This window comes from Mus caroli, unplaced genomic scaffold (assembly GCF_978045245.1).
Source record: "Mus caroli unplaced genomic scaffold, Mus_caroli_1 scaffold_18, whole genome shotgun sequence".
NCBI classification, from domain to species: Eukaryota; Metazoa; Chordata; class Mammalia; order Rodentia; family Muridae; genus Mus; species Mus caroli.
Genome location: NW_028227273.1, coordinates 54193548 through 54265636, shown reverse-complemented (window position 1 = coordinate 54265636; position 72089 = coordinate 54193548). Strand labels below are relative to the sequence as shown.

At 37.3% G+C, this 72089-nt stretch overlaps 1 protein-coding gene and 3 pseudogenes across 1 annotated transcript; 3 read left to right on the top strand and 1 right to left on the bottom strand.

Annotated features, from left to right (window-relative positions):
* Positions 1 to 36281: 36281 nt before the first annotated feature.
* On the bottom strand, positions 36282 to 37227 carry LOC110312251 (developmental pluripotency-associated protein 2 pseudogene; annotated as a pseudogene).
* Positions 37228 to 51606: 14379 nt separating this feature from the next.
* On the top strand, positions 51607 to 51864 carry LOC110284335 (anaphase-promoting complex subunit CDC26 pseudogene; annotated as a pseudogene).
* Positions 51865 to 53702: 1838 nt separating this feature from the next.
* LOC110312252 (exocrine gland-secreted peptide 1-like) lies at positions 53703 to 58724 on the top strand (annotated as a pseudogene).
* Positions 58725 to 61803: 3079 nt separating this feature from the next.
* LOC110312164 (exocrine gland-secreted peptide 1-like) lies at positions 61804 to 64267 on the top strand. Its single transcript, XM_021185723.2, has 2 exons — positions 61804 to 61872; positions 63926 to 64267. Exons 1-2 carry the CDS (start codon positions 61804 to 61806, stop codon positions 64265 to 64267), a joined length of 411 nt encoding a protein of 136 aa, XP_021041382.2.
* The last annotated feature ends 7822 nt before the right edge of the window (positions 64268 to 72089 follow it).

Sequence of the window (72089 nt, the reverse complement as noted above, 5' to 3'; positions counted from 1 at the left end):
TGCCCCTACAACTTCACTAGACATGTCTTTTAGAGCCCTTGAATGTCAGCTTTGTAAGTGTAGGGTTCTCCTCAAAGACAAACTCTCCTTGATATTTTTATCCTGGAGAGTCCTCAAACACGATGTAGCATTCATAGTATAGTACTTCTTCTCTTAAAGCTTTTGATGGTGGACTTGTTATTTAAATTTGTTATTCTCTGTATCCTGTGACCCATTTGTAGACAAAAATTGACCATGATGTTTTGACTTTTTAAGTGTATTGAGATTTTGTACTTGGCCGAGCTGAGTATTATCTACTATATTATCTACCAAGCTTCAATACACAGGAGAACTATGAACTCTGATTTAATGTCCACTTTAAACTGTAACTTCATGTGCATTTTAAAATTTTGGACATGGATATTCACATGTTGTGTTGTGTTATGAAAGGAAACAAAATGTGGAAGTAAAAATTAAAGATTTTTAATCTGCTAACAGCAGTTTTCTTTAAAATAAATATGAAGCAATGTGTTTTTATCAGTAAGACTATATTACATAGATGATACTTCTCATTCTAAAACATAGCTCATATAATGTTCAGAATGGAAAAATCTTTTGCCTTTTATATAAATACAACTCCACCTTGTTACCTTCTAGCTAAATAACAGCAGGCCTAAAATGTATAGAAAATATAGAACCACATAGAAATACAGCTGTCTTTTAAAATATTACATAGATCACTGAAGTTATCAAAAAGATCTTTAGGTATGGTATGTCCATACAATGGAATTTTATTTGGCTGTAAGGCAATTGAAATCATGAATTTTGAAGATAGTGGATGAAACTGTAAAATATATGATGAATGAGATAAATTATGACCCAGAAAGACAAATACCAACATATTTTCTCATCTATAGTTAGTAATTCCAAATCTTTAGATTTCAGTATATAACTTGAAATAACAAGAGAAGCTAGGAAAGTAGAAGGGAACCATGAAGACAAGGAACAAGGAGCTCTGTAGTGGGGCATAGGATGATGCAGGTACTAAGAAAATGTTAGTAGGAATCTTTGGGTACTTGAACAGGATGGGTAGAGAAAAGTAATGCCAGAGGAAAGGCAGTGGGGACAGACTAATTCATCAATAATATATATGGTTTTAATTTACTCCTGAATCATATAGTAAATTGTGACAGCAGTACAGACTAGGTAAGGTAATCCAGTAGGAGAAAATGGTCCCAAGATCAGGCACAAGAGTTAGAGACACTCCCATTTCCACTGTTAGGAGATCTATAAGAACACCAATCTACCCAACCAAGATGCAGAGGACTTATTTCAGAATCATAATGCTCTATGATTCGTGCTTTGCTTTCAATTTGCATGTTAATTTTCAATTTTGCATGTCAATTAATAAAAGGATAATTCCAAGTAAATGAATAAAGAGCGAACAGAATATGAAAATGGAAAAAGGCAGATTTAGTGTCAGCATTTTGAGTTAGTCATTTTGTGACTGGAACAATTTATCTGACATAAACAAAGAAGCAAAATCATGCCCGGAGGCTCCCAAGGTTCCAGTTTACCGCTTACTGGCCCCATTGTTCTTAGGATGCTGGCAAGGAAGAAGGTCAGAGTGGTCAGGCACAGTAGAGGATGCTATCCTCACAATAACTAGGAAGAAGATACTGAGAAGAGATCAGAGACAAGGTATATCCTTTAAAGACAGATCCCCACTGACCATTTCCTCCAGGTAGGCTTCGCTTTCTATGAGTCCCTGTGAGTGCTATTCAGTTGATTCTGTGTGCAGTGTTCTTGTGTCCTTGGTACCTCTGGATCCTAAAGTCCATTTTCTTCCTCTTTTGCTGTGTTCCCCCAGTTCTACCTCTGCCTAATATCTGTCTGTGTGCCCCAGCATCTGCGCCCATCAACTGCTGAATGTAATTATTCTTATTATGATTGAACAAGTCTCCTGTTTGGGAGTACAGCCAAATATAATTAGGACATTTGCTTGACTTTTCTGTTCTGTTCTACTCTGTTCTCTTCTTGCTATGCTTTACTATGCTGTTGAGTTGTTTGTTTTGCCAACTTTTGGTTTTATATAAGGTTTCTCAGATACCCAGACTCTGGTTACTGGCCCTTCCAGCAGTACCAGGCATGGTATTACCCTTATGATAGCCCGGCATGGTGGCACACACCTTTAATCCCAGCACTTGGGAGGGAGAAGCAGGCAGATTTCTGAGTTCGAAGCCAGCCTGTTCAACAACAACAACAACAAAAAAAACAAATCCTCATGATATAAACCTCAAACTGGATTAGTAATTTGTTTCCCACTCCCACAACATCTTCACCACCATTACCCCAGTGTATCTTGCAGGCACAACAAGTTGTAGGTTAAAGGTTTTGTGACTGGGTTGTGTCCCAGTTCCACAATTAGAAGCCTTGCATGGTTGCAAATAGGCAACTTTCATAAATTCCAGTAAGTCTCCACTGCACTGTTTTTATACCACACCCTTCCAAAGGCTTCTCAGCTCCATTAGTCTCTTCCAGTACTGTCTCCCTCCACACTTCCATCCTGATATTGTTACTATTACAACCTGTCCCCAGACCACCCACAAAATCAATTCTATTTCTGCTTCCCAGGTAGATTCATACATCATCCCAATAGCACTCTTTGTTATTTGCCTCTCTGGATTGCTCTATCCTACCACAATCAAGCATTTTCATAGCAGTTTTATTCATTATTTTTGGAAACAGAATACAGTCTATATGTCCCTTAATCAAAGAATGGATAAAGAAAATGTGGTCCATTTACACATTGGAGTACTACTCAATCATTTTTTAAATGACATTATGAAATGCATAGTCAAATGGATGGAACTAGAAAAAAAAAACTCATCCTCAATTGAGGTATCCTTGGAAATAAAAAACAAAATGTTATGTATTCACTTAAAAATAAACACAAGTGGTTTATTAGAATACATATTCATTACTTTCTATCTTAGTGGTAAAATGCCACCATCAAGGCAACTTACACAAAAGCAGTTTATTAGGATTTGGAATTAAAAAGACACAAGAGTCCATGATGGCAAAGCAGAGGCAACAGGCATTGAGGATGAAGTCAAGCAAGAGTCAAGTAAAGATCACTGCAATGATGCCACTCATGGCTACTTCGAATCCTGGTCTTAGTGGCTACTTTCTTCTCCATAAATAGCATACTTTAAAGACCTCCCCAGTCAGCACCACCAACTGGGAACCAAGAGTTCATAATTTAGAGCCTGTGTAGGAAATTGATATTCAAACCACCACACAGTGTGGACAAATCATACATACAACATACACATAGGTATATATGTACAAATATATTTAATAGAGTTCCATTTAAATGAGGTTTTGATGCTTGTAACAATGGCCATGAACTACTTAAGGAAAATGCCACTTTCGGTCATAGAAAACCTTCTCTCAGGTACTTGGAGGAATACAGTTGACTCTCTAAACAATATAGGCTCTTGTCACTGCATGGGTGACTTTCAGATAGTAAAAAGGATTTATATTTCCGCAGACATCATGTTCTTTGTACACGGAACTTGAAGGAATTGATCTGTAACTAAACTTGGCAGTGTTCTCTCTGAGTACTTTTTTTCATGGCATAGGGAAGTGTTATGTAAGCCACAAATTGTTGAAAAAAAAATGATTGTCCTATCTAGCTACATAGCTGTTAAATCACAATAATGACTGGTTAAGCAAGGTATGCCCAGCAATCCAATACTGACACTTTTATATTGGTATTAATCAATAGCTGTCTAAAGGGTCATAAGGTAGAGTTGGTGGGGGTAATTCATATCTTGCAATATACCTTAGCCAACTCCTCATGGTTCTAGAGATCATAGATAGACATGAGAAGGGAACATAGAATTAGCATTTGCCTAACATATATAGTTACATGCTAAATAATTATTTTTATACTCACTAATGAATATAATATCATCCCTGATTAAAGTTGAATGTTGCTGCAACAGATGGTGAGACTATAAAAGAGATCCAAAACTTGTCAGAATGCAGAGAACTATCCATCAGGTGCCTAACCTTAATTGATACATTTTTAATATAACCACTACATAATTTTAAGACTCAGACAAAATTAAGGAAAGAATGATTTTCAGAGCCAGAGGACCAAAACATCTCTTCCCTCTCTATGTGACAGAAATACTCCAGACACACACACACACACACACACACACACACACACACACACACAAAACTCTCAAAAATATGAATACTTGAATCTCCACAGTCAAACCACAAGTTGACATGCTCACGTGAATTTGTGACATGGGGTCTGATCTCTCTTTGAAAATCTACAGGGAGTGAGTGGATCTTGAGGGAGAATCAATGTACTCCAAAGAAGAACTCCAGCAGAAGTCATTCACTTTCAAATGGATAGTGCTTGACACATGTTCATAGCATCATTGCTAAATGGCCTCAGTAAGTAATATATTCATTAAAAAGAGGAAAGTTTATGAATTTTGGATGGGGAGTAAAATACAAGGAATGTTGAAAGGACAGGAATGACATAGATGGAAGTACTCATGTGTGAAATTCTCAAAAAAAATAGTTTAAAGCAACACCAAGAGAAATAGATCCAATGCATTTGACAAACTCAGCAAGATTTTCTGGTATAGAATGTTTGCAAACTAAATTCAGCAACAACAGATCAAAAAAAAAAAAAGTATAGTATAATTCAGTTGGTTTCATTCCAAAGAAGCAAGAATGTTTCAACATGTCAGAATTAATGGATGTAATAAGCCATGATAGTCAGTGTTAATGATCAATGTGACAGAATCCAGAGTTATGCAGATTACAAGCCTTTGGCATGCATGTGTAGGATTATTTTAGCTACATTAGTTGATGTGGGAAAACTCATATTGATTGTTGGCAGGACTGTTCCATGGGCATGGGATCACAAACTATATAAGGTGGAGAAAGCAAACTGATCACAAGCTTGCATGTTTGCCTTTGTACACCCCCTGTTTCCACTTAGTGGATGTTTTACATCCATTATTTTGAAGGGTTTTTTTTTCTCCTTAAGAAGGTCTGTTTTAAACTATTTTTTAAAAAATATAATCAGGAAACCATGTATATTTCTTTGAACCATGTTGCTGCAGGCTCTTATGGACAAGGAAGCTTTGCAGCCTTGGTATTGATGAGTCCAGACTCATAATTGAGAAAGAGAAATATTGAAGGCTTCTCCAACAACCTCTTCCTATCACACCCAGAAAAGAAACAGTCTTAACAGGAAGCCGTTGAAAACATCAATTGTATGACAGTAGGAATGAATTCAAATAACATAAAATCTTTAGATGACAGTAAGTAAGTTTAGTCTCATTGACTACACCAACTTAGAGTTAGTAAAGCATAATGATCATGAAATGGGCATAAGTTTCAGTGTGCAGGAGCATATGGAAATGATTATATCATGAATTTTCATATGCACATACAATATTCTAATAATATATTAAAACAGTATTATGAAAGAACACAGGTGGAAATTCTGGGATAAACACTCAAAGGTTGTCCTCTGATTTCTATACATGTGCTATGGGACATAGGCTTTGTACCCAAATATAGGAACATGAAGAGAGAGAGAGAGAGAGAGAGAGAGAGAGAGAGAGAGAGAGAGAGAGAGAGAGAGAGAGAGAGAGAGAGAGAAGAGAAAGACAATGTAAAATTTATAGCTCTGTACAAATATTTGAAACTATGAAAAATTAAAAGCCAAATGAAAATGTTTATCAGTTAAATGTGTCAAAAAGGAATATTAATGTCAACAATCTAAAAGTCCTTTCATTTTTACTCAAATTTAATAGGATTTACAGGGACTAGATACCATCTTACCTAAAAACTACAGAAAAGATGTCTTAAACTTTTAAATTATTATCAGACAAAGAAGAAATAAACATGAGACTACACTTGCCCTTTTGGCTTCCCAGAGACAAATTTCTAGGTCATGAAGGAGAAAGGGCCAATTCAATGGACTTCCTGGGCTCCTAGGAGAGGACATGCCAATCCAAATATTTTCTACTAATATCAAAGTAACAAGGGCTTCCAATTTGTCATCTAAGCACCTTCTTCTCAGCACCTCATGATACCTTCTACTATACTGACCATGCTAATCAGTCACAAGACAGGCCTCAACAGGTTCAAGAAGATTGAAATAATTCCATGTTCCTATCAGGTCACCATGGACTAAGGCTGGTCTTCAATAGCAACAAAAACAACAGAAAGCCCAAATATACATGGAAGCTGAACAATGCCCTACTCAATGATAACTTGGTCAAGGAAGAAATAAAGAAATTAAAGACTTTTTAGAATTTAAAGAAAATGAAGGCACAAGATACCAAATTTATGGGACACAATGAAAGCTGTGCTAAGAGGAAAACTCAGCTTTAAGTGCCTCCAAAAAGAAACTCAACACAGCTTACACTACTAGCTTAACAGCACACCTAGAAGCTCTAAAACAAAAGGAAGAAATTATAACCAAGAGGAGTAGACAGCAGGAAATAATCAAACTTGGGGCTGAAATCAACCAAGTAGAAACAAAAAGAACTGTACAAGAATCAACAAAACCAGGAGCTGGTTCTCTGAGAAAATCAACAAGATAGATCAGCCCTTAATCAGACTAACCAGAGGGCACAGATAGAGTATCCAAATTAACAAAATCAAAAACAAAAAGGGTAGAAAAAACAAAACAAAAAAAACAGAAAATGGTAAATTCAAAAAGAAATCATCAAATCTTACTACAAAAGCCTATATTCAAAAGACCCCTGAAAATCTGGATGAAATGGACACTTTTCTAGAAAGATACCAGGTAACAAAGTAAAATCAGCATCAGACCAGATAAACCATCTAAACAGTCCCATAGCCCCTAAAGAAATAGAAGCAGTCATTAAAAGTCTCCCAACAACAACAACAAATACAAAAACAAAAACAAACAAGCAAACAAAAAAGCCCAGGACCAAATGGGTTTAGTGCAGAGTTCTTTCAGAAATTTAAAGAAGACCTAATACCAATACTCTTAAAACTAATCCACAAAATAGAAACAGAAGGAACACTACCCAATTTTTCTATGAAGCCACCTTGGAGATGGAATGATTTGTGTCTAATGATGACTTTAAAAATGTCATTACTGAGTTGTATATTTTAAAATAAATTTTACTAGTTTAATACAAAGTTAAAAATGGTCTATTTTTTGAGAAATCAAATATTAGCCATATTTATTACTATAGTTGAGTCAAGATCAATCTTCTATCAATTTATTAATTCTAAAAAGTTATTTTCTAAATTTATTCATTTAGAATTCATTTAATTCTATCAATTAAATTATATCGATTTAAATTAAAAATAAATTTAATTATTTATTCCTAGAGGCTGTATTGTGTTATAGGGTTCTGATTACCACCCTTACATACTGATGCTGCATGTCTGTACCAAAACCCTCACTTGGATAAATAAAGTCTTGCTGAACACTCATGAGAGAGGGGTTAATTTATCCCTGCTTGAGAACCACTAGTTCATGTAATAGTGTTGTGGTTCATCCTACACAGTTTGTAATCCTTAATAATACACTTACAATACATATTACAACCTTATTCTAAGTATCAAGTGGAGATAATAACAATAAGGGGTTCAAAAGTGGATACCCCTCATATTCTTGCTGTGGACTTACTAAAGCCTGTGATTCTGTAATTACCAAAACCTGTCACTAAATGAGCTAAAGCAGTAAGGCAAGTGCTTAAAATAAAAACAGAATTTCAAGCCGGGCATGGTGGTGCATGCCTTTGATCCCAGTACTCAGGAGGCAGAGGCAGGTGGATTTCTGAGTTCGAGGCCAGCCTGGTCTACAAAATGACCAGGACAGCCAGGGATACACAGAGAAACCCTGTCTCAAACAAACAAACAAAAAAACAGAATTTCAACACCACTTAATACTGAAAAATAATTTTCAGAAACTAAGAAGAGAACAGATAGGAAACTCTAAATGACTGGGCTGGTATACATATTACACCGGAAGGTTTTATTTTCATTATTTATGTATCTATTGGGCAATCATCCTAATATTGGTGATAGCCTATAATGTATTCTCAGAGTTGTAAAAACAACTATGGTAAAACATAGAGTGCACACAGACACACACACACACCTTGAGAAAGAGGTTCTTCATTTTTCTAAAAGATCTCCATAAAACCCCCTCCATATGGTTTTACAACTTGCCAAGACTAAGGTTTGTTATGAAGGCTCAAAGTTTAATTTTCTGCTCTGCATTATATAGGCAAAACCCACAGATCCATCCTTTTGTTTCAGCTGGATTAAGTTGCAAACCAAACTCAGCAGGCTGTCAACCTCTCAAGTCTCCATAGGAAATTGGAAATGCAGTGAGTCCAGGAGTCTACTCAAGGCAAGTATTAAGTGGTGTTGAAATTCTGTTTTTTTGTTTGTTCTATCAATTAGAGGCAAAGTGGGCACAACGATATTACAACGACCTCACATGGCAACTCTTTCATTATTTTGTAAATGAATGTGTCATCCAGAGTTGGTTTGGCATATATTCTATCAATGTGTTGGTTACCTCTTAGTCCTGTACATGGCTTAATTTAATCAGGACTTTTTCTTTGCTAAATGTCAGCCATGGATCCTTTATAGTGATATTATTTCTCATAACTCTGCTTCTACCATCAGTGCACACTGATATAAGGGTGAGAGTTACATAAATATTTATCTCAAATCTACCTGATAATTTTAAACAGTGGTACATTACATAAGAATATGGAAATCCTGATAGTATAGTGGGTTACAGTAGTCTCATTTAGACCTTGGAGCATATGACAGGGATACAGAGATAGAGGTTTCACTCTCTAGCATTGGCAGCAATAATATCCATTAATGTCACATGGGAACTCGACCCTTGAAGAGGCAGATGTGTTACAAATATATAACACTTACTAGGCATCAAAGTTGCACATTATGCATTAAGAGGTGAATTCATCATTTGAGCTCATCTTTAGTGGCAATTATACCACTGTGAAATGTGAGTCAGGGGCAGAAGAATTCAGCATCAAATGAAGGACCCTTTCTAAAATAAAGTTGGATATAAGGACAATAGCCAAAATTATCTGCTAATCACTATAGCATGTGAAATTTGCTAAATCTCAAGAACTAAATAACCCCTTCTTCCTCTGTAGCATTCACCTGGTTCCTAATAAAATGTGGTGACATGTTGTTCACTCATATTGAACACTTTTTTCTTGATCCTTTTAGCTTCCCTTTATTTATTTGTTTATTACTTATTTTTGATTTTTCATTGATAGTTTGAGAATCTCATATCATGCCCACCATCATGCTCACCTCCCAGTCTTCCTGTGTTTGCCCACTTTTCCCATGACATCACCCTGCCCCCAGAAAGGAAAAAAGTCCATTTTATATGGTCCATATTTTCACTGGAGCATTGTCCAATTCTCCAGTGAAAAATCTCACCCTGCTCCCAGAAAGGAAAAAAGTTCATTTTATATGGTCCATATTTTCACTGGAGCATTGTCAAATTCTAAGTGGTAAACCTCCAAAGAAAGGATGACTCTTTCTCTGCCTCCATCCAAGTCAGAAGCTATTAGCTGAGAAAAGCTGTGAGCCGGCCTGGGGGAGTGGACCCAGTTCTCCCTTGCTTATACCTTACCCTATACCTCAGTGCTGTGGGCTTCTGATTGGTGGTCTAGCTCTCCCATACACATTAACATAGCTTCAAACAACAGTCCTGATCATAGGCATCCACACGGGCTTTAGTGGTAACACAGGCTGAAGACACCAACAGCAGCTGCTCAGACCCACAGGACTAGTTGATTCAGCTGATCTTCTGTATAAGCTGGAATCCTTGAAGAAGTAGGTTCCAACAAATGTGCAAGCAGGAAACCTATAGTGAGTCTTCCTTCTTCCAATGTCCTTTTGTAGTCCTGGAGCAGAAAGTATGGACTAGATTAAAGGTGTGTACTACCACATTTGGGTTTGGAACTTACTTTGTTCCAGGCTGACCTTGAACTTAAAGATCTTCTTGCTTCAATCTTCTGTGATTAAAGGCATGTACAACCTTACCAGAGCCTAAGATTTTCATGGGCATTATGTCTCAAGATCTTCATGTGAAGATCCAGGTCAGAAGCCTGTGTCTTCCATTCTGAAGATCTGGATCACACCTGTGCCCTCCACTTCTGGCTTGTAGTTCATTTCAGATGTAGTCATGTTGACAACTAGGAAAAGCCATCACAAGTAGCATCATGGCCTACAGTGGTTCTTCGAGGTTGTCCAATCCAGACAGTGAACCTTGCCTCATTTCCCAACTCCAGCAGTAATCCTGCAGCTGGGCAGCAGGTTCTGGAGCTGAGTCTGTGTCTGTATGAGCTCCAGACTGCTTTACATCACTCTGCAAATCCTACTGGGCAATGTCAGCATGTACATTGCAGTCTTTTCTCTCTCTCCTCTTAACGCCATCATGTCTCTAGTTGCACCTGTCTCCATAGCTCACACACTGCTGTTTTTCTATCTTTCCTATATATCCAGCACAGGTTTGTTTTGTTTTGTTTTGTTTTGTTTTATAGTGGATCTAGGCTGACTCCCAGCCCACTCTCAAAAGGAGCTCTTAAGATGCTATCATTTATACATTATTATCAAAATTTTTAAATGTCTGCCCTCTTAATAAAAGCTCTACTAATTTCCCTTAAAGACAATATCTCTTCAGAAGATTTTTTTATACAAAACAAAATAGCATATGAGTAGAAAATTACTATTACTATTTCTCTCAGAAACATACATTTGGAGCCAGGATAGCTAAAACAATCATGAATAATAAAATAACTTCTGGAGGCATCAGCATCCCTGACTTCAAAGTCTACTACAGAGCAATAATAACTAAAACTGCATGGAATTGGTATAGGAACAGAAAGTTTGATCACATTAAAAAAAAAAAAGCCACACACCTATGGACACTTGATGTTTGACAAACAGGCCAAAATTATACAATGGAAAAAAAGAAATCATCTTCAAGAAATGGGGCTGGTCTAATTGGATGTCTTCAAGTAGAAGAATGCAAATGGATCCATATTTATCACCCTGCACAAAATCCAAGTCCAAATAAATCAAAGACTACAATGTAAAACCAATAGAACAGAATGTTGGGGAATAAACTTGAACTCTTTGGTACAGGAGACAACTTTGTGAACAGAATATCAATGGCTCAGGTCCTGAAATCAACAATTTGCAAACAAGAACTCATGAAAATGAAAGGCTTCTGTAAAGCAAATACTAAGTCAATAGTACAAAATGTTAACACAAGTTAAACCTGTCCAAAAACATGATGTCCCAGAGAAACTGCTATACTGAGAATCATCAAGTATACCCAGTAAACTACAATCTCATGGCCAGTAGACTTCAAGGGACCAGAGGTAGGCACCAAAGAGACAATTTTAATCACAAAGTCATCTATTGTATGGATGAATTCTTGGATTTAGTGAAAGATGCCTTGGTTTCCCATTAAATATAACTACAAGTCTCATGGTGTCCTACTTGCTGTGGCTCTTAGTACTCTCTTTTTAAGTCCTATTACCTCTTTTGTTAACCCTACAAACAAAGGAGATTTGAGGCTGTAAATAAACACAATAAACTCTCATGTATCTCCTGTTAAATACTAAAAATGGCGAGAGGCAGCAAAGGGTTCTGTACTAGCTGTGGAAGGATCAGGCAGATAGTGGAAGGATCAGGCAGATAGGAATTAGCATCACTTTAGAACTAAGAGCCTAACCGCCCTTTCTTTAAATCCACATTATTTCCTGGCAAGATTCCCAGTAAAGTCAAGATGGATCCCTCACTCTTCCTCACTGTTGTCTGATTGTATGGGAATAAAAATATCATATGCCTTGAACTATGAAGCTTTGAAGTTACAAAGTATTCAGTATATTGATTTTCCCATTGTTCACAGTAACATTTCACTCTCTCTTCAATACGTCTGTCTCCCATTAACTATAAGTTATCTTCCCAATAAGTCTCTCCCCTGCTTTCTTTGTTTTGTTTCTTTATTTGTTGGTTGACTGGTTTGATTGTTTCTTTGTTTTGTTTTGTTGTTGGTAAGCTAACTGGGTAGAACACATTGTCATATGTATGAAGTGATCCCAAGGCAAACCCATAAAATGAATCCCTCTGCTCCAGCAGCTATACAATGGCAATGCCTCCCTACAGATATGCTTTGTCCTATAAAACCCTCTCTCATCTATGACAGAATAGAGAAAAGCTCAGTTTTGTGTAGGCTGTGTTCATGTAAACCTATGTCCATTTCTTCACATGGAAATGAAGAGTTAGACAGAGACAGGTGATCACACTCATTCAAGTCAATTAAATTCTCAAAGATCTCAGATAAGGGACTCCTAAAGCACTTTTTCTTAGAGACAGGCCTTTGTTAAATAAAACAGCCTTCATATTTAGATTTCAAATCACAGCTCCTTTATCAACAACAACCACTTCTGGAGTCCTCGTAAACTAATATCTCCCCTAAAACTTCACTAGCCATATCTTTTAGAGCAGTTGAACTTCAGCTTTGAAGATACGATGGTATCCTTAAAGACTAACTTTCTGTGATATTTTTATCCTGGAATGTCCTCAAACCAGATGTAGGATTCATAGTCCAGTAATTCTTATCTGAGAGCTTTTGATGGTTAAGTCTTATTATTTGAGTTTCTTATTTGTTGTATTGTGTGCCTCATTTGTAAACAAAAATTGGCCATGATGCTTTGACTTGTTAAGTTGATTGAGATTTTTGTACTTGGCCGAATTGAGTATTATCTACCAAGCTTCATTATACAGGAGAAGATTCTGAACTCTGATTTAACTAATTTAAATTGCAACTTCATATGAATTTTTAAATTCTTAACATAGATATTCATATGTTATGTTATGACAGGAAATCAGTTGAGAAAATAAAAAATCACAGATTTTAAATATGCCAATGTTATCTTTCTTCAAATAAATAAATATATTATCAGTAGGATATTACATAGAAGATATTTCTCATTCTAAAACACTCTGTTCAAAATACAAAAATCTTTTGCCTCTTTTATAAATACAACTCAGCCTCACTACCATCTAGAGAAATAACAGTAGGCTAATCTGTAACACTACTCTTATTAAAACTCTGTATGAAAACATGCTTCCTGATACTTTACCAGTAGATACAATTAACAACCATATCAAAAATCATATACTATATGACACTGGAAGTGAGTATCTATTACAAAAGTAAGGGCTTTAGGTGTCAGCAGGTGAATACAATCTCATAGATAGTCTCACATCAACTTTAGAATTTGGTGAAAAATTCTGATGATGAAATGGGGCCAATTATTGGTGTGAAGAAGCAAATAGGAATGATTATATTATGAAATTTTATATGCACCTAAAATACTCATAATCAAAGCTATTAAATCCCAATTTTTAAAACAGTAAACAGGTGGAAATTCTAGGACAGACATCTAAATATTGTCTTATTTCCATACTTGTGCTATTTAACATGGGCATTGCAACCAGATACAAAAACATGTACACACATACCCACATACACACAAACACATACACACAGAGACACATACATACATGTCCCACATATATACATATATACACATACAAACACTCTCACACCATACCAATACAACATCCTACAAACATACCAGAAACACACACACACTCCAAAAAGTGCTAATTATTTATATACAAACATACATACACGTATACGTACATATATACATACAGTCAGACAGACAGACAGACAGACTCATTAAATATGGTTCTCATGAACATTTGAAATAATGACAAATTAAAAACCAAATAAAGATATCTAATCACTTATAATGTTCCTCAGAGGGAATATTAATCTTAAAAATTTTAAATCCTTTTGAAATTTCATTTGAGATTGACAAGTAATTACAGGGACTAGTAAGAATCTTTCCTAAAAAAATCAACTGAAAGATGGCTGAAGCTTGTGAATCGTTATCAGACTCAGAGAAAATAAGGATAAGACTACACTTGACCTTTCAGAATCCTAGAGTAAATTTTCTACTTCATAGGGAAGAAAAGGGCAACATCTTTGGACTTCCTGAACTCCTTGGAGAGGGCATGCCAATTCAAATATTTTCTGCTCATATCAAAGTAATGAGTCCTTCCACTTTGTGTCTTCTAAATATTCACCTTTCAATATTTATCATATATTTCCATGTTCCACCATCCCTGTTTTTAACATGAGCTAATATTTGTTAGAGAATTTTCAACTAGGCCACCATATCATCTAGAATATTCTTTATAATGATTGGAAAATATCTAAACATAAAACTAATGGAAAGACAGGGCATGAATTTTTTTGGTTTCATCCATCTTCATTTTTAATGTTGCACTAATAATTATTATATATCCTTATAAATCATATAGATAATGATGCTTTCAAGAGTATATAAAATGAGCAATCATATTAAAAATAAGTAAAAATTATGTTAAGTACCAGGACAAAACCACTCCATACACTAAAAGCAATGCTGCAATTTGTGCCTACATGACACATGCAAGTTTTAAATTCTTACCTTTAATCGATAAAAAATAAATATGTTAATATATTCAAGTATAACTTGTCATTTAAAAAAATAGTATAATTAGGCAAGATGTCATATATCAATCTACACATCATGATAGCAATTAATATTAATATAGTCACAAAGATCTTTCCTAAATGATCATAGTGTTCTAGTTTGTTTGGTATTTTTTAAAGCTGTGAGATGTTGTTATTTTTTTTGAACAAGTATTATGTTTTTGTACAACAATATTTGATAGTATTAAGGGTGACTTCTATCAAACCTGCCTCAAAGCCATCATTGTTATATAGGGTCTTATTGCTTATTTATTTAGTTCTTCTAACAACATTTAATAATTTGCAGTGGAAACCTCTGAAGTTGATTTTTACATGTTTTGTGACAGTCTGTGTTAGTTGTATTACTGTCATCGTACTTATTTTTAGATTCTCACATAAGGACAAAACATAAGAACGAGAATGTCAGAAAGGGAATGATAGGGAAAGTAGGAGGAATCGACAGGGATAAGAGGAAATAGATGAGTATAGAAAGTTTGAGTCTACATAGAATGCACCATACACACATGAAATTGTCAAATAATATAAAAATAAAGAAAATAGAAAGAGCAGAACAGTTGTAATCTCAGAATATAACACAAAATTTAAAGATGGGCTAAAATAAAAATAAAATATAACAGAACATACTTATGAATTTCTTTTTTTAAAGACTGACACTTAGTTGAGAAATTTTATATAATTAAAGAGAAATATGATTACAATTTCAAACAAAATATAAAGGAGCAACACATTATACAGCTTGAATAGATTGTTGACATAGTTTTTCTCCTGAAAAATAATCTTGTATTTTGGCTATAGATTCTACAAAATCCTTTATAGTCATAGATTCCCTTCAGTGTTGTTCCTTAAGTCCTCAAAGATTACTGTGATATGGAAATAATTTAACATTGATTATACACTAAACATTTTACTCTTGTATAAAGAAACCTTAAAGTGCAAAATGTTACTACACTGACTAGAAATATGGTTTCTTCTGCAGTATGACTTTTTTTCATGGTATTTGAGAATACGGCTACATGAAAAAGACTTACCATTTGCTTATTCACAGGATTCCTGTTATGTGTTATGTATTTGTGGAAAATTGTGTTGTAAAAAGGCCTTATCACATTAATTCCATCTGTAGGGTTTCTCTCCGATGTGCTTATTTTCTTATTTATTGAAAAATGACCAATAGACAAAATTGGGTGTAATGGTAATTGGTTAATTCCATCTACTCCCTGACGATGGTGTGCAAGTGTACCATATAGATCCAGCTGAGGATAGGAATCCACAGCATCTCAAATGTGTGATCCTCGTGCAATTTGGGGACTGATTTAACACGAGTAGAATTAGAGCAAATCCACAATATGTCACCCTTTTTGTTCATTTGGTTTTTTCTCTGAGATGTACACTTAATATAGTAATAAGTGTTATGTAAACTATAAGATATGATATATACTAATTATATCCAGTCCATCAATTTTGTCAATATATGTACATTACTCTAACATCTATCCCAGCTTAAAGAGTTTAAAATTCTATACCTGAATTATGTTTTAATTTTGATTTGTGTTACCATCTGAAACCCATTCTTTCAAATCTAAATCATCTTCCTCAATGATAAACAACGTTAAATTTAATTTTGAGACTATAACAAGTCTTCAATCACATCAGAGTTCTGAGAAAGACTTCATTTATAGGAAGCAAAAAGCATAGTTTACAAAACTTGTAGAGTCAGCCTACTACATATACAGTCCTCTATTCCTCAAAATGTTGGATCAACTGTCTTCAGCCTCTTGGAACACAATCATCTGACAGAAACGTTATGAAGGACGAGTTCACTCTGCCTTGGCAGACCTAAGCTATAGACTATTCTGTATCTAGTGTCCTTTCTTTGACAGAATTTTTTGTCTGTAGATGAATTAGGGCAATTCTTGCCCAGTGTATATCTTTTCAAAACTAGAGAAACTCCATATAGAGGTTATGGTGCTCAATATCTTCTTTGAAACAAGACATGGGTGTCATCATGAGGTGACTTGTGTATTAATCAAAATTCCAATAATAATGAAATGGTTACAAATGCCAGATTCTGTGGATTTCTGATGTCTTTTAAGAAAATCCAGACAGTATATCTGAACTGCCAAGCCTTGTCTAAGCTTGGCTATTTCTATTTGAATTATATTAAAAACACTTTATTATAATTAAAGCAGAATCTAATATAACCATGTATTTACTACCTGGCACTTCAATTGTATAACTTAATGATTTCAAGCACTTTGTAATAGCAGCTATAGAAGGACTGGGTCAGAGGCTGATTTTCTTAAATGAATTGCAGAGCCACAATGTCTATCTAAGAGTAACCATACTAATTTCAAAATCTGTATCAATATACTTAGATTTATACCAATGAAAATCCAAAGTCTCTATCAATATATAAATTCTCTATCAACACAAGAAATAATAACATCAAATTTGCAACAAATAAATGCAAAGATTCCTATCAATGTAATTTTATTGCTATACAATGCTTACTCAGTGACCCATCTCATATATTTCTTCTGTGTTTAAAATTAAAACCATTTCCAAATTATCCCTTAAAATGACAACCTAACCATAATTTATAAACTAACCACAGTCAGACACCCAAATGTAAGGGATCAGACTGACAACTCTCCACAATGTCTTTCTGCTAATTGGGGCAATGCAATGTTTAAAGGTTTGGGAGGGGTAGGAAAATTAGGGAAAAAATGTTAGAATTAAGAAAGCTAGCTTTAGCATTTATTTTTCCAGTCTCTGCATACTTAGAAGACTCAGGGTTTGACTGAAATTCAGTTATCTGTCTGAAAGACTGGATGGACTGAGTCCATACTGAGTCAGCAGCAAGTTCTGAAGCTGTTCTGGAAGCAAATCTCTGGAAGCAGCATTAGGAGACAGGTAGCATCCATGATTTCTAGAACATTAAAAATGGTCTTCAATAGTATGTTCTTCCCAAATGTAATCTATAGCTTTGAGATTTCTATAGGTTTCTAGTATCACACCTTTGTTGCGACTCTTCTGAGAAGTGTTCAGCAAAACTCACTCTTCCTGAGTGAAGTTGATATGCACATCATCATAAGACACTACCTCCAAGTGTTTGTTAGTTTGTTTGTTTTGTTTGGTTTGGTTTGGTTTTATTTGGTTTGCTTTGGTTTTTTGTTTGTTTTTAGATAAGTAGGATGAGGATTTAGTGTAGGTCTGAGTGTTATCTATACTCTGGTGCTGGGTCAGCCGTGCAGTTTCAGGTGTGGATACTTTGGAATAGTCTTTAAGTCAAATCATACATCAAGTACTTACTTCCACAGGGTTAGGGCCATGCTTATTCCTCTATAATTTGCTGGCTGTACAGATGATACATCTAAGTTTTTGTGGTTGGGTTGGTTTCACTATTATCTTTTGGAATTCTAAAGAAAACCTTTTGATGTTATCCATGTTTTAGCTTGACCTCTCCATGTTCAGTGAGTTGTGTGGGTGTTTTCTTCAGAAATTGAGTCTTGTGGTTCATTTGTGAAGATCTACCCTTGTCTGGGCAACATACTCTGTTCTATGGGACATCCACAGGATCCTTGATCCAACAACTCGATTGGATGAAACTGAGCTTCAGAGCATGGCCCTTCCTTTGCTGACAAGAGATGTCCACTAGGACAGACACCAATGCCTTCACATATTAGATGAAGTTTCCACCACACTAGGTTTCCATAGTGTCCATCAAAAGCATTTCAATTCTAGATGTACTTTTCGCCATTAGCTCTCTCAATCCTATGCCCCTCTCTTACCATAGGTCCTCCATTTCTTATTCCCCTTCATACTTCCTAGGCCAGAGATCTTAGCAACATATTTACTTTGGATACTAATCATGGAGTTACAAAATGGAAGAATTTCTCTCCAGCATTTGGTCCTTCTTTGGTGTGATTCCTAGTTACTTCCCTTCTCTTTCTTTCTTTCTTTCTTCCTTCCTTTCTTTCTTTCTTTCTTTCTTTCTTCCTTTCTTTCTTTTTTTCTTTCCTTCTTCCTTCCTTCCTTCCTTCCTTCCTTCCTTTCTTTCTTTCTTTCTTTCTTTCTTTCTTTCTTTCTTTCTCTCTCTCTCTCTCTCTCTCTCTCTCTCTCTCTCTCTCTCTCTCTCTCTCTCTCTCCCTTTCTTTCTTTCTTTCTTTCTTTCTTTCTTTCTTTCTTTCTTTGGAACAAGGATCTTTTATAAATGGTATTTTATTGAGAATATATGTAACAGTTATTTTAAATTTTTTAAGGGTTCAAAGCTTTGAATTTTACATGTGTCATAAAAGATACATGAAGCTTTGAATAGTGTTGGAACTGTTAAAATATTGGTTATTTGTGGATATGGATAAAGATTTTTTTCTTGCATTATGAAGTAGAAATGAGCTTTGGTTGCCCAAGAGTAGAATGACATAAAAGGAGAAATTTAAAGACAAGTGGAGTGAACTAAAGTTTCATAATATGACAGGAATCATCAAGGAGAATATAAAAAGTAACAGGTAATTTTCCTGAGATGGTTTCACATTGGACTTTAAATCACAATGAATGAGGCCCTTTTCAGGCAAGGCCAAAAGGAAAGATTCCTGCTATTAATATGCTTTTCCTCTTATTATTAAATATATATAACAATCAGTAGGCATTAGCACTTTTAGGCAGATTTCTGCAGATCAATGAAGATGTACTGTCCTATACTGATGCTATATAGACAAATAGATGGTTTCTTAATTCTTAATGATGATCCCATAAGAATTCCTAAAATTAGACTAGTAATTATTAAGTCCTTTATAATAGACCTGTTATTAGAGCCTCCTCTTATATGAAAACTGCAATTAGAACTCAGCCAGTCTTCACATGTCAGGAGTAAATTGCTTCGGAGGTCGAAAGCAGGCACTTACAACTTCCAGACACATTCCTTAAGTTGTAAGACAAATGATCAAAGCTCTTATATATAAGGAAACAAAAATTTTTGTAGGGGTATGCACAGAACAAAAAATATCGGCTGGATTTGTCTATACAAAACTTCAATGCTAACTTAGTCACTAAAATTATAGTTTTAAATTTCTCATTGAACCTGTGGAGCCAGTGACAGATAATGAATGTCTAGCTAGTTAGACATAGTCTTAATGAAAACACATGTATACATCTCTATTGTAAACTTCTTATTCAGTTTATGATTTGAATTTATGTTTGAACTTTTAGTAAATTTTTGTTCAGAAAATAAAAGAATGCTTGGAAAAAGTGTGATCTATTCTCCTAGAAAAGATACAAAAAACTAGAAACTGTTGTTACTTTAGAGCAGAAGGAGTTAGGCAAGTATTAGAAGGAAAGAGCAAGATTAGACGGAATAAGGAAAAGACAGCAGAGTAGAGTAACTTAGTAATTAAGACATCAATTTAGAAATTAAAATAGCATATATTTTGATAGTTTTTTTTCCCTTTTACTTTCCCTTAGAAATAAAGATTACAAAGCATCTCTCTCTCTCTTTTTTTTTTTTTTTCCTCTTACTGGGAGCAAATTTCCCTAGCTGAAAAGGAATTAAACACTCCCTTTAGGTCCAGGAAGAGAATTTCAGCTGAGAAAAGAACAAAAGGGCCTTTTTACTTAATACTAAGCTGTTTAAAACAAATAGTGTATCAATAGACCTAGAGGCCCATAGCTTCTTCTTCAGAGTAACTTAAGCTCAAGAAAGGTATGCTCATGATTAAATGAAAGCAACTCTCATTTCTCCCAAGACCGAGTCTTGCCTTTTCCAATGTATTTTCCTCTTGGCTATCTGGGAAGGAGTTACAGAGACAAAGTTCGGAGCTGTGATGAAAGGATGGACCATCTAGAGACTGCCGTATCCAGGGATCCATCCCATAATCAGCTTCTAAACGCTGACACCATTGCATACACTAGCAAGATTTTGCTGAAAGGACCCAAAGATAGATAGATGTCTCTTGTGAGACTATGCAGGGGCCTAGCAAACACAGGAGTGGATGCTCACAGTCAGCTATTGGATGAATCACAGGGCTCCCAATGGAGAAGCTAGAGAAAGTACCCAAGGAGCTAAAGGGATCTACAACCCTATAGTTGGAACAACATGATGAACTAACCAGTACCCCGGAGCTCTTGTCTCTAGCTGCATATGTATCAAAAGATGGCCTAGTCGGCCATTACTGGAAAGAGAGGCCCATTGGACTTGCAAACTTTATATGCCCCAATATAGGGGAATGTCAGGGCCAAAAGAATGGGAATGGGAGGGTAGGGAAGTGGGGGGCGGTATGGGGGACTTCTGGGATAGCATTGGAAATATAATTGAGGAAAATATGAAATAAAAAAAAACAGTGGAAAAAAAAAAAAAAGAAAGAACCAGAGCTTTGGAACTGACCTCTAGTAATAATCTGTGTATACTCCATTCTACAACTCTTTGAAGAGTGAAAAAATTCAGAAAGATTTTGAAACATAAAGGTAAATAAAAAGAATGTTCTCTATGCTTAATTATCAAACAGTCTATATTCAAAGCTTGTGTGTATAGGTATAATATAGTTCGAAGATATGTATGTATTAATATTGGACCCTTGACCCTAACCTATGACATTTTTTCCTAATCACTATGGAGACAATAGATTTCATCTACCCTGTTGCTCCAGATTACTTTTTGCTCCACTGTTTTGTGTAATTTTATTTTAATATGCAATAATCTAAATCTACTGGTAATGGTGTGGAATATGTGGGTTTATCCGCCTCTTGCATGTTGCCAGGTTTGCAAATAGTTTATTTTAAACTGCTTATCAATGCTTTTGCACTGCTTGCTTATACTGTGGCACTCACATTACAATGCAGTGGTGAATTATATGGCTATACTACAGTACATTATCTGTTTGAAAACAAAATATGAACAGCATGTAGGAGATAGCATAGAAAGTTACATCAACCATCTGTAAATTTATTCAGCTTCTCTTTGGAGGTACTTCAGAGTCTGAGGTAATATGGATCTAATCATTAACTAACAACATCAGCCATGCTCAAATTGTGGCAATTTTCTTTAAAACACAACTGAAGTGTGTGGGTTATGAAAACAAAACAAAACAGAACAGAACAAAAACCTAATGCAGGAAAAATAAAGAAATCTGAGAAGCAATAGCCATCAACTAGAGACTAAGACATTACAGTTGATCATCATGGGATCTTGAGTCAAATTATGGAAGAAGAAAGAGGAGGTGGAAAAATTAATAAAATATAAACGAAGTAGAAACTGTTTTGAGTTCTGATAGTGAAACCTTAATCATAATAAACACTAAGTTAAAGTAAGACTATATAATCAAATAAGATGTAAGTGAAAGAAAATTATTTAGGTTTTCAATGTAATGTCTGGTGAATTTTCCTTCAGCCAGGAAAAAATCCAAAATGATAATCAATATTTTAATATGTACCAATTATTAGAATTTTTTTAGTTTGATGAGGTTTTGTTAATTTCTCCAATATGTTTTCTAATTTTCTCACAGAATTTATCTGTAAGCTCCAACTCCCTCCATTTAGTTGCCATTATATTCTGTTTTATTCTCCCGTATAATATGGACCACGCATATTATAAAAAATGAACTGTCAAATCTGAATCATGAGTCTATAAAGTATCAAGAATTGCTAATAATATTAAGATACATAATTCTTTCTTTCAACATATATTTGATAATAATGATGTCAAAAAAGCCTCACAATCAGAAAAGAAAACAAAAACTATCAAAACTTGGCCTTGAAAGAAAAACGAATATTGTAATACTGCATATGTGCAGAAGATGGCCTAGTAGACCATCACTGGGAAGAGAAGCCACAGTACAGGGGAACTCCAGGACCCATCCAAAAGGAGGAGGGTGTGGGTAGGGGAACAGGGTGGGGGAGAGTATAGGGGACTTTCAGAATAGAATTTGAAATGTAAATGAAGAAAATGTCTAATAATTTTTTTAAAAGCAGAATAAGAAAGAAAAGATAAAATACACAAGTATCAATTAATAAAGCTACAAATTAGAAAAAGAAAATATGTCCTAAACTGATAACCAAAAAGTGTGGAGAAGAAGGCAAATCTTCTCTCTAAACACCTTGTTTTAAAAGGGACAAAGAAAAATCCCCTGAAGAAAAGACAGCAAAATAAAATAATGGATTAATTACACACAAAGTGGACGTGTGAAATTAATTAATCAAAGCTGTTGTCCCATGTCATTTTTTTATACATTTTATTAGGTATTTTCCTCATTTACATTTCCAATACTATCGCAAAAATCCCCAATACCCTCCCACCCACCCCCCTACCCACCCACTCCCACTTTTTGGCCCTGGCGTTCCCCTGTACTGGGGCATATAAAGTTTGCAAGTTCAATGGGCCTCTCTTTCCAGTGATGGCCGACTAGGCCATCTTTTGATACATATGCAGCTAAAGTCAAGAGCTCGGGGGTACTGGTTAGTTCATAATGTTGTTCTACCTATAGAGTTGCAGATCCCTTTAGCTGCTTGGGTACTTTCTCTAGCTTCTCCATTGGGGGATCTGTGATCCATCCAATAGCTGACTGTGAGCATCCACTTCTGTGTTTGCTAGGCCCCAGCATAGTCTCACAAGAGACAGCTATATCTAGGTCCTTTCAGCAAAATCTTGCTAGTATATGCAATGGTGTCAGCGTTTGGAAGCTGATTGTGGAATGGAACCCTGGATATGGCAGGCTCTAGATGGTCCATCCTTTTGACACAGCTCCAAACTTTGTCCCTGTAACTCCTTCCATGGGTGTTTTGTTCCCAATTCTAAGAAGGGGCAAAGGATCCACAATTTGGTGTTGGTTCTTCTTGGGTTTCATGCGTTTAGCAAATTGTATCTTATATCTTGGGTATCCTAAGTTTCTGGGCTAATATCCACTTTTCAGTGAGTACATATTGTGTGAGTTCTTTTTGATTGGATTACCTCACTCAGGATGATATCCTCCAGGCCCATCCATTTGCCTAGGGATTTCAAAAATTCATTCATTTTAATAGCTGAGTAGTACTCCATTGTATAATGTACCACATTTTCTGTATCCATTCCTCTGTTGAGGAGCATCTGGGTTCTTTCCAGCTTCTGGCTATTATAAATAAGGCTGCTATGAACATAGTGGAGCATGTGTCCTTCTTACCGGTTGGAACATCTTCTAGATATATGCCCAGGAGAGGTATTGCAGGATCCTCCCGTAGTACTATATCCAGTTTTTGAGGAACCACCAGAATGATTTCGAGAGTGGTTGTACAAGCTTGCAATCCCACCAACAATGGAGGAGTGTTACTCTTTCTCCACATTCTCCCCAGCATCTGCTGTCACCTGAATTTTTCATCTTAACCATTCTGACGGTGTGATGTGGAATCTCAGGGTTGTTTTGATTTACATTTCCCTGATGATTAAGGATGTTGAACATTTTTTCAGGTGCTTCTCAGCCATTCGGTATTCCTCAGGTGAGAATTCTTTGTTTAGCTCTGAGCCCCATTTTTAATGGGGTTATTTGATTTTCTGGAGTCCACCATTTGAGTTCTTTATATATATCGGATATTAGTCCCGTATCTGATTTAGGATAGGTAAAGATCCTTTCCCAATCTCTTGGTGGCCTTTTTGTCTTATTAACGGTGTCTTTTGCCTTGCAGAAGCTTTCCAATTTTATTAGGTCCCATTTGTAGATTCTCGATCTTAGAACACAAGCCATTGCTATTCTATTCAGATATTTTTCCCCTGTATCCATATCTTCGAGGGTTTTCCCTACTTTCTCCTCAATAAGTTTCAGTGTCTCTGGTTTTATGTGGAGTTCCTTAATCCACTTAGATTTGACCTTAGTACAAGGAGATAGGAATGGATCAATAGGCATTCTTCTACATGATAACCTCCAGTTGTGCCAGCACGATTTGTTGAAGATGCTGTCTTTTTTTCCACTGGATGGTTTTCGCTCCCTTGCCAAAGATCAAGTGACCATAGGTGTGTGGGTTCATTTCTGGGTCTTCACTTCTATTCCATTGGTCTACTTGTCAATCGCTATACCAGTACCATGCAGTTTTTATCACAATTGCTCTGTAGTAAAGCTTTAGGTCAGGCATGGTGATTCCAACAGAGGTTCTTTTATCCTTGAGAAGAGTTTTTGCTATCCTAGGTTTTTTTATTTTTCCAGATGAATTTGCAAATTGCCATTTCTAATTCGTTGAAGAATTGAATTGGAATTTTGATGGGGATTGCATTGAATCTGTAGATTGCTTTTGGCAAGATAGCCATTTTTACTATATTGATCCTGCCAATCCATGAGCATGGGAGATCTTTCCATCTTCTGAGATCATCTATAATTTCTTGCTTCAGAGACTTGAAGTTCTTATCATACAGATCTTTCACTTCCTTAGTTAGAGTCAAGCCAAGATATTTTATGTTATTTGTGACTATTTGAAGGGTGTTTTTCCTTAATTTCTTTCTCAGCCTGTTTATTCTTTGTGTAGAGAAAGGCAATTGACTTGTTTGAATTAATTTTATATCCAGCTACTTCACCGAAGCTATTTATCAGGTTTGGGAGTTCTCTGTTGGGATTTTTAGGGTCACTTATATATACTAACATATCATCTGCAAAAAGTGATATTTTGACTTCATCTTTTCCAATTTGTATCCTCTTGATCTCCTTTTGTTGTCAAATTGCTCTGGCTAGGACTTCAAGTACTATATTGAATAGGTAGGGAGAAAGTGGGCAGCCTTGTCTAGTCCCTGATTTAAGTGGGATTGCTTCCAGTTTCTCACCATTTACTTTGATGTTGGCTACTGGTTTGCTGTAGATTGCTTTTATCATGTTTAGGTATGGACCTTGAATTCCTGACCTTTCCAAGACTTTTATCATGAATGGGTGTTGGATTTTATCGAATGATTTCTCTGCATCAAACGAAATGATCATGTGGTTTTTGTCTTTGAGTTTGTTTTTATACTGGATTACATTGATGGATTTCCATATATTGAACCATCCCTGCATCTCTGGGATGAAACCTACTTGGTCAGGATGGATTTTTTTTTTTTTGATGTGTTCTTGGATTCAGTTAGCGAGAACTTTATTGAGGATTTTTGCATCAATATTCATAAGGGAAATTGGTTTGAAGTTCGCTATTTTTGTTGGGTCTTTTTGTGGTTTAGGTATCAGAGTAATTGTGGCTTCATAAAATGAGTTGGGTAGATTACCTTCTACTTCTATTTTGTGGAATAGTTTGTGAAGAACTGAGATTAGATCTTCTTTGAAGGTCTGATAGAACTCTGCATTAAAGCTATCTGGTCCTGGGCTTTTTGTGGTTGGGAGACTATTAATGACTGCTTCTATTTCTTTAGGGGATATAGGACTGTTTAGATCATTAATCTGATCTTGATTTAACTTTGGTACCTGGTATCTGTATAGAAACTTTTCCATTTCATCCTGGTTCTCCAGTTTTGTTGAGTATGGCCTTTTGTAGAAGGATCTGATGGTGTTTTGGATTTCTTCAGGATCTGTTGTTATGTCACCCTTTTCATTTCTGATTTTGTTAATTAGAATGCTTTCCCTGTGCCCTCTAGTGAGTCTGGCTAAGGGTTTGTCTATCTTGTTGATTTTCTCAAAGAACAAGCTCCTCATTTGGTTGATTATTTGAATAGTTCTTCTTGTTTCCACTTGGTTGATTTCGCCCCTGAGTTTGATTATTTCCTGCTGTCTACTCCTCTTGGGTGAATTTGCTTCCTTTTGTTCTAGAACTTTTAGGTGTGTTGTCAAGCTGCTAATGTGTGCTCTCTCAAGTTTATTTTTGGAGGCACTCAGAGCTTTGAGTTTTCCTCTTAGAAATGCTTTCATTGTGTCCCATAAGTATGGGTATGTTGTGGCTTCATTTTTATTAAACTCCAAAAAGTCCTTAATTTCTTTTTTTATTCCTTCCTTGACCAAGGTATCATTGAGGAGAGTTGTTGTTCAGTTTCCACATGAATGTTGGCTTTCTATTATTTATTTTGTTATTGAAGTTCAGCTTTAGTCCATGGTGATCTGATATGATGCATGGGATGATTTCAATATTTTTGTATCTGTTGAGACTTGTTTTGTGTGCAATTATGTGTTCAATTTTGGAGAAGGTGCCATGAGATTCTGGAAGAAGGTATATCCTTTTATTTTGGATAAAATGTTCTGTAGATATCTGTTAGATCCATTTGTTTCATAACTTCTGTTAGTTTCACTGTGTCCCTGTTTAGTTTTTGTTTCCATGATTTGTCCATTGGTGAAAGTGGTGTGTTGAAGTCCCCCACTATTATTGTGTGAGGTGCAATGTGTGCTTTAAGCTTTACTTGAGTTTCTTTAATGATTGTGGCTGCCCTTGTATTTGGAGCATAGATATTCAGAATTGAGAGTTCCTCTTGGAAAATTTTAACTTTGATGAGTATGAAGTGCCCCTCGTTGTATTTTTTGATGGCTTTGGGTTGGAAGTCGATTTTATTAGATATTAGAATGGCTACTCCAGCTTGTTTCTTCAGACCATTTGCTTGGAAAATTGTTTTTCAGCCTTTCATTCTGAGGTAGTATCTATCTTTTTCCCTGAGATGGGTTTCCTGTAAGCAGCATAATGTTGGGTCCTGTTTGTTTAGCCAGTCTATTAGTCTATGTCCTTTTATTGGGGAGTTGAGTCCATTGATATTAAGAGATATTAAGGAAAAGTAATTGTTCCTTCCTATTATTTTTGTTGTTAAAGTTGGCTCTCTGTTCTTGTGGCTGTCTTCCTTTTGGATTGTTGAGGGATTACCTTCTTGCTTTTTCTAGGACACGGTTTCCATCCTTGTATTGTTTTTTTTTTTTTTTTCTGTTATTATCCTTTGAAGGGCTCAATTCGTGGAAAGATAATGTGTGAATTTGGTTCTGTCGTGGAATAGTTTTGTTTCTCCATCTAAGTTTATTGAGAGTTTGGCTGGGTATAATATCCTGGGTTGGCATTTGTGTTCTCTTAGTGTCTGTATAACATCTGTCCAAGCTCTTCTTGCTTTCATACTCTCTGGTGAAAAATCTGGTGTAATTCTGATAGGCTTGCCTTTATATATTACTTGACCCTTTTCCCTTACTGCTTTTAATATTCTATCTTTATTTAGTGCATTTGTTGTTCTTATTATTATATGTCAGGAGGTATTTCTTTTCTGGTCCAGTCTATTTGGAGTTCTGTAGGCTTCTTGTATGTTCATGGGCATCTCTTTCTTTAGGTTTGGGAAGTTTTCTTCTATAATTTTATTGAAGATATTTGCCGGTCCTTTGAGTTGAAATTCTTCATTCTCATCTACTCCTATTATCTGTAGGTTTGGTCTTCTCATTGTGTCCTGGATTTCCTGGATGTTTTGAGTTAGGATCTTTGTGCATTTTTCATTTTCTTTGATTGTTGTGCTGATGTTCTCTATGGAATCTTCTGCACCTGAGATTCTCTCTTCCATCTCTTATATTCTGTTACTGATGCTCACATCTATGGTTCCAAATTTCTTTCCTAGGGTTTCTATCTCCAGTGTTGCCTCAATTTGTGTTTTCTTTATTGTGTCTACTTCCCTTTTTAGGTCTTGGATGGTTTTATTCAATTCCTTCACCTGTTTGGTCGTGTTTTCCTTTTATCTTTAAGGGATTTTTGTGCTTCCTCTTTAAGATCTTCTACCAGTTTAGCAGTGTTCTCCTGTATTTCTTTGAGTGAGTTATTAAGGTCCTTCTTGATGTCCTCTACCATCATCATGAGATATGCTTTTAGATCCAGGTCTAGCTTTTAGGGTGTGTTGGTGTGCCCTGGACTGGGCGAGGTGGGAGTGCTGGGTTCTGGTGATGGTGAGTGGTCTTGGTTTCTTTAGTAAGATTCTTACGTTTTCCTTTCTCCATCTGGTAATCTCTGGAGTTAATTGATTTAGTTGTCTGTGGTTAGAGCTTGTTCCTCAGGTGTTTCTGTTAGCCTCCATCAGCAGACCTGGGAGACTAGCTCTTTCCTCTGAGTTTCAGTGGTCAGAGCACTCTCTGCAGGCAAGCTCTCCTCTTACAGGGAAGGTGCACAGATATCTGGCATTAGGACCTCCCTCCTGGCCGAAGATGAAAGCCCAAAACAGGACCTGTCCCGAAGCTGAGTTGCTTTGGCCTGTCCCAGAAGCTGTTAGCTTCTGTATTCTACACTCTCACCTGTGCAGAATACTCTCAGAGGACTCCTGGAACCAAGATGTCTGCAGTCGATGCTCAGGCCAAGCGCTCCCAGCCTGGGCGAACCCCTATCCTCTTACCGTGAAAGTGGCCAGATGTCTGGGGCCCAAAAAGGGGGCTCCCTTAGAAGCTCTGTGGCTCCCGCCTGTCCCAGAAACTGTTAAGTTCTATATTCTGCACTCTCACCTGTGCAGAATACTCTAGGTGGGGTCCCTGAACCAAGATGTCTGCTGCAGATGCTCTAGCAAAGCATTCCCGGGCCGGGCGGACCCCTATCCTCTGGCCGGGAAACCCATATCACTTTCTTAACTATTCTGATGAGCAAGAAGCAGAGTGCAAAAGGAACTCCACACTCAATACGCTCAGCTAAGAACAGCAGCCAGTGCAGTGAAACCACTTCAGGACTCAAAGCACTGCAAGTGTCACCCTCTAACCAATGAGAAGGGTAAACTCAGAGAACCACAGAAACACAGAAGCCTACACCTTTAGTTGAGCATAATGTAAATGGAACAAGCAATTTGAACTAAGACTATACAGTGTAAAAGTCAATTGCATGATAAGATGGCAATATTTACAAGAGGTGAGATTACATTGGTTGGTGACACATCATATGGGGATCTGTGAGAATGTGAGCAATCTTGAGAAAATGAAACTGGTCAGCTGAGAATATAGAACAACACACCATGCAGATGACTGGAAATCTCAGTGTGAATGCATTTCCTCATCAGCCCATGCCTTAAAAACAGAGACACGACATGTTGCCTAAACTTTAGGCCCTATATTAAGTGTTATGTGGAAACAGAAACATCACTTGAAATTTACTACTTACTGATTTCCCTAGTATCAGAATACAGGCTGTCACTCTGGAAGATATGGGCACTGAGTGTGTGAAAGCTCAGGTTGATCTAGGATGTTTTCTAGATCCTGGGCAGTGATTGGTGTCTACAAGGGAAGAGCATCAAACAAGACATGACAGCCTTCTGTGGGGATGTTTTGACCTAAATTTTGGTTGTAAATTATAACAAAAATGCAGGCAGTGGATTTGAAAGAGAGCATTACAAGGTGCATGGAAGGAATGGAAGGGAGGAAAGGGAAAGTAATAATATAAAAGATGTAAAATGTACTAGATCCTTGCTGATAATAGCTCTCCATTGTCATTAAGACAGGATTTTTGAAGGAAATAATATATTTTGAAAAGAGATTTTCAGTATTTTGAATGGAAAAAAATGAGACAGCACACCTTTAATTTGCAGGGTTAACCATTTTTATTAGCATTTTCTAACTGAAGAAAGAATTTAAAATTTCATTCAATATAATTAAAAATAGCATAAATTGCAATACTTTCCACAAAATAACATTATTAAGGTGTATATATAATAATTTTTCAAAAAATTTTAAACTGGATCTTATTCTTTTCCACATTTCCCTTTGAGGACAGAGGAATGGACCTGCACAAAAAGAATTATGGAGATAAGACACTTCTTCACTGGCAGCTGTAGTTGCCTACAGAGACAACTGGTAGGTAGACATTTTAAAGGGAGATGCTCTACAATATGGCTCTTACCTTTAGAGACTTGAGATACAATGGGTATCAATGTGGTATGTTTATGGAAATATCTGAAAGCTGGATATAGTCAGGGAAGATGTGTTCCAAATCTGTGAGTTAGCCCTGATAGAATACTGAGGGGTACATCTGCTCTTACATTGTGCTTTCTACCTGCAATGGCATGGAGGCCAGATTGTTTGTTTGTTAATCTAAGATAATTAAGTCATGAGTTCATTGCCTCTTTGAATTATACAGCATTCTGAGCAAATAAAAATAGATAGGTTTTAAGTATTTACTACAAATAATGATGTAAAAAAATTAGCTCTACCTCAGGTTTTGACATATACTCTAAAAGAAACTACAATATCTGCTGATAAAGAAACAACTCACAATACTGTTGTGAGGGAGACTGACTACCAACATGAAAGAAATAACAAAGAGGCCTTGGAGAAGACACTTGGTGCCTCCCATTCAAGAGCAAACATTGTTTAAAGACCTGGTCAACACTCATCAACCAAACTAAAATCTGTATAAACTTTTGAACGCTATGAGCAAATGTTGTGCCCACAAGGATAAAATTGATCCAGTAAACCTCAGTAGTTTGGGCCATAAGCTTCAAGGGAACAGAGTTGGGTACCAATAGGACACGTCAAGTCTCCTATACTGTGCATTAATTTATGAACTTAGTGAAAAATGCCTTTATTTCCAGTTATGGTTAACAAAGAGGTTCCTCATGTCCTAAGTGCTGTACCTTTTATTAGGCTCCCTTTCACATCCTACAACATCTTTAGTTAAACACCCAGATAAAGGAGACTGGAGACTCTAAATAAACACAATAAACTATGCTCTCCTCCTAGTAAATCTAAGAGCTGCAAAGAAAGTGTTCTGAACCAGCTGTAGAAGAATCAGGCTGCTAGAAATTAGCATCATTTCAGAACCAATGGCCTGACCTTCTTTTCTTTATATGCTCATCTCATATTTTCTGGCAAGATTCCCAGTCATGATAGGACACACTTCCTCACTGTATTCTGATCAAATGTGAACAGAAATACATTTTTGCATCAGACTATGAACATTTATGGCTTTAAAAAAAAACATTGCCTATAGGATTTTTTTCTCTTAACTTCCTTTTTTGGTAATTTCATAAAAATATGTGATACATTTTAATTACTCTTACAAATCATACTCTCTTATTTCCCTCCATTTCCCATAAACTATAAACACAGTTCTCAATGAACCATTCTCCTGTCATGTTTAGCTGTTTTGTTTTTTCTTTTTTTGTTTCGTTTCACTTTTTGTTTGTTTGTGTTTTATGTTGTTGTTATTGTCTTTGTTTTGGATTTCACTGGATTTAACCAGGCATAGACACATGGTCATATGTATGAAGGGATCCTTAGAACAAAAGCAAATGGCAGTGGCTAAGCCATTAAAGATAATGACTCCACCTGCTCCAACAGTTATCAACTGCCTTTTCTTTACAGAGATGGCCTTTGTCTAAAAAGACCCTCTCTCATCTATGACTGAATGTTGACAAGCTCAGTCTTGTGCGGGTCTTTATTCCCATACATATGTCCACATATCCATGTGGAAAAGAAGAGCTACTCTGAGCTTGATGTTCATATTTATTTCAGGTAGGTTCATTTCAATCATTGAGGTTCTTCAAAATCTCAGACACGGTGGCTGGCAAAGCACCTGCTCTTCATAGCAGGCCTTTGAAAATAGAACAGCCTTCCCTCTTACATCTCAAAGGGCTACTTCTGCTCCTCCACCCAATTCTGGAGGCCTGGTAGGGTTATAACCCTCCTAAATCTTCACAGTACATACCTTATAAAGCACCTTAAAAAAATCTTAGCGAGTGTTGAGAGTCTTCTCAGAGAATGGATCTCCTTAATATTCCTAAATTTCTGTTGTTGCTACTTTGTTCTTTTTTAAATTTCTTTTTAATCTCAATTACAGGCCCCCTTCCTCCTGTCTTCCCAGTTATTCTGCCATTAGCCTCTCCCCTTCTCCTCAGAAAAGGGAAGGTCCCCTGTATACCACCTTGTATGGTTGTGGACCCATGTCTGCTCTACCACTAGGCACGGCCCAATATGGAGGCAGAATGTGGGGAGTTTGACAGTCGTTAGCCCATGCCGCTGCCTGCAAGGGCGGGTGCTGGGCTGTAGTGAAGTACCAAGGCACAGTTTTGGAGGTGGGAAAGCACAGTCTTAAATGTGGGAAAGCTGGGACTGGTTCGAGGTTTCCCAAAGTCTTGGGGTACTTAAGCTCTTGAACATCCAGACACCCCTGGGAATTTCAGAAGCTCAGAGAAGGAAGCTGGAAGCCTGGGACCTGGGGGAAAGGGGAAACCCGGCTAGTCTTATTGGTGATAGTCCTTGGCTTGATGGCAGTAGCTTTGGTGGTGATTGTGGCTGGGAGCACTGAGAGAATTTCTCTGGGAGATTAGGCTGAGGCCCTGTAAGTGAAAGCTGCCTTCATCGCTCTCTACAGAAAACCTTGATGAAAAGAGGTAGTCTACGGTTCCAAATAGTTTATTGTCATCGCAGAAAGTAGATGTATAAAACCATCCCCATCTCTCAGGGTGAGCCTGAGATTAAATACCTTTTGCAGGGAGGAATGTCTGGGTAGAGAAGCTTATGGGCTATGCCCTCAGGGCTTCTAGGTAGTGTGTTAGCTTAGAGAGCTCTGTTTTGAGCCTACTTGACTTCTGGTCACATCCCTTTGATGTGAGAAGCATAGCAATTGTTGAAAGCCAGAAGTCTGGCAGGGAGCTGGGAGTCAGCTAAGACTTAGGTGTGTGCCCACCTAGTCTCCAGGTCTTTACCTGCTCTACCTTCCTTAACTTCCTGGCATGGTTTTATGTCCAACCTCATCCCACCCTGGGGCTCCACTTGTAGGGGATCCACCTGAAGAGCAAGCTGCACATTTGCTGCAAATGTGTATGGGTTCTAGGTCCAGCTTCTGCATGATCACTGGTTACTAGCCCAGAATCTGTGAACCCCTATAGCACCAGGTTACTAGAGTGTGTGGGTCTTCTGGTGTCTTTGACCCTTCTGATTTGCTCACTTCTATCCTTGACTCCTCAAAAGGACTTCCCAGGCTCCTCCTGATGTTCGGCTGTATGTCTTTGCACCTGCCTCCATTTCCTGTGGGGTGAAAACTCCCAAGTGACAGTTATACTAGGTTCCTATCTGCAAGCATAGCAGAGTAAAAGTATCAGTGGCTGACTTTCTCACGTGGGATGGGTCTAAAGTTGAGGCAATCTTAGGTTGGCTGTTTCATCAGTCTCTGCTTCATCTTTGTTCCTACATATCTTGCAGGGAAGACAAATTTTGGGTCAAAATTTTGTGGGTGAATTGATGTCTCCCTCTTTCCTTTGGAAGTCTCCCTGGCTACAGGAGATTTCCACTTGAGTCTTTGTATCCCTCCCTAGTAGGACTTTTAACTAGAATCACCCCAGTGGACATCCCATCTCCTCTTTCATCCCATACCTCCACTAGTCACAAGAGATGCCCCCCATGTTCATTCTTACTCCCAGCCCTCTCCAGCTGACAATCTTTCCACGCCTGGCTGCTATATCCATTCACTTCCTCAACTCCTCATCTACCCAGTTCCTTCTTTCCATCCAACATATGTAAACATAATAAAAGCAATATACAGCAAGTAAATAGCCAACATTGATTTAATGGAGAGAAACTTAAAGCAATTCCACTGAAATCAGGGACAAGACAAGGCTTCCTTCCCACTTGCTCCCTATCTATTCCATGTAGTACTTTAAGATCTAGCTAGAGCAATAAAACAGAAGATCAAGAGGATACAAATTGGAAAGAAAGAAGTCAAAGTGTTGCAATTTGTGGATGACATAGTAGTATACATAAGGGACCCCAATTTTTTTTTACCACAGAAATTCTACAGCTCATAAATACCCTCAGCAAAATGAATAGGTACAAAATTAATTTTAAAAAATGAATAAAAACGAGTAGCCCTCATTTATACAATCAAGAAATGTGCCTGGAAAGAAATTAGGGAAGCAACACTATTACAATAGCAACAATAATATAAAATATTTTTGTGTAACTCTTAACAAGCAAGTAAAAGACCTATATGGAAGGAAGTTCAAGTCTTTGGAAAGAAAAGACATTGAGGATGAACTCATAAGATGGAAAGATCTCCCATGCTTATAGAACAGTAGGTCTATCATAGGGAAAATGGCCACATTACCAAAAGCAATCTACAGAATCAATGTAATTCCCATGAAAATTCCAACACAAATACTTAGAGCCCTTGAAAGAGTAATTTTCAACTTCATATGAAAAAGCAAAGAGCCAGGATAGCTAAAACAATCATGAATAATAAAATAACTTCTGGAGGCATCAGCATCCCCGACTTCAAGCTCTACTACAGAGCAATAACAATTAAAACTGCATGGAATTGGTATAGAAACAGAAAAATTTATTACATTAAAAAAAAGCCACACACTTGATCTCTGACAAACAGGCCAAAATTATACAATGGAAAAAAAGAAATCATCTTCAAGAAATGGGGCTGGTCTAATTGGATGTCTGCAAGTAGAAGAATGCAAATGGATCCATATTTATCACCCTGCATAAAATCTAAGTCCAACTAAATCGAAGACTACAATGTAAAACCAGTAGAACAGAAAGTGGGTGAATAAACTTGAACTCTTTGGTACAGGAGACAACTTCGTGAACAGAATATCAATCTTTGTGATCTCAGGTCCTGAGATCAACAATTTGCCAACAAGAACTCATGAAAATGAAAGGCTTCTGTAAAGCAAATACTCAGTCAATAGTACAAAATGGACTAAACTAAGGTGAGAACATATAACAGAACATGCTATCAAAAAATGAGGAGTATTTAGAACTTGGATGTAAGGTCTTCAAATTTCTTTTAAGATGAGGAAAACTCCAACATGATAATAATATTTCAAAATGAACCAGTAATAATAGATTTTCCTAGCTCAATGAGATTTCATTTATTTTTTGCAAAATATTTTTTTCAGAGTGGGAAATGTCAAGTAATACCATTTTTAAAAAATTAAAATATTCAAGGCCAGCCTGTGCTGCAAAAGACCCTGTCTTAAATATATAAAAAACCAACCAGGTATCCACCAGTAATAGCATCAATTCATAAGGCACATCTTGGACAATGGAATCTCAGCATTAAAAAGAAAAATCAATCGAGGACATGGATGTTTCTCACATGCATATTGCTAAGTAAAAACCAATCTGAACAGTAGCATACTATATGATTTCAAATGTATGGCACTCTAAACACTTGTCAACACCCAGATTGTTTAGCACAAGCAATGAACTCAATACTAGTAAAAAATGTATCAGTACTGGCTAGGCAATATTGTACGGGCTTGTAAATCCCAACACTTAGGAAGACCATCACATCTGGTCGACCTAGAATTTCCAGGCCCCCTAGAGTTACTACATGATAAAGCCTGTATGTATATATATATATATATATATATATATATATATATATATATATATATATATATAAAACTTTCTGCTTTGCTAATTTGAAACTGCTCTCCACTCCACACACCCCCAAAATCTATATTAAAAACTACACAAAAAAACCCACTAAAACAAAATCATTTTTCAGATAGCTAAGCATTTAGCAAATTCAGCACAAGGCCATGAGGTTCTGTCAAAGACGTAAAGATGAAGCAGGGTGTTGTTAGAGTGATGGATGCTTATTTGTCTGCAGTCTCCACTCTGCTGGGAGGCAAGAGGAGGGGCTTCTGAGGACTGACGTCCAGTTTTGTTTTGTTTTGTTTTGTTTTGTTTTGTTTTGTTTTGTTTTGTTTTTTTGCTTTTGTTTTGTTTTGCCATTATAGGGATCACAGAATGTTTTTCTTTGCTTCTTCCTTTAGATCAAAGTAAAATCTTGTCAAAGGCAGCATATTTAGGGGTTGGGCATTTTTCTTTGCACAGCTTCTAGTTTTAAAGTTTCTAATGATCTTCTTGTTGCTGAGAACACATTCAAGACACAGAAAATTATCTTCCACTCCTGGTTCTGGGATAATACAGGTTGGTAACAGGAAGATAAAATTCACCCTTTGGGGAGTATCTGGAACCCAGGTCTGACCAGCAAGAAATTACAGGTGAACCCAGCCTTTTTTATCTGCAGGGAGCTGCCTGCCATGAACAACATACCATCTGAATCCAATGACTTCTGGCAGAAAGGTCTCCACGTTAGAGGGAAGAGGACATTGATTCATAATCATTGACTGGGCTACTCTCATGGCAATCCTTGTCCAGGCTGCAAATGTGGACCCCTTAGGTGAAGTTAGAATTTCCAGGATACCACCCTCCTGCTTCCTACTTTGGCAGCTGCTTGGAGGCCAGATTCCTCTGATCACAAGGTTTCTTGTGATCCTGCTTCATTCTGGCCTCATGAGATGTATTGGGAATATAACATTCTTGTTTAGAATATGAGTGTCTCCGAAGTCTCCAATAAACCTCAGCTTTCTTGCCATCCGTACTCAAGTTATGATACCAACACCACTCCCAAAGAGTGTTCCGGGGCACATCATTAATAGGAGGCAGGTTGGGCGCAGGACAGGTGCTTGGTATGGTTCTTGTTGGGTGTTTGATTCCCTCATGCCTCACCAGAGAATGGGCTGGTGATTTGTGGTCTATAGTTGAAGAAGAAACATTTGATTCCAGAGGATAGTCTGTGGTTGGTTCCTCAGTAAATGGGACCAGAGTTAAAACCACACTTTCTTCATCCATGTTTTCCTCAGATTGGTTTTTGTTGTAAGTCTCCAGGCCGAAGTATGACATTTTCAGGCGGGTTTGGGGGAAGACAAAGGCAGCCGCTGAATGGAAGTCAACTTCTGCAAAATATTTTTAATCATCTATCTGAGTTTTTCATCTCTCCACATAATTACTGCTTTATTCTGTTTTATTTTCCCATGGACCTTTCATATTATGACAGTGAATCATGTGGCTATGAAGTATCCAGATTCACTAATATTACCAGAGATAAGTAATTCTTATTTTCCAGAATTACTTGTTGATAAAATTAGTAGAATAGAGGCAAGCAATACTCTATTATATCATCACAGATCAAAAAAGAAAGAGAGAAAGAAAGGAAGAAAAAAAAATCCATGTAATGAAAACCATGAGAAGTGTTGACAAACAAGGGTGCATTGCAGTAAAATGTAGAATAAGAATATTAGGTAAAATACTACACAATATTGCTTACTACAACTACAGTTGTAAAAGCAAGAGGTGATCAGAAGTACTAGAACAAAGTGTGGACAAGAGGAGAATTCTTCCCACAGTTCTCACTTTAAAGGGAATAAAGGAAAATCCACTGGAGAAAAATACAGCAAAATAAAATAGTAGATTACTGACCCACCAAGCAGATTCTGGGAAATTACTCAAGGGTGCTATCCCATATCATTCTGTTAAATATTCTGGTGAGAAAAGCAGAACATAAAACAAACTCTGCTCTCAAAAAACTCTGCTAGGAACAATAGCCAGTGAAGCGCAACCACTTCTGGCCTCATTCATTACAAGCCCCGCCCTCCACACAATGAAATCTAAAGACTCTTGAGAAGCACAGAGAAAGACACAGGAGCCTGAAATAGGAGTGAACCGGTAGGAAAGCCTATAGAAAAAGGAAGCTGTTGCCTGTGTTTGGGTTCTACTAGCTGGGCTGCTTTTTCTGACCTCAGTGGGAGAGGAAATGCCTAGCCTCCCAGAGACTTGATGTTCCAGATTGGGGGAGGGGTGCACCCAGGGGGGACCCTACCCTCCCAGAGGAGAAGGAAAGGGGGGACTGTGAGAGGAAGTGACCAGGAAGGGACAGTAAGCCAGGTGTAAACTGAATAAGTTAAAAAGACCAAAAAAGTGTTTAAGCCAAGCCTGTAGACTGTAAGAGCAGGTGCCATGGCAAGATGACAATATTTACAATGCTAAGATTTCAGTGGCTAGTGACACATCAGAGCCTCACTCCTTGAAATCCACAGGGAAACTGAAGGCCTCCCAAGCAAACTGGAAAATGAATCTGGTCAGGACAGTAGTAAAGAGAAACACAGGACTCTGATGGCTAGAAAACTCAAATCGAATGCATTTCCTCATCTGCCATGATTGACTAAGGCCACATTTTGCTTAAACTTAGATACTCAGTAAGTGGCATAGGGATGCAAAGCATTACTTACAGTTCCTATTTCACTGGTCCACCATGAACAAGAGCAAAGGCTGTCACTCTGGGATGTATGGGCACTGAGATTTCCAGATTCTGGGCAGTGACTGGTGTCTTTGAGGGAAGACCAAGGAAAAAAGATAGTAGAGATCTCTGTGGGCATGTTTTGACTCTAATTCTGAATATAAATTACAATGAAAAAGCAAGAAGTGAATTGGAAAGTGGGCATAACAGAGTTCATAGGAAAGCTTGAAGGGAGGAAAAGAAAGAGAATGATATAAAAAATATAAAATATACCAGATCTTTGCTGATCATGGCTCTCCATTGTCATTCTGACAATACAAAATTTGAAACAAATTGTATGGCCAAACAAAAAAATTTGAGGATTTGAAATGTGTACACAGAATACAAAATTAGATGTTACACTGCAATAAAGTAATTAATTCATATGTGTTCTAAAAGGACTGAGGGTACATCCCATGCTAAGTGTCTTTAGAAACAGCTGAAGGATGTAGGACTTAGTGTGACAAGGGATTTTGTGTGTAATTAGCAGAGGATATTTAAATCACAATGAACATAGGAAGCAGCACATCTAAAGAAATATGGATTGAGGGACCTTAGATGTTACATTTCATTAACTGTGATTATATTTTCATACTGAAGGGAAAACATGAAAATATATCCAAGTATAAGGAAAGATTATGTAACTTGCAATTGCTCTCCACAAAACACTACTTCTAGGGTGTTGCCATATTTTTATCTACATAATCAAAATCCTGGCACCTTAATTTACAACCAGTATAGATGAAAGTTATAAAAAGGGAATAGCAAAATACAGGACAGTGTGCAGAATTTTTTTTTCGGAAAATAAAAAGTGAAATTTTCTTCCCAGCTTTCTTGTGAAGACAGGGGAATAGACCTGTGTAGACCAAACTAGCTTTTGCAGGTGCACATCAGCCAGATCCTTTATTATTCTACCAATTAAAGGCAAAGTGAACCAATACAGCAACCTCACATATCAACTCTTCCCTTATTTTGTAAATTACTTAGGCAGCCATAGTTTCTTTGGTATTTCTTCTACAAATGTATTTGTTACTTCTATATTCCATGGACTGTTTAATTGAACCAGATTTTTTCCTTTGCTTAGTGTCAGCCATGACTTCTTTCCCAGTGATGTTGTTTCTCATAATTATGCAGCTCTCATCAATTTGCCCTGAAGAAAGGGTAAGTTTTACATAGATAATTATCTCAGATATAACAGATATTTTGTAAAATTAAATAAGAGTACAGAATTCTTGGTGGTATGTTAGGTTAAAGATTCTCTTTAGGTTGTTGTAGCATTTACCAATGCTATAGAAATAGAGAGTAAGGTTGTACCACAGACACACACACACATACAACGATGCACATTAAAGGACTGAGACATATGTCAGTGAGTAAAGCATTAAAAATTGAATTCAGATATAATGCTTATTGTTGGGTTGTGGGCCTTTGTCTATTCCACCATAGAGCATGGCTGCTTGGGGAGGCAGAATACTGGGAATTTGACTGCACTTATCACCCTCCACAAGCAGGGCAAGTGCTGGGATGTATACATGTGCCAAGGCACCACTTCAAGAGTGAGAGAGTGCAGTCTGAGGGGTGGGAAATCCTGTTTCTGAAGGTCCCCTGAGGCCTGCAAGAAGGTCAGGGTCATGGGGTTCTCAGGCCCTTGGACATCCAGGCACCACTTGGAATCACAGAATAGCAGAGAATGGAGTAGGGGGCCCACAGGCTGGGGACAGTGTCTAGCCTGAAGCTGAGGGCAGAAGGGGACAGGGAAGCTCCATCTTGTTGGGGGTGGAGGGTCCTTAGCTCCTTGGCTTGGTGGGCAGCAGGCTTGGTATCGGTTGGTGCTGAGAGCACAGAGAGGCCTTGTACTGAAGACTAGCCTTCAGCTCTGTAGGTGAAGGCCTTCTCCATGATGAAGAACAGCTTAAAGCTCATGCAGACACAGACTCATCCCCAGAACCTCTTGCCTGGTTTATTATTGCCTGACTCTGGGCCACGGAGGAAAGATTCATTTAATGGACTGGACCACCTCTAAAATCCATTGAGTCCACGATGCCACTGGAGTCCATTTTGGTGTCAGTGGTCCATGCTGCTGCCCCAGATCTCAATGAAATCTGGGATTCATGTGGATATTTGCCATCCATGCAGCTGCCCGATGCCTCAGTGATGTCTCAGGCTTTGCTGCCATATGGTGCTATGCTGATGTTAGTGGCATGTGTCATAATGTTGAACTGTCTTGAGGCTCGTGGTCTGTGCAGATGCTGAGTGCAATGATTGAATCAGTGGTGTTGATATGGATAAGGGCCATGTTGTTGCAGCCTGTGCATGAATGCCCGTGGGCAGTGCCTGTTGCCTGAAGCCAGGGTAATGTTTATGGGGAGGTGACCCTAACCACTCACCACCCTACAGCAATGAGATACAGAGGACAGCATAGGCAGGAGAGATCAGGCCACATTCACCTCAGGCCCTCTCAAATTTCTTTCTACCTGATTACTTCTGGACTTGATAAAGGGAGAGAAAAACTAATCCTGTCTTGATGGGCTGGCTACTACAACTTTGAGCATTCCTAAGTGAATGTATGGGCCATACAAAATGAACTTTATATTTTTTTGGAATGGAAAAGATCACAGATGAAGGGTGGACAGACATGAAATTACTGGGAAGTGAGTGTGATTTGGGGAATGAAACACGATTCCAAATAATCAATATCAGTAATAAATAAATAAATAAATAAACAAGTGCTGAAAGGGTAATAAAAAAGTGTTCATTATGAATGACCAATATATCATCAGACTTGATTAGGAACCATGTGTATGCTTAGAGGAAGAAGGCGTTATTTATCTCCTGAGACTGAAGGCAATTTCACATGCCATATCAGATAATTAGCAGATAACTTGGCTCTTGGTCCTCATATTACATTTTATCTGAGACAGGGTCCATTCTTTGCTGCTTTATTCTTCTGCCCCTGCTTCACATTTCACATTAGAACCATTGAGATTAAGATAAGCTGTGGGATATAAAACCATGGCAGGAAGTTTGGTTAGATAGAGCAGGTCGAGATCTGAAGACTCAGTAGAAAAAATTTTCCTAATTTATTTCTCACCCTGTTTATCCTTTGTGTAGAGAAAGGTCACTGATGTTTGAGTTAATTTTATATCCATCTACTGCACTGAAGCTGTTTATCAGGTTTAGGAGTTCTCTGGTGGAATTTTAATTTTCATTTATATATACTATCATCATCTGGAAAAAGTGATATTTTCACTTCTTGCTTTCCAATTTGTATCCCTTGATTCCCTTTTGTTGTCCAATTGCTCTGGCTCGGACTTCAAGTACAATGTTGAATAGGTAGGTAGAAAGTGTGCAGCCTTGTCTAGTCCCTGATTTTAGTGGGATTGCTTCAAGCTTCTCACCATTTACTTTGATGTTGGCTACTGGTTTGCTGTAGAAATATTTTAATAGGATTATCTGATTTAAGATTGGTAAATATCCTTTCCCAATCTGTTGGTGGCCTTTCAGTCTTATTGACAGTGTCTATTGCCTTACGGAAGCTTTGCAATTTTATGAGGTCCCATTTGTCAATTCTTGATCTTACAGCACAAGCCATTGCTGTTCTGTTCAGGAATTATGCCCCTGTGCCCATATCTTCGAGGCTTTTCCCCACTTTCTCCTCTATAAGTTTCAGTGTCTCTGGTTTTATGTTGAGTTCCTTAATCCACTTAGACTTGATCTTTGTACAAGGAGATAAGAGTGGGTCAATTCACATTCTTCTACATGATAACCACCAACATAGCCAGCACCATTTGTTGAAAATACTGTCTTTTTTCCTCTGGATGGTTTTAGCTCCTTTGTCAAAGATCAAGTGACCATACGTGTGTGGGTACATTTCTGGGTCTTCAATTCTATTCCATTGATCTACCTGTCTTTCGCTGTACAGGTACCATGCAGTTTTTATCACAATTGCTCTGTAGTAGAGCTTGAGTTCAGGCATGGTGATTCCACCAGAGGTTGTTTTATTGTTGAGACTAGTTTTTGCTATCCTAGGTTTTTTGTTATTCCAGATGAATTTGCAAATTGCCTTTCTAACTCTGTGAAGAATTGAGTTGGAATTTTGATGGGGATTGCATTGAATCGGTAGATTGCTTTCAGTAAGATAGCATGGAAGATCTTTTCATCTTCTGAGATCTTAGATTTCTTTCTTCAGAGACTTGAAGTTCTTGTCATACAGATCTTTCACTTCCTCAGAGTCACACCAAGGTATTTTATATTATTTGTGACTATTGTGAAGGATAAGGGTGTTGTTTCCCTAATTTCTTTCTCAGCCTGTTTACTTTTTGTTTAGAGAAAGACCACTGATTTGCTTGAGTTAATTTTATATCCAGCTACTGCACTGAAGCTGTTTATCAGGTTTAGGAGTTCTGTGGTGGAATTTTTAGGGTCACTTATATATACTATCATATCAACTGCAAATAGTGATATTTTGACTTCTTCCTTTTCCATTTGTATCCCCTTGATCTCCTTTTGTTGTCTAATTGCTCTGGCTAGGACTTCAAGTACTATATTGCCTAGGTAGGGAGAAAGTGGGCAGCCTTGTCTACTCCCTGATTTTACTGGGATTGCTTCAAGTTTCTCTCCATTCAATTTGATGTTGGCTACTGGTTTGCTGTAGATTGCTTTTATTATGCTTAGGTATGGGTCTTGAGTTCCTGATATTTCCTAGACTTTTATCATGAATGGGTGTTGGATTTTGTCAAATGATTTCTCAGCATCTAATGAGAGGATCATGTCGTTTTTGTCTTTGAGTTTCCTTATATTGTGGATTACATTGATGATTTCTATATATTAAACCATCCATGCATCCCTCGAATGAACCCTACTTGATCATGATGGATGATCTTTTTGATGTGTTGTTGGAGTCCATTTGTGCTAATTTTATTGACTATTTTTGCATTGATATTCATAAGGGAAATTGGTCTGAAGTCTCTATCTTTGTTGGGTCTTTCTGTGGTTTAGGTATCTGAATGATTGTGGCTTCATAGAATGAATTGGGTAGAGTACCTTCTGTTTCTATTTTGTGAAATAGTTTGAGGAGAATTGGAATTAGGTCTTCTTTGAAGGTCTGATAGAACTCTGCACTAAATCCATCTGTTCTCGGCTTTTCTTGGTTGTAAGCCTATTAAGGGGTGCTCCATTTCTTTAAGGGATGTGGGACTCTTTAGATCTGTTATTTGATCCTGATTTAAACTTGGTACCTGGTATCTGTCTAGAAAATTCTCCATTTCATCCAGGTTTTCCAGTTTTATTGAGTATAGCCTTTGTAGTAGGTTCTGATGATATTTTGGATTTCTTTGGGTTCTGTTATATCTCCCGTTTCATTTCTGAATTTGCTACTTTGGATACTGTCTCTGTGCCCTCTGGTTAATCTGGCTATTGGTTTATCTATCTTGTTGATTTTCTTAAGAACCAGCTCCTAGTTTTTTTGATTCTTTGTTTAGTTCCTTTTGTTTCTACTTGGTTGTTTTCAGCCCTGAGTTTGATTATTTCCTGCTGTCTACTCCTCTTGGGTATATTTGCTTCTTTTTGTTCTAGAGCTTTCAGGTGTATTGTCAAGCTGCTAGTGTAAGCTCTCTCCAGTTTCTTTTTGGAGACACTTAGAGCCATGAGTTTTCCTCTAGCCCTGCTTTCATTGTGTCCCATATGTTTGGATATGTTGAACCTGCATTTTCATTAAATTCTAAAAAGTCTTTAATTTCTTTCTTTCTTCCTTGACCAAGTTATCATTGAGTAGAGCATTGTTCAGCTTCCATGTGAATGTGGGTTTTCTTTTGCCTTCTTTTTTCTTGGTATTTAAGAACAGCCTTAATCCATAGTGATCTCACAGGAGGCATGGCATTATGTCAATCTTCTTATATCTGTTGAGGTCTGTTTTGTGACAATTATATTGTCAATTTTGGAGAAGGTAGCATGCAGTACTGAAAATAAGGTATATTATTTTGATTTAGGATGAAATGTTCTATAGATATCTGTTAAATCCATTTGGTCCAAAACTTCTGTTAGTTTCACTGTGCCTCTGTTTAGTTTATATTTCCATTGTCTTTCCATTGATGAGAGTGGAGTGTTGAAGTCCCCCACAATCATTGTGTGAGGCGCAATGTGTGTACTTCGCTTTAGTAAAGTTTCTTTTATGATGTGGGTGCCCTTTCATTTGGAGCATATATGTTCACAATTGAGAGTTCATCTTGGTGGATTTTTTTTTCTTTGATGAGTATGAAGCATCCTTTCTTATCTTCGTTCATGACCTTTGGTTGAAAGTTGATAATATCCAATACTAGAATCCCTACTCCAACTTGTTTCTTGGGACCATTTGCTTGGAAAATTGTTTCCCAGCACTTTATTCTGAGGTAGTGTTTGTCTTTGACACTGAGATGTGTTTCCTGTATGCAGCAAGATGCTGGGTTCTGTTTAAATAAGCTGTCTGTTAGTCTATGTCTTTTTATTGGGGAATTGAGTCCATTGATGTTAAGACATTTTAAGGAATAGTGATTGTTTCTTCCTGTTATTTTTGATGCTATTTTTATGTTTGTGTCATTATCTTCTTTTGGGTTTGTTGAAAGAAGATTACTTTCTTGCTTTTTCTAGGGTGTAGTTACCCTCCTTGTGTTTTGTTTTCCATCTATTATACTTTTTAGGGCTGGATTTGTGGGAAAATGTTGTGCAAATTTGGTATAGTCATGGAATAACTTGGTTTCTCCATGCATGGTATCTTAGATTTTTGCTGAGTATAGTAGTCTGGGCTGGCATTTGTGTTTTCTTATGGTCTGTATGAGATCTGCCCAGGATCTTCAAGCTTTCATAGTCTCTGTTGATAAGTCTGGTATAATTCTGATATGTCTGTCTTTACATGTTACATGACATTTTTCCCTCACTGCTTTTAATATTCTTTCTTTGTTTTGTGTATTTGTTGTTTTGATTATTATGTGATGGAAGGAATTTCTCTTCTGGTCTATTCCATTTGGAGTTCTGTAATCTTCTTATATGTTCATGGTCATCTCTTTCAATAGGTTAGAGAAATTTTCTTCTATAATTTTATTGAAGATATTTACTAGCCCTTTAAGTTAGGATTCTTCACTCTCTTTATACCTATTATCCTTAGGTTTGGTCTTCTCATTGTGTCCTGGAATTCCTGGATGTTTTGTGTTAGTTTACCTGTGTTCTCTTGCATTTCTTTAAGGGAGCTATTTATGTCATTCTTAAAGTCCACTGTCATCATCGTGGGTTGTGTTTTTTTAAATCAGAATCTTGCGTTTTTGGTGTGTTGGGGTAACCAGGGCTCACTGTGGTCAGAGAACTAAGTTCTGATGGTCCCAAATAGCCTTGGTTTCTGTTGCTTATGTTCTTGAGTTTGCCTTTTGCCATCTGGTTATCTCTGTTGTTAGCTGGTCTTACTGTCTCTGACTGTGGCTTGTCCCTCCTGTAAGCCTGTTTGTCAGTACTCCTAGCAGACCAGTTATTTCCTGGAGGAATTTTGGTATGGCAAGCTGTGGTGCAGGGTCAGATCTGCAATGCAGACAGAAACCAGAAGGATCTTGTCCCCAGCTGATCCTTGGTTCCTGTGTCCTGATGGTTCTGGGAGTGTCCCTCTTGGGCCAGGAATTTGAAGAGAAGTGGTGGTCTTACCTGTGCTTGCAGATGTATAGGCATTCTTGGGAGTCCAGCTCTCTCCTGGAAGTGTGTGTGTATGTAGCTCGGTGGCACAGAATCAGCTCTGGGCACAGATGGAAACCAGAACTTTCCTATCTCAGACTGCTCTTTGATTCTTGTGTCCTGAGGGTTCCAGTTGGGTTCCTCTGGTGATCCTACCTGTGTTCACAGGCCTGTCAGCACTCCTAGGAGACTATCTCTCTCCTGGCACCACTTGGATATGGAGCCCTATGGCAGTGGACCAGTTCCAGACACAGATGCAAACTGGAAGGCTCCCATTTCATCAAGAGTTTAAATAAAAAGAAAAATTAAAATGAATCTGGGCACATACACACAACTGATTAATAAAAACTAATTGTTTATAGTTGAAATGAAGCATAAAGTGAATGTATCAATGAAAATTAAAGTATATGCACATATGAATGTATTGTGTAAATCTAAGATTGCAAACTTATTGACACACCAAACCATCCAGAACTAGGTTAATACCTATTCTGTACTCTTTAGGGAAAGAATGTGTTATACTGAATTGCCTTGGCCCCACCAATCAACATCTAAATACCTAGTTTATTCATGAGCACACCAAGAGGCAAAGAGCTTCCAACTATCCAAGGATTTGCATCTAGTTTATTAATTCCCACCTGTGTTAATGCCTGATTGTATTGCCAACTATTTTTCCAAGAACTTGTCTGTATGCAGATTCCATGCCTTATAAAAACTGCTGCAAGGTCATGGGTCTTGTCCCTGAAGCTGATGCAATCAGAGGGCAGATTCAGACATTGTCCTTATGACTTGGCGCTTCAAAGAAACACCTGGATCAAATAGTACCTAATACAAACATCACAATGATGTTTTTTTCATCTATATCAAATATCATACCTACGGGCATCAGCTTCTTTGAGCTTTTTATCTCTTTAACCTTTTTGTATCCATTGTCTAATTTTCATGTATAGCATTAATACAAGTCAGAAAGAATTGGTGTGTGATTTTTTAAAATCTTGTCCAGAAGCTAGGTTAGTAGTTAAACTTGGAATGAAAGATTTGTGTTTGCTATTGACCACCTGTGCTGACTAGTCTTATGTCAATTTGCCACACAATCTAGAGTTAACTGAAAAGAGGGAACTTCAAAATGCCTCCAATAGATCCATCTATAAAGTGTTTTTGTAATTAGTGATTTATGGGAGAGGGCCCAGGCTCTTGAGCGCGTCCAACTCGACCAGCAAGAACGACGCTGCAACAGGATCCTTCTGCACGCGTTTATTGGGAGAGCTTGATTGCAGAGGCGAAAAGACCCTCAGCCCAGCCCTGGTGCTGCTTTATATAGGCCTAGGAGAGGCGTGTCTCACACCCAGATTGTGTTGTGTTTGGTTGATGCTTACTACCTCATTTGCATTCCTACATCTGATTGGTTACTTTCTCTCTCTTCTGATTGGTCAATTTCTCTCTCTTCTGATTGGTCAATATCTCTCTCTTCTGATTGGTCAATTTTGGTCAATTCTCAAAACCTCATCTTGGCAAAGAACTTTCCTGCCTATGTACGTGTGGTGGCCAGCAGAAGCCTGTGCCACTCTGCAACGGCACATGTGGCTTCCCACACCAGGCCATGTGGCTCATTCTATCCACTGTCTGGTGCTTCTGAGATCTATAGGAAAACAAGCTGAACAAGCCAAGGGAAACAAGCCAGTCATAATCATCCCTACATTTCCTCTACTTCAGATCCTGCCTCCAAGTTCCTACATTTTGTGAGCTTCTGTTCTGACTGCCTTCACTGATGCAGAGCAATATGAAAGTATAAAATAAGTAAACCATTTCCTCCCCAATTTTCTTTCTGTTCATCATGTATCCCAAAGCAATAAAAACCCTAACTAAGATACCACCTATGATTCAAATTGAGGCTGCTTGGAAATGTTGCCGATAAAACCAATTTGCCTTGGTTATTTGTTGCAAAATAATCCATCCCTGTATTGTAGAATGACATAAATTGATTCATATTTTTTTCTGGCATAATATGCTATAAAATCAACGTTTCTTTCTCACTTAGAATACACAAATTATTCCCAGGAAAACCATAGTACACACACAGATATACACACACACACAAGGATGCTTTAAAAGTCCATTTGATGTGTCTTAATGAAGTCATTGGCCTAATTAAGTCTTTTTGTTACATTAAATATATTCATCAAAATCCATAATACATACTCAACACTTTATTATAGGAGGGAAAGTCACAAAATACAAGACAGGCTCATTCAAAGGATTACAAATGAAGATAACTTTTATTACACATTAAAACCATTTTATGATTATGAGAATTATTACTCTCAGTTGATTCTATAATGTTTTCTGTGAATATAAACTAAAATGTAGAAATGCAAATTGAGAAACTGTGCATTGATTTATTTTCTTCATATTAAACTTGAATCCAAAATATCTTCTTTTACCTCAAAACTTACAGTGTCTTTAAGATCCATAGAACTTAGAACATTGTAGATCACCATGTAGAGATACCTTGTATATTCCTTTACGTTAATGTCTCTGACTCAAAAATGATAGAGTTGGAATGGTATTGTGTTTCCCACTATGCAAAAGGAAGTTAAATTCATAATTATCAAACCCTGAGTTAAGAACCGTCATGGTATAGTTGTGTTTCCAACCATGAAAAAGAAAATCAAATTCTTAACTATCAAAGTGTGTATTAAAAGCAGCCATCATTTTCTTCCATTTATATACAGCTACATTATTGTTTGCAACAAGCTAAATGAAATAAATTTTCTCCTAAAGATTAAAACCATTTATGAATTGAATTACCTATGTCCTAGGATGGTATAAACTTTCCCATAAGAATCAATTAACTCCTCACTCAAAGTTGCAAGTTCTTATTCTTGAAACCCCATTGTATCTGAACTGTACGCTTGTTTCAGGGGTTATAAAAGATACACGTTATTATCATAGCACATGAACCACACTAACCCTGGAAAGTTGACTAAGTTGCTAGGACCAAGCATAATTTCTCTCCTGATAAGAGAGCCTTGAGTCCAAATAGACAGCTATTGGTTACCACAAATATGTGAGTGCCCATTATTGGAGCTTTTTGAATATTTTGCCCTGCTGGTAATTTTTTGTGCTGTTGAAACAGTGGAGCACTATGGATTATTTAACATCCCTTAAGAGCTTGTTCAATGTTTTCTGAAACCATGGAAGCTAGACTGTAGGAAGTCTTTCAGATACTATCCAACTCAAATTATCTGAATCCTGTGTCCTAGTTGTGAGGTGTTTTCAACAATACTGTTCCACACTCAGTTTTAGAGAGAAAATTGAGGGTACACCGACAGTCTATATTTCCTTATTTCATATATTAGGAGTCTTTGGTAATAACCAGACAAACACATACACTCTAGAAATAAAGATATCTGTGAAACTTTTGGAGGGAAACAGAGATTAAAATGGAATACTAGATTTCATTCCAGAACATAGAAGACAAAAGATAACATGTGGGAAAATTTATGAAATACAAGTTAAATGTAAAATCCTTGTGCTCTGATACTGGTTACTCATTCTTAACAGACATGCCAAGCTAAAACATGATCATAAAACCAAAGAAATTGACACAGCACTTGAGAATGTGTTATAATAGGTTGGCAAATTCTTTGTAAATCTAAGAATAGTGTACAATGAAAATGGTATTTTGAGGGCTGGAGAGATAGCTTAGTGGTTAAGAGCAACAACTGTTCTTCCAAACGTCCAGAGTTCAATTCCCAGCAACCACATGGTGGCTCACAACCATCTGCAGTATGATCTGATGCCTTCTTCTGGTTTATCTGAAGACAGCTACAGTGTACTCATATACATAAATTAAATAAATAAATCTTAAAAAGATTTTCTCTCTTTCTTCCTCCATCCTTCTTTCTCTCTCCTTCCTTCCTTCTTTCCTTAAAAAAGAAAAAAGAAAGAAAATGGTATTTTGAAATAAACCAAATATAAAAAAATTTCATAAACATTTCATTCTGTGTACAAAATATCTTATGATTTCAAGATATTTTTTCATATCCTGCTTCAATTGAATTATTATATTATTCTGTTGTTTGGATTATTGGTTTATTTGGTTATTTTTTTACAAATCTTTCTTATTATGATAATAAACTGTCACATGTGAAACATGTCTATCAAGTATCAAGATGTTTCAATGAAGTCAAGGATAAAAAATATTTTCTTCAACAAATATATGTTGTTATGAAAAAATAGTGTTCAGCCAAGCTATAATCTACTGAATGCTCACAAATATGAAAAAAATGTAAAGCAAACCAAAATATTCATGTCATCAAAACTGTGAGAAGCACAGAAAAGCAAGGCAACATGGCAATCAGTAAGAAAGGCTGTATAAAATACAGACATGTTGAGTAATACAGTAATAATATAAAAAAGTCAAACCATGCCCCAAAAGTGCTAGACAAAATGAGAGGCAAGGGGCACAAGTTTCCCCTCACCAACTCTTGTCTGGAAATAAAAGTAAAGGAAAATCTTTAGGGGCAAAGACGAAATAGTAGATTATTGACCCACTGAGCAGATGCTGGGATGAGCAAGAATCAGAACTCAGGAGAAACTGCAATCAATCCACTCTTCTGGGAACAGCAGCCAATAAAGCACAAACACCTCTGTCCTAAAAACCCTAAAGACGTGCCCTCCCCCCAATGAAAGGAAGAGCCATTGAGAACCACAGAACCATAGGCGCCTGCAGCAGAAGCTGAACTGAACTGAACATATGGAACAAGAAACTCCTGCTAAGACTGAGTGTGGAAGTGAGTTCCGTGGTAAAACAGGAGTATTTTCAAGTATTTACAAAGTATTTACAAACAGTGTTATCTGTTTGAAGATAACAGAGGCTAGTGACACAATAGAAACTCAGTCTTTGGAATGTATGGACGGGAAATTGAAGGACTACTCAGTCTTAAAAAATGAAAATTAAGGTCGTTCGTGCTGCGCAGCAATGGAATCATGGTGGGAGTTGAGGTTCTGGGGAACTGCAGAGGCCTGAAAAGAGATTTCAACAGTGTCTTTAAACTCCTATAGCTCAGCACAGGACACATCTGATTAATGAATGATTTACCCATTGAGGACCCTTAGATCCTGTGGATAATCCTGTGGATTGATTCATCTGTTTGTAGCTGAGGCTTGGCACCCGCAGCTTTTCCTCTCCTGCCATTTTACCAGCCCACAGCTCACTGGGCTCTGGCTCCTCTGAAGTCCTGGTTGACTTCAATATGCTGCGAAGGAAACCAACCTGCCTGGAGCTCAAGCTCGATGACATTGAGGAGTTTGAGAGCATTCGAAAGGACCTGGGGGCCCGTGAGAAGCAGAAGGAAGATGTGGAAGGTGTAGGAACCAGCGATGGAGAAGGAGCTGCTGGGCTCAGCAGTGACCCCAAAAGCCGGGAACAAATGATTAATGATTGAACTGGTTATAAAGCCCAACTCAAGAACAACAACCGCACATCTCATTTTGGAAACTTTGAATTTTAGAGATGGGTTCTCTTGCATGCCAGACCGCTGGGATGGAATACAATGATGACAGAAGTACCAACCAGATTTAGAAAATTAAGAGTGTGTGACCAAGCAAAATGTTGTCTGTCTCCTGCAAGGAGAGGTGACTTCTGTGTGAAATTATTGCTGTCCAAACTTTCTGATAGGCTGGAAGCCAAATTCTGACTTGTTCCTGGAAAATTAGACTGCAGAAGGCTTGCTTGATTTTTGTTTTTAAAAATAAATACATTTTTGGAAAAAATGTGAGAAGTCCTTAAAGGTAGTAGCACTGCTAATCGCTAGCTCTGACAGGTAACTGCTACAAGTGACATCTTGTCTTTACAAAAAAGACCCCAGACCCCGAACCCTTGCAGTTGATCCCCTGGACTGACTTAGCTTGTTTATACACTGTCTGCTGACAGTTGACCATCCTTCAAGTAACAGAGATCCCAGATGAGTGTGATCAGGCTGCAATCCAGCACTTGGGAGGCTGAAGTAGGAATCTCAAAGAGCTGGAGGCTAGTCTGGACTACAGAGCAAAATCCTGTCTCAAAATGTCAAAAACAAAACCAAACAAAATAAAAAAAAAAAAAAAAAAAGGAAACCAGGACAAAGATGGAGACAGGATTCAAATGATCAAACTGTCAGAATCAAATCCACTTCCAGGAAGGCTTTACACAGGGGGAAGCACAAGCAGCTCTAACAGTGAAAGACATTAAATTCTTTACTTAGGACTTCACTTGCAAAGCTCCCATCTGAGAGCTACTCTGGATACTTTAGTATTTTTACCATAAAACCCAGGGACAGAACCACCAGCTGTGGAAGCCAGAACATCTGGAATCAATTTCAAAGAAACTCCTTAGCTGTGATTTACCCAAGATTTTGGATAGTTCCTGAGTCATGTGAATGAGAAGGTAGAGACAGAGGGGGATGTATAGTTTCCACTTCTGCACTAGATCTTTGCTGATCATGATTCTCCATTGTTATCAAGTCAGTTAAAATTCTGAAGCAATTATATGAGTATAAAAAATTTTTGAGGATCCTGAATGTTTAGATGATACAAAATAAGATGTCACACCTTAACTTTACAATATAATCCTTTCATATGAATTCCAGAAAGAAGTGACTGCATATCACTCTAGGTGGCCATTAGCAACACCTAAAAAATGTAGGACTTCTTAATTCCTGAGACAGGAAATTGTATGCATTGAGCAGAGGTTAAAGAAAATATGAAGCAGCCCATCTAATAAAAGATGGTTTGAGTTAGCTTAAATAAACTAGATATGGAATTGTGTTTGTATTTCTTATTGAAGAAAAAAGGAAAATTGCTTTGATAAAACTTGCCATTGCTCTTCACAAAATGCCACTTCTAAGATGTTTGTATAATTATATCGGTATGATGACAACCCTGGCTGCATAATACATATTCAATATTCATTGAAGCTATGAGGAGGAAAGAGCAAAACAAGAGATGGTACACACCAAATAATAATAATAAAACTGGAACTGGTTCTGTTTTTTTTCCCTTATTTGCTTTTGAGGACAGAGGAATAGATGTGTGAAGAAAGAAAATGGGATTAGTCTAATCTTTGCAGGTACACATCAAGGACATCAGTCAACACTTTAGGTTACATATCCTTCCAATTACATGCATGGTTGGCATAATAAAAGCACAGGAACTCCCAAAATGCCACTCCTTATTTTGTTAATGAATTTGTCAGCCAGAATTGCTCTAGCTTATCTTCTATCAATATGTTGTTTACCTCTGTGTCCCCTGAACTGCTTAATTTAACCAAGGGTTTTTCTGTTTATTTTCAGTCATGTCTTCTTTATCAGCAATGTTATTTCTCATAACTCTGCTGCTGCCATCCATGGTCATGGAAAGAAGGCTGAATGTTATGTGGATAAATATCTGAGATATAACTGCTTACTCTTTAAAGTGGTATAATAAATATGAATACAGAAATCCTAATGGTAAGTTGGATAACAGCATTCTCATTGGGTCTTGAAGAACTTAACAGGGATATGAAGATAAAGACTAAAGTTGAACTCTCCACTTCTCTATAGGACCCACTAGTGAAATGTGGGACCTAGATACTTGAACAACCAGATGTTCTACAAATATATGACACTTACAAGATATCAATGATACACATTAAGGGGACTGAGATATCTGTCATTGAGTAAAGCATTAAAAGTTATGTTCAGATATAAAGCTTGCAAAGTATATCACTGTGAAATATGGCATGGGGGCAGAAGAAACCAGCAATAAAAAAGGCGCTTGTCTAAAATCAGTTGAATATATATAGACCTACAGTCAAAATTATCTGTTAGCCTGTTTATGATATAAAGTTGGCTTCAATGTCAAGAGATAACTCCTCATTCCTCTGTAGCACTCACATGGTTTCCAATCAAGTTTGATGACATATTATTTATTCATAATAAACTATATTTTATGATCTTTCAACATTTAATGATTGATTATTAATCATTTAGGAATCTCACATCATATATCCCATCACACTCGAATACCAGCCTGCCTACATATGATACTCTTTTCCCAAGATCTATACCAACACAGAAAGAAAGAAAGAAAGAGAGAGAGAGAGAGAGAGAGAGAGAGAGAGAGGAAGGAAGGAAGGAAGGAAGGAAGGAAGGAAGGAAGGAAGGAAGGAAGGAAGGAAGGAAGGAAGGAAGGAAAAAGAAAGAAAATAAATGTGTTTGCTGTGTATATATATTCACTGTAGCATGGTCAAATTATAGTAGCAAGCTGCCACTGGACAATGAGTTTTCTCTGCCTGTATCCCCTCCAAAAGTATCATCAGTTAAGGAGAATTGTGAAGTGGCTTGAGCAGAGTGGAGCCACCCCTACCTCACTTGCATGGATCCCTGCATGTTCCTCAGTGCTCTAGCCTGTTGAGTCATGGTGGGTCAGCTCTCTCACAGATATTAAGTTGCCTTCAGGCAGTAGCCTTGACCATGGGAATCCACATGAGATGTGGTGGTTAAGACAGAGAACAGGCATCAATATGGCTCTTGGACATAGCAGAACCACTGACTCAAAAATGGCACCCACCAGGTAAACAGACCACCAATGTCAACAATGTATAAGGTGGTTACAGGTGCCACTAAATCACCATGGCTCTTCAAAGAAAACAATGCCTCAGACATCACTAACATATTAGGCAGCTGAACAGACAGTGAACATCCATATGAATCCCAGGCTTCATTGAGGTCTAGGAAAGAAGCATGGAACATTGATAACACTGTGGACTCCAGTAGCATCTTGGACCAAGATCCAATCCAAAAAGTGAACCTTTCCTTTTTGCCCAGATCTAGGGGAAATTTCAAAGCTGTGCATAGGTTCTTGGGCTGAATATGTGTCTGCATAGGCTCCAACATGTTTTATACCATCCTACTTACTCATCCTACTAATCCTACTGCATGAAGACCTCAGTCTCTCTGTCACACGTACCCACATCTCCAATTCCCCTTCTCTCTCTATCTCAATCCCTGCTCTTTTTTTATTCTCTTTCCTACTTCTCCATCATGTTTGTTCCTTGTAGTAGCCCTTGGGAGACTTCCAGCCTGCCTTCAAAGGGAAAAATATTACCAAATGTATTGATAATTTATAACACACAGCAACTTTATTAAATTGCTGAATGCTACACATTATAAATATTTTTGAAAATTTCTGCCCCCAAATAAATCCTCCACTGAAACGCAATCAAAAACAAGTATTTTCAGAAGAATTTATACATAGAAAACAAGATGGTATATAATTAAAATTATTATCTTCTCTCAGAAATCTCATTTGTAAGCTTTGAAATAAATTATCTATTTAGTTTGAGTTTGATTGCATAGAGAAAATTGTAGGTGTATGACAACCTTGGCTTAGATAAAATGTTTATCATATGCATTCTTCCTACCACGAATTAAGTTTCATTAGTTTGCTTGTTCTAGCATACACTAATGGTCCCTATTCCTGGAACCTAAAAGAAGAAATAGGCATAGATAGAGTAAAAAATTAACATACATTATTGTGAGGGTCTATGGGTACTGAACAAACACACACACACACACACAAACACACAAACACACACACACACACACACACATATCCCTGGATAGGTCTTGTATTTTTTGCTATAAACCTCTTATAAACAACTGTCTCTGCCTCAGGTTCTGACACACACTCCAAAACAATCCACTATATCCACTGATCACAAGACAAACCAGAACACTTTCTTGAATAAGATTGAATCTAAAGGAGAAACAAGTATCCAAGAGGCCTTTGAGATGAACACCTGTGCATTTGACCAAGACCAAACATTGCTTGAAGATCAGGCCAATTCTAATCAACACAACTTAAATCTGTCTAAATTATTGATGGTCCGGCCAAATGTGGTGCTCAGAAATATCAAGGGGACACAGTAAGTTTCCAAAGAATTCCCCATAGACTTCAATGGAACAGAGTTAGTTCAAGGTGATTTTTATAGGCAAGTCTTCTACTCTGTGCAAGAATATTGACAAATGAGTGGGAGTTCTAATATGATTATCTAGAGGCCCTGGTGTCATATCTGCTCTGCCTCTTGCTAGGTTCTCTTTCAAGTTCTGCATCCTATTTATTTAACCCCCCAAATTCAAGGGGAGTGTCTTAGTTAGGGTTTTACAGCTGTGAACAGACACCATGACTAAGGCAAGTCTTATAAGGACAACATTTAATTGAAGCTGGCTTACAGGTTCAGAGGTTCACTCCATTATCATCAATGTGGGAACATGGCAGGTTCTAGGCAAGCATGGTTCAGGCAGAGCTAAGAGTTCCCCTATTTCTTAGAGAGCTTTTATAAGAAACATTTTACAACTTAGAAATAAAGGCTAAAATCACTTTTCAAAGTATTCTCTTTATGTCCTGCAAATTCATCTAGCAGACTGAAAGTTAGAGCCACACAATTCCTGTGGAGATAGAACAAAGTCTCCATTACTTAATCACCCACTGCTAGGCTACAGGTGTTGATCCCCTAACCCAGAAGCATTAAACCCTCAGATTGCACAAGAATGCTTTTATAGGACCTTTTAGTAACTATCAACAAGTATTTAGTATAGTTATACATCTAGAATATCCAGAGACTATCAGCCTATAAAGCTAAACCAGAGCCTACTGAGTGTCTTCTTTCAACCTGCTCCAGACTGTGAAGCATCTGGGACAAAATGCCTCCAACAGATCCATCCCTAAAAGTTTTAGTAATTATTGATTGAAGGAAGAGGTCTCAGCCCAGGTAGCCATTTCTGTCCATTGTATGGTTGTCCTGAGTTCTATAACAAAACAGACTAAGAAAGCCGAGGGAAGAATTCCCTCATCATTCCTACATGCCTCTACATCTGATCCTGCCTCCAAGTTCCTACCTTGCTTGAGTTTCTGTCATGACTCCCTTCAATAATGCACAGCACTATGAAGTATAAGATAAAGAAACTCTTTCCTCCTCAACTTACTTTTTGATTCATTGTGTTTCATCAAAGCAATAGAAACTCTAATTATGATAGCATCTATGATACATTGAAACTGCTTGGCATTGTGGCCAATAAAACCAATTTGCCTTAGCAATTTGTTGATAAATAATATATTCTGATATTATAGAAAGGGAAAGATGAATCCATCTCTTTTTTTCAGCATAATAAACTGATTAAACTAAGTGTTTTCGTCCTCACTTAGAGCCTAGAAGCAAATTATTCACAGGAAACTCATAGTAGACAAACACAAAGTTTGCTTTACAAGTTCATTGGATGTGCCCTAATGAGTCATTGGCCCATATAAGATCATCCATGATGTAAAATATATTTATTAAAATCCATAATACATCTTTGAAGCTTTAGTGGAAGGAGGGAAAGTTAACAAAACACAAGACACGCTCAATCAAAGGATTACAGAGTAGTAGCAATTAAGCCTAGCTTTATTAGATAGTCAAAACATTTTACAATTATGAGAACTGTTACACTCAGTTAATTCTTTAAAGTTTCCTGAAAATGCAAACTAAAACTTGGAAGCACAAATGAAGAAACCGTGCATTTGACTAATTTTATACAAATTAAATTTTAATCCAAACATCTTCGTTTATCTCAAACCTTACAGTATATTTAATATTCATAGACCATGGAACATTGTAGATCACCATGCCGAGATATTTTATATATATATATATAATTTTGATTTCTCTTGCTCAAAAACCATAGGGATTAGGTGGCAGTTTGGTATTTCCAACCATGCAGAAGGAAATTGGATTCAAAACTATCAAACTGTGTATTAATTCCAGTCATCACCTTCTTCCTTGTTTCTACAGCTGCACTATTGTTTTTAACAACCCAAATAGAATAATTTGACTCGTGAAGATTAAAGCCATTCGTGAATTGAATTAACTCTGTTCTAGGATGGTTTCAAACCTTTCCATATTAGTCAGTTAAATAACTCTTCACTCAAAGTTCCAAGTTCTCATTCTTGAAAGACCATTCTGTAGGAACTTCTCCCTGGTTCCTGAGGTTAACACTTCATGCTGGTTTTTAGGGGTTACAATATGATACATGCTATTATCCTAGGGTACCAATCACACTAGTCTTGGAAAGTTGTCTAAGTTGCTAGGACCAGGCATGATTTCCCTCCTGCCCAAATAGACAGCTGTTGGTCACCACCAACATGTGACTGCCCACAATTGGACTTTTTGGACATTTTTCATTTTGGTAACTATTTGTGTTGTTGCAGCAGTGGAGCACTGTTGATTGATGAACCTCCTCAGAAGCTTGTACAGAGTTTTCTGGAACCACGGAAGCTAGACTGTAGGAAGGCTTGCAGGTTTGATCCAACTTGAATTATCTGAATCCTGTGTCATAAGTGTGAGGTGTCTTCAACAATACTGCCCCACATTCAACCTCAGAGAGATAACTGAGGGACACACCAACAGTGTATATTTCCTTATTTCATATATTGCAAGTCATCTGTAATAACCAGATGGACGTGGAAACTCTAGAGATAAAGAAATCTGAGAAACATTTGCAGGGAACCAGAGACTAAGGTGGGATTCTAGATCTCAGTCCAGAAGATAAAAGATGACATGTGGAAAAATGATGAAATAAAAATGAAATATAAAATCTTGTGTGCTCAGATGCTGTGTCTTTATTCTTAACAGACATACCAAGCTAAAATGTAATCATATAACCAAATAAGAGCACTTGGGATAGTGATATAATATGTTGACAAATTCCCTATAATCCTAAGAATTGTGTAGAATAAAAATATGTTGAAATAAACTCAAAATAAGGTTTTCTTAAACATTTCATTTTTGTACAAAATATCTTGATATGCTGATATTGCTTCACTGAATATGATATGCTGCAATGCTTCAATGAATTATTGTTTTACTCTGTAATATGATTATTTTACTTGGTTATACTTTTTGATATTTTTCATTGACATTTCATATTATGATAATAACCTGTGACATGTGAAACATGTGTATCAATTATCAAGATTCTTAAATAATGTCACAAATAAACAATTTTTTCATCAACAAATATTTATTGGTGTGAAAAATGAGTGTTCAGCCAGGCAATACTCTACTAAATGCTCACAAACTGGAAGAAACACAAAACAAAACATGAAATCCATGTCATCAACAATGTGAGACTCAAAGGAAACCAAGGGAGAATGAAGATAATCAGAAAGGCTATACAAAACTCAACCATTGAATTGAACCTGGGCACCCCAATGGAAGACATAAGGGAGGAACTGAGGAGCTGAAGAGTATTGTAATCCCATAGGAAGAACAACAATATCAATTAACAGGACCCCGCAGAGCTCGCAGGGACTAAACCACCAAGCAAAGTGTATACATGGGTGGAACCATGGCTCCCACCACATATGTAGCAGAGCACTGCCTTATCAATAGGAGGGAAGGAGCTTGGTCTTGTGGAGACTTGCCCCATCAAAGGGAGATGCTGTAGGGGTGAGCCAGGAATAGGTGAGTGGGAGGGAAACACCTTCTTAGAGACGAAGGAAAGGGGGAATGGGGCTGGAGTTTTGGAGGGAAAACCGAGAAGCGGGACGATATTTGAAATGTAAATAAACAAAATAATATAAAAAATAAAGGATGTGTAAAATATAGATATATTGAATAATAAAGTAATAATGGTAACAATAAACCATGTACCAAAATGCTAGACAAAAAGGGAGGCAAGAAGGAAGAGTCTCCACTCCCCATCTCTTGCCTAGAAACAAAAGCAAAGGAAAATCTGTAGGTACAAAGACAAAATAGTAGATTATTGGCCCACCAAGCAAATGCCTAGAAGTTACTCAGGGCTGCTGCCCCATGTCTCTCTGTTAACTATTCTGATGAGCAAGAATGAGAACTCAGGAGAAACTGTGCAATCAATCTACTCTTCTGGGAACAGCAGCCAATAAAGCACAAACACCTCAGGCCTAAAATCACTAGAGACCCGCCCTCTACCCATTTAAAGGAGTCACTAAGAACCAGAGAAGCACAGGTGCCTCCATCAAAAACTGACCTGAACTGAACATATGGAAGAAGCAATTCCTGCTAAGACTAAGGACTGTGAAAGCAACTTCCATGGTAAGATAACTGTATTTACAAGGTTAAGTTTACTAAGGTCAGTGACACATTACAACTCAGTATTTGAAATATACAACTGGGAAATTGAAGGACTACTCAATCTCAAAAAAATGAAATTGTCAGATGAGATGTAATACACAAAAACTTACCACTGTGAACACACACAAAAAAATCTCAAATTGTATGCTTTCACTCATCTGCCAAATAAATATAAGTGAGTCCAAATTTTGTCTAAACTTTCAATCCTAAAGTGCCATAGGGAAAGAAAAACTACTTGTTCTTTACTCTTCAGTGAAGAAGAATAATGGCCATCCCACTAAAAGTTACAGGTGTGATCTCAATGAAATTGGACAGTGAATTTGACAGAGAACATTACAGAGTATGTGGCAGAGCTTGAAGGGAGAAAAATCAAAGGGAAATGGTATTTTAAAATGTAAAATGTACTAGATCTTTGCTGATCATGTCTTTCAATAGTCTAGAAATTTGAAGCAATTATATGCTTATTAAAAATATTTTGAGGACTCTGAATGTTCACATGATATAGAAAATGAGATGTCATACCTTTAGTTTACAATGTAATCCTTTTATGTGAGGTCCAGAAGGAAAGAGAGTGTGTACCACACTAGGTGGCCATTAGAAGTACCTAAAGAATGGAGGGCTTCATTAATCCTGTGACAGGAAATTGTATGCAATGAGCAGAGTTTGATTAAAATTTAAAGAAAATATGATTCAGCTCATCTAACAAAACATGGTTGAGTGAACTTAAATAGACTAAATATGCAATTGTGTTTGTATTTCTTATTGTAGAAAAAAAGGGAAATTGATTTGATATAACTTACAATTTCTCTTGACAAAACCCCACTTCTAAGGTGTTTATACAATTATATCTGTATAATGACATCCTTGGCAGCCTAATACATACCCAGTATTCATTGAAGCTATGAACAGGGAATTGCAAAATAAGAGATGGTACACACAAAAAAACTAATAATTAAAACATTAAAACTGGTCCATTTTTTTTCTACATATGCCTTTGTGGACAGAGGAATAGACCTGTGTAGAAAGTACTAGGAATCTTCTAATCTTTGCAGGTACATATCAAGGACACTAATCAACACTTTGGTTTACTTATCCTACCAATTACAAGCATGGTTAACACAATAAAACTACAGGAACACCCACACTGCATCTCCTCCTTATTTTGTTAATGAATTTGTTAACCAGAGTTGCTTTGGCTTGCACTTTATCAATGTGTTGCTTACCTCTGTGTCCCCTGTACTGCTTAATTCAACCAAGGGCTTTTCTCTGTTTAGTTTCAGTCATGACTTCTTTACCAATGATGATATTTCTTGTAATTCTGCTGCTGCTATCCATGCCTACAGAAGGCAGGGTGAGTGTTTCATGGATAAATATCTCAGATATAACTAATTACTCTTTGAAGTGGTATAATAAATATCAATACAGAAATCCTAATGGTATGTTGGAATGTATTCTCATTGTGTTTTGGAGAACTTAACAGGGATATGAAGACAGAGACTAAGATTGAACTCTCTACTTCTAGAAGCTGTAGTACCCACTAGTGACATGTGGGAACTTGAAACTTGAACAGGGAGATGTGCTACAAATATATGACACTTACCAGATGTCAAAGATACTCATTAAAGTGATTGGGATACCTGTCAGTGAATAAAGCATTAAAAGTTGGGTTCAGATATAAAGCTTGCAAATTATAACACTGTGAAATATGACACAGGGGCAGAAGAATCCAGCAATGAACAAAGGGATTTGTCTGAAATACAGTTGAATATACGGACCAACAGCCAAAGTTATCTGTTAGCTTGTTTAGTATGTGAAGTTGACCTTAATCTCAAGAGATAACTCCTCATTCCTCTGTAGCATGCACGTGGTTCCCAATCAAATTTGATGACATATTATTTATTTATAATGAACTATTTTATGATCCTTTCAGCTTTTAATGATTGATTGATTATTAATTATTTCGAAATCTCACATCATATACCCCCATCGCACTTAACTACCAGTCTGCCCACATATGAGACTCTTTCCTGTGATCTATACCCATGGGAGAGAGAGAGAGAGAGAGTCCATTTGCTGTCATATATATATATTCACTGGAGAATGGCCCATTTTGCAGTGCCCAAACCTCCACTGGAGGATGAGTCTTTCCCTACCTGTATCAAAGCTAAAGGCTGTCCATGAAGGAGAACTGTGAAGTGGCCTGAGCAGAGTGGAACCAGATCTACCTCACTTGCACCCCTGCCTGTACCTTAGTACTCTGGGCTGTTGAGTGGTGGGTAAATTCTCTCACAGACATTAAGATACCTTCAGGCAGCAACCCCAACCATGGGAATACACCTGGGCTTTGGTGGTAAGACAGACTTCAGACATCAATATGGTCCTTGGCCATATTAGGATTCAAACATGGCACCCAGTGGCTGTACAGGCCACCAGCCCGAACAGGATTTAAGGTGGTAACATGTACCATTAAATCACCATGGCTCTGCAGGGCAGAAAAGCCTGAAACATCACTGATGTATCTTGCAGAAGCACATAAATTCCAGGCTTCACTGAGGTCTAGAGAAGAAGCATGTAACTCTGACAACATTATGGACACCACTGGCATCTTGGACAAAGGTCCAATCCAAAAAGTGAACCTTTCCTCTTTTTCCAGATTCAGGGCAAGTTTCAAAGCTGTTTGTCAGACTCTGGGGCTGAGTGTATGTGTGCATAAGCTCCAAGCTGTTTTATACCATCCTGTTGACTCATACTGCTGACCCTACTGAGCAATGACAGCATGTTGATCTCAGTCTCTCTGTCACCTGTATCGACATCTGCAGTTCCACCTCTCTCCCTAGCTCACTCCTTGCTCTGTTTTTCTCTTTCCTACCTCTCCATCACACTTTTGCTCTTTGTAGTGGCCTTAGGGAGGCTTACATGCTGCCAACAAAAGGAACAATATTTTTAATCAATATTTTTCAAAACTTTTACCTTCCTAATAAGTATTCCACTGAAAATCAAAAACACATCTTTTCAGAAGAATTTTTATATACAAAACAAGACTACTATTATCTTATCTCAGACAACTCAATTTTAAGCTTTGAAATAGTCTATTTAGTTCGAGTTTATATGTATAGATGGAACTGTAAGTGTATGACAACCTTGGCTTAGACAAAATGTTTATTATGTTCATTCTTTCTACCATGAATTTATAAGGTTCATTAGTCTGTTTGTTCAATCATACAATAGTGGTCCCTATTTCTGGAACCTAAAAGAAGAAATAGGCATAGACAGAGTAAAAAAAATGACATACATTATTGTGAGGGTCTATGGGTACTAAACTAAATAATAAAACAAAAACAACCCCTGGTTAGGTCTTGTATTTCTAGCTATAAACCTGTTATAAACAACTGTCTCTGCCTCAGGTTCTGACACAGACTCAAGAACAATCCACTATATCTGCTGACAACAAGACAAACCAAGAGACTTTCTTGGATAAGACTGAATCCAAAGGAAAACCAGGAAACCCAAGCATCAAAGATGCCATTGAGATGGTCAACTGTGCCTTTGGTCAAGACAAAACATTGCTTGAAGATCAGTCCAATTCTGATCAACCCACCTTAAATCTGTCTAAATTAATGACAACCCTGAACAAATGTGGTGCTCAGAAATATAAAGTGGCTGAATACGTACCAGAGGATGGCCTTCTTGGGCATGAATGGCCAGAGGGATCCTTGGTCCTGAGATTGCTCGATAACCCAGTATAGGGAAATGCCAGTACAGGGAAGCAAGAGTGAGTGGGTTGTTGAGCAAATGGGGGGGGGGTGGAATAGGGGGGTTTTGGAGGGGAAACCAAAAAAGGGGATAACATTTGAAATGTAAATAAAGAAAATATCTAATAAAAGATATTTTTTTAAAGAAAGAAATATCAAGTAGACACAGTAAATTTCTAAAGCATGCCCAAAAGGATTCAATGGACCAGAGTTAGGCATGAACAAGGCACTTTTTTCAGGCAAGTCTTCTATTCTGTGGAAGAAACCTTGAACATATAGACAAATGAATGGAAATTCTAATATAGTTTACTAGAGTCCCTGGTGTCATCCCTTCTCTGCCTGCTAAGTCCTCTTTCAAGTTGTACAACCTATTCATTTAACCCCCCAAATTCAAGGAGAATGTCTTAGTTAGGGTTTTACTGCAGTGAACAAACACCGTAACCTAGGCAAGTCTTATAAGGACAAGACTTAATTTGGGCCGGCTTACATGTTCAGAGGTTCAATCCATTATCTTCAAGGTGGGAGCAGGGCAGCATCTAGGCAGGCATGGTGCAGGCAGAGCTAAGAGTTCTACATAATCCTCTGATGGGTGCTAGTGGAATACTGCCTTCTAGGCAGCTAGGGTGAGGGTTTTAAGCCGAGGCCCAAAGTGACATACCTACTTCAAAAAAGCTACAATTCCTAATATTGCTACTCCCTGAGCCAAGCAATAGACAATGTAGTCTTCAATAAACTAATCTCTCCTTCCTCCAGTGAAATACTAAAAATGCCAGAGGCAGCAAAGTAAGGTTTCTGAACCAGCTGTGAAAGGAGCTAGGAATTTGCAGTACTGCAGAAACAATGGCCAAACCTACCTTTCTTTACATGGGCATACTTCCATGTTAACACTACCAGTAAATTCATTATGGGCACCCTCCCTTCATCACTGAAATCTGATCAAAGGTGGATGGAAATGTTTTATGCTTCAGGCTGTGAAGCTTTGTAGTTATAAAATATTAAGTAACATGGCTGTTCTCCTTATCTTCTTTTGGATAATTTCATATAAGTACATGATGCATTTTATCTCAGACTCTCTTACTTTCCTCTATCTCCCAGAAACTATAAACTCTCTTCCCAATAAGTGACTCTTCTGCTTTGTGTATTTTTGTTTTGTTTTTGGAAGCTCACTAAGTTCAACCAGTCATAAACACGTGGTCATATGCATGAAAGTATCTGTGGAGAAAAAGAAAATCACCAAAGGCTAAGACACTGAGGATAATGACTCTCCCTGCCCCAGCAGCCCTCCACTGCCAATGCCTCTCTAGAGAGCCTTATCTGTGACTGAATGCTGACGTGACCAGTCTGGTGCAAGCTATTTTCATGCAAACCTAGGTCTAATACTCCACATGGAAAAGAAGTGTATGGCTGAGGGTGTGTTCCATTTTGGTCAAGTCAGTTAAGCTCTTACAAAACTCAGATAAAAAGCTGCTATTGCACTTGTTCTTGAAGACACACCTTTCTTTATAAATAGAACATCTTTCATATTTAGATTTCAAATGGCTGCTTCTCCATCAACAACCACTTTTCCTAGAGACCTGGTGGGCTAATACTCTCTGTAAATCTTCAATGTGCATACCTATTTTTTTTTTTGCTTTTTTAAATTTAATTTTGTTTTTAATTCATTTTTTACACTCCATGGTTCGTTCCCTGCCCCTCTCCATCCACCTTCAAACTGCTCCACATTCCATACCTCCTCCCCTACCCCACCCCCACCCCACATGACCTCTAAACCCCCTGGGGCCTCCACTCACTTAAGGGTTAGGTGCATCATCTCTGAAGGAACACAGACCTGGAAGTCCTTTACTGCATGTGTGTTGGGGGCCTCATAACAGCTGGTGTATGCTGTCTATTTGGTGGTCCAGTGTTTGAAAGATCTCAGGGGTGCATATTAATTAAGACTGCTGGTCCTCCTACAGGGTCCTTTTCCTCCTCAGCTTTTCTCTGCCTTCACTAATTCAACAACAGGGATCAGCTACTTCTGTCTATTGGTTGGGTACAAATAACTGCATCTGACTCTTTCAGCTGCTTGTTGGATCTTTCGGAGGGCAGTCATGATAGGTCTCATTTTGTGAGCATTCCATAGCCTCAGTAATAGTGTCAGGCCTATTAAAGCAGTTGAAGGTCTGTGAAAGTGTGAAACTCTCCTAAGAGAATGACTCTCATTGATACTTTTGTCACAGGAAGAACTCAAACCAGATGCAGCATTCATAGTCTAGAACTGCTTCCCAAGGAGCTTTAAATGGTGAAGCCTTGTTATGTGGGTCTGTTATTGTCTGTATCTGTGTCACCTTCTTAGACACTAATTGGATATGATGTTTTGCATGTTCTTAAGTTGACTGAGGTTTTTCTAATTGACAAAGCAGAATATCAGCTACCAAGTTTTACTATACAGAATAAGACCATGAATTAAATAGATTTAATTCTATTTATTTTAAATTGTAACTTCATATGCATTTTCAAATTCTTCACATAGAAATACAGATACTATGAAGGGAAATTAAAATTCAAAGATTTAAAATTCATCTTCAAATAAATATGGAGCACTATAAAAGTTTTCAATAGGAATATATTACATAGGAATATCCATCTCATTCTAAAACATAACTTACAATCCATTCAGAATGAAAAACTCTTTCACCTTTTACCTAAATGCAGCTCAGCCTCGCAGTCTTCCAACTCATTACCAGCAGGCAAATCTGTAGCACTGTCTTACTGAAGCTCTGTAATTTCCCTATTTCTCTGAAGGCATGAACTACATCAATTTTTTCTCACATGAAAACATTCCATTATCTGTTCTAGTATAAAGTCCATGTTAGTTAAGTAAAAAGGCCCTATTTTGGTAACATTTTGATTCAGTGGATTTGTTTGTCATGATTGTGGCATTAGTTTTTATGTTTAATTATTTTGATTGATAATACAAGACTATTAGTCATATTTTTTTCACTACCATCAATGTTCAAAAGTAGTCTACAGGAAATAAAGCATCCCTATGTGGGCTGAATGATTCAGAAGCCTCAGTCTACTTGTTTTCCTCTTGCCCACATTAGACATGAGCTAATAGAGGTGTCAATTCTCCCGAAGATGAAAAGATAAAGAGGGGCTGCTGATGAGATTATTCACTTTCGTGTGGTCATGCCAGGGCTCATGTCCTTAAATCAATGCTAAATGAACTTAGTAAGTTATAAATTTATTGAAGAGGGGGGCCATAGAGGAAGACAAATGGGCAGGATGCTGTCGATGCAGTGCACGTGCGTGAAGTTATAAAAGATATTTTAAAGCAACAACAAAAGAAAGACCCCAATACACTTCACAAATACTGAAATTATCCCAAACAAAATACTTGCGAAGCCAATTCAACAACATATTTTTAAAAATTATACATCATAGTCCAATTGATTTCATTCCAACAAAGCAAAGATGTATCAAAAAGTCAAACTAATGGGTATAATAAAGCTGTGATATTCATAATTGTCAACTAGAGAGGTTCAAGAATCCCCAGGTGATATACCTCTAATCATGCTTGTGTGAGATTATTTTAACTATATTTATTGATGTTAGAAGACTCACTTTAATTATGGACAGGACTATTTCATGGACATAAGATCCTAAACTGCTTAAAATGGAGAAAGCAAGGAGAGCAGAAGCCTTCCTTTGTACTTGGCTTTTTCCTCTTACTGGATGTGTGGTATTCTGTGTTTTGAAGACATTTTTTTCAACATAAGCAAGTATGTTTTTAAAACAAAATTTAAAATATTTAAAAAGATCATATTGAAGGGTTTAAAAATCTTATCTGATGAAATGGAATAACCAGGTTCATTCCTTTATTTTTCTCCACATTTAAATATGAAATCACAAGACCTCAACAGTCACACAGACATTTGCATATAGAAATGAAAACATGCACACACATACACACATGCATACATACACACATACAATTTCACAAAACACACAACACTCGCCCGGTGTGGTGGCGCACACCTTTAATCCCAGCACTTGGGAGGCAGAGGCAGGTGGATTTCTGAGTTTGAGGCCAGCCTGGTCTACAGTGTGAGTTCCAGGACAGCCAGAGCTATACAGAGAAACCCTGTCTCAATAAAACAAAACAAAACAAAACAAAACAAAACAAAACAAAACAAAACAAAACAAACAAACAAAAAAAACCCAAGAAACAAAAAACAAACAACAACAACAACAAAAAAAAACTGACAAGTGAACAAGATTTGAAATGTGATGAAAAGTTGAAAACAAAATACTCAGATGATATGCAATTATAAAAAAGCTTAAGGACAGGGCATCACACTCGCTAACAACAGTTGATAAGCACTAGTTCATATACCTACAAACAGTAGTTTTCACTCTCTATTAAGGACACTTCTCTTTGCAGAGTCCACTGCAGAAAACCATAACCAACTAAATTGTACAGTGGTCGAGTCCAGTCTTATACCTAAGGCTCAGAGAATGGTACTTAGAGGAAAAGCGCTGGGGAATTGAAAATTAAAAGAAAGAAATGAAACAACATAAAGGCTTGAATCCACAAACTACAAATACTGCCCAGTTAAATTTAGTGAAGAACAGTGTAACAGGAAAACTAATTAATTTATGATGATATTGCAAAACATAAAGCCATGCAGGAATGCATTTTGGCAATCTCTAATAAAACCTCTAATAAAACTCTAAAATATGATGCAGTGAACACAACAAGCAACTGGAGCTATGAATGTGAATCATGAAAGCAGGTTCTATGGTAAGAATGCAGTATGTACAATTATAAGATTACAGTGTATACTGACACATCTAAGCCTTAGTCTTGGAAATATATGTGAAATTGAGGGATTACCAGCAATTCTAAAATATGAAACTGTTCAGGTTTAAATATAGAAAAGCACACCTTGCTACTGACTAAAAATCTCAAATCAAATGCATTTCCTCATCTGTCCATGATTAAGAAGAATGAGGCTGTATTTTGCCTAAACTTTAGACACTAAAGCAAATGTCAAGGGAGGAGTAACATTGCTTGCAAACTCATTCTTTACCAAGCACAAGAATAAAGGCTGTCACTCTGGAAGGTATAGACACTAAGTGAAGATGCGTGGTAATTTTAAATGTTTTCAAGACTCTGGGCAGTGACTGGTGTCTATGAACAAAGAACAAGGAAAAGACATTACAGATCTCTTGGGGGATATTTTGACTCAAATTTTAGTCATAAATTACAATGAAGTAAACAGGCAGTAAGTTTGAAAGAGAACATTACAGAGAACATGGAAGTGCTAGAGGAGAAGAAATAGAGGGGGAAATCATATTTTTTTGTTGTTGTTTAAAGTGTCTCTTTAGATAATGGCTGAAAATGACTCTCCATTTTCTTTATGCCATGTAACAACTTTAAGCAAAATATATATTTAAAAATGATTTTGACATTTTTTAATATAAGTACAGTATAAAAAACTGCCATACTTTCAATATAAAAGATAAACCATTTATATATGTTTAGGTAGTGTGACTCATGAAGCACATACTAAGTGGTCTTTAGCTGCATCTAAAGGATATAGGACTTGCTGAATCATTTAAGAGGGTCATCACAAGCAATTAATAGAAGGTGTTTAAGACTTAATAACATTGCGAAACAACACATTCAACAAAAGATGGATTGGGAGAGCTTAAGTAAACTAGATAATTCATTAATTAAGTTTGTATTATCTTACTAAAGAAAAAATGAAATTTGATATTGTCAGAAAAACTAGTAGAAGTTTCAATTGCTACTCACAAAATACCAACTGTGCATGTTTTTTTGTTAGAATATTTATATCTTCATAATCCTAATCCTGGCATCCTGATTCATGTCTGATATAGATGAAAGCTATAAATTGAAAGCAGCAAAGAGAGAATACACAGCAATAATGGACCTTTCATAAAAATGAAATTACATCTCTTTTTTTTTTTTCACATTTCCCTTTCTAAAGTAACAGGAGTAGACCTGTAGAGAAAAACTCTCTAGTCTTTACAAGTATATATCAGGAAGGTCAGTCAAGTATTTTAGATTATGGATCATCCATAATAAAGGCATGGTGAGCACAATGGAAATACATTGACACCAACATGGTATCTCTTACTGTTGGGAGCTATTAAGGCAATGCTATTGTCCTGATCTCTGAATTGGGCCTTCCCCCCCCCCCCCCGCCCCCGACTCCCAGAAGAAAAGAGGGTCAAAAGTGGGCCACCAGACGCACTGCTCCGAGAACAACCACAGATCGTTCCAGCCCTAAATCAGCTCCGGATGTCCTGACCTCAAGATGTTCCCTGATACCGCCAAGTTCCTGCTTCCCGTGTAGTCGCCAAAAGAAAAATTTCCTCTGCCCCATCCCTCCTGCTGAGAAGTACTTCCTCTTTTTCTGCTGCCCCATCCCTCCTGCTGAAAGGCACTTCCCCTTTTGCTTGTGTATTTAAATCTCGGGCCTGACTAATACATTGGGGCTTTGATGCATTCCAGGACTCTACAATTCCAGCAGGCACTCTCTGGGGCCCAAAAGCCAGGTTTTCCAGGAAAACAAGAGGCCTAACTGCCCATATTCCTATCTCCCTCCATTGTTCCATGGCTTCCAATCCCTCAATCCCATTCCCATTTCTACAGCAGACCTTCTGCTATGTCTTCTCTTACCTCTCACTCCCATTCGAAGAGAGCTAAATAAACAGTTTATAGTGTAGAACGCGGTTTCCCTCCCTCCTGTGAACCCCAGGAATGCCTTCCAGCCCATCCCCATTTCTAAGTTTCACTTTCTAATACCCAGAAACACATTTTACCTGGAAATGCAGTAACCACAAGTATCAGAACCCCAGACGAGTTGTCTACTTTGCAGTGCGCAGCCACAATGCTGTACTAAAAAACAGAAAGGAAGCAGAAAACAAGAATAAAATACCCACTCAAAAAAGACAAGACTTACATAGATTTACACACTGCACAAACCTAGTTGCCTAGATTCCAATATAAAAACAGAATAAGATCCAGGACAATATGTCTCTACTAGAGCCCAGAAATCCTAGGATGTCAGATCCTGACTATTCCAACATACCTGAAACATGCACACATAGAGAGAGACAGAGAGTGTCACACACACACACACACACACACACACACACACACACACACACACAGACAGACACACACACACACATTCAGAGAGAGAGAGGGGGGGGTTTGAAAACAGCAGTTATCAATATGGTAGAGATCCTTAAAAAGGGTTTGAGTAAATCCCTTTTAAAAATTGATCAAAATACAGTGTAGGAAAATTGTAGTAGTTTCAGTAGAAATGTTCTCAACAAACTCATATACTTAAATGCTTGGTCAATTTGACATAGTGCTACCTTGCACGGATTAGGGGCCATGGCCTTGTTGGAGGCTGTTTGTCACTCATGTGGGCTTTGGAGTTTCAAAAGCTCAAGCCAGGCCCAGTGTCTTATATATCTTTTTCCTAAGAAGCTTGTAAATTACCACAATGTCCCCATTTTAATGCTAAGGACTTACCTCCAAGATTTGAAGTCTGCCAGAATGCTAAGGGACCCTTGACCCAATTAATTCTGCTGGATAAAGATGCTAGCAAGGTTTAGGTTTCCCGGACTTGGGACCACAAGGAGGAAGTAAGAGATAAATGAGGAGTGTTTGTTTAGAACTTTAATGTAATGTCTCCAGTTTCGTTTAAATCTAGGAAAACTCCAACATGATAATAATATTTTGAAACAAACCAATAAAAATAGTTTTTCCTAGCTCAATGAAAACATTTTA

Bases quoted from the DNA above. Each gene is read 5' to 3' on its own strand.
- LOC110312164 (XM_021185723.2), top strand. From the start codon at position 61,804: ATGACTTCTTTACCAATGATGATATTTCTTGTAATTCTGCTGCTGCTA. The intron at 61,873-63,925 runs GTGAGTGTTTCA...TCTCTGCCTCAG, and splicing joins CCATGCCTACAGAAGGCAGG to GTTCTGACACAGACTCAAGA.